This window comes from Pygocentrus nattereri, chromosome 17, assembly GCF_015220715.1.
Source record: "Pygocentrus nattereri isolate fPygNat1 chromosome 17, fPygNat1.pri, whole genome shotgun sequence".
Lineage (NCBI taxonomy): Eukaryota > Metazoa > Chordata > Actinopteri > Characiformes > Serrasalmidae > Pygocentrus > Pygocentrus nattereri.
In genome coordinates, this window is record NC_051227.1 from 19,568,742 (window position 1) to 19,639,790 (window position 71,049).

General features: G+C 39.0%; 5 protein-coding genes and 1 pseudogene across 7 annotated transcripts in view; all 6 read left to right on the top strand.

Annotated features, from left to right (window-relative positions):
• Positions 1-4,807, top strand: part of ppt2a.2 (palmitoyl-protein thioesterase 2a, tandem duplicate 2) — a 4,926-nt gene extending 119 nt beyond the window's left edge. Inside the window, exons 1-8 of the mRNA XM_017707187.2 lie at positions 1-414; positions 1,357-1,510; positions 1,634-1,729; positions 1,989-2,096; positions 2,251-2,334; positions 2,501-2,585; positions 4,097-4,151; positions 4,265-4,807. The exon at positions 1-414 is cut by the window's left edge and continues 119 nt beyond it. Of these exons, the coding sequence (XP_017562676.1) occupies positions 274-414; positions 1,357-1,510; positions 1,634-1,729; positions 1,989-2,096; positions 2,251-2,334; positions 2,501-2,585; positions 4,097-4,151; positions 4,265-4,408 (867 nt within the window). The 5' untranslated portion in view covers positions 1-273 and the 3' untranslated portion in view covers positions 4,409-4,807. The remainder of the gene's footprint in view (positions 415-1,356; positions 1,511-1,633; positions 1,730-1,988; positions 2,097-2,250; positions 2,335-2,500; positions 2,586-4,096; positions 4,152-4,264) is intronic.
• A 1,122-nt stretch (positions 4,808-5,929) lies between these two features.
• si:ch73-95l15.5 lies at positions 5,930-15,320 on the top strand. 3 transcript variants are annotated; one of them, XM_017707189.2, is made up of 11 exons: positions 5,930-6,024; positions 7,219-7,427; positions 8,266-9,278; positions 9,564-9,716; positions 11,410-11,493; positions 11,596-11,706; positions 12,537-12,686; positions 12,951-13,118; positions 13,520-13,711; positions 14,029-14,220; positions 14,424-15,320. In XM_017707189.2, the coding sequence occupies exons 2-11, from the start codon at positions 7,226-7,228 to the stop codon at positions 14,526-14,528; spliced, it is 2,370 nt and encodes a 789-aa protein (XP_017562678.2). In that variant the 5' UTR covers positions 5,930-6,024; positions 7,219-7,225; the 3' UTR covers positions 14,529-15,320. The 3 variants fall into 3 exon arrangements, with proteins under 3 accessions (XP_017562678.2, XP_037402310.1, XP_017562677.2); XM_037546413.1 differs by lacking the exon at positions 5,930-6,024 and adding an exon at positions 6,376-6,862; XM_017707188.2 differs by lacking the exon at positions 5,930-6,024 and adding an exon at positions 6,873-6,913.
• Positions 15,321-16,762: 1,442 nt separating this feature from the next.
• ccdc105 (coiled-coil domain containing 105) lies at positions 16,763-24,087 on the top strand. Its single transcript, XM_017707170.1, has 8 exons — positions 16,763-17,083; positions 18,922-19,197; positions 19,327-19,431; positions 20,768-20,924; positions 21,164-21,330; positions 22,090-22,185; positions 23,499-23,612; positions 23,761-24,087. The coding sequence occupies exons 1-8, from the start codon at positions 16,844-16,846 to the stop codon at positions 23,944-23,946; spliced, it is 1,341 nt and encodes a 446-aa protein (XP_017562659.1). The 5' UTR covers positions 16,763-16,843; the 3' UTR covers positions 23,947-24,087.
• Positions 24,088-25,487: 1,400 nt separating this feature from the next.
• On the top strand, positions 25,488-27,262 carry lypc (ly6 domain containing, pigment cell). Its single transcript, XM_017707171.2, has 3 exons — positions 25,488-25,722; positions 26,052-26,171; positions 26,755-27,262. The coding sequence occupies exons 1-3, from the start codon at positions 25,671-25,673 to the stop codon at positions 26,961-26,963; spliced, it is 381 nt and encodes a 126-aa protein (XP_017562660.1). The 5' UTR covers positions 25,488-25,670; the 3' UTR covers positions 26,964-27,262.
• Positions 27,263-28,390: 1,128 nt separating this feature from the next.
• On the top strand, positions 28,391-38,813 carry msh5 (mutS homolog 5). Its single transcript, XM_017707162.1, has 24 exons — positions 28,391-28,483; positions 28,598-28,721; positions 29,741-29,821; positions 29,904-29,957; positions 30,222-30,343; positions 30,858-30,967; positions 31,164-31,199; positions 31,294-31,376; positions 31,837-31,882; positions 32,329-32,467; positions 33,162-33,224; positions 33,329-33,457; positions 34,141-34,213; positions 34,343-34,452; positions 34,677-34,757; positions 35,453-35,540; positions 35,719-35,905; positions 36,040-36,166; positions 36,313-36,462; positions 36,784-36,858; positions 36,948-37,094; positions 37,724-37,861; positions 38,086-38,159; positions 38,702-38,813. The coding sequence occupies exons 1-24, from the start codon at positions 28,391-28,393 to the stop codon at positions 38,811-38,813; spliced, it is 2,442 nt and encodes an 813-aa protein (XP_017562651.1).
• Positions 38,814-43,505: 4,692 nt separating this feature from the next.
• Positions 43,506-45,448, top strand: LOC108432967 (annotated as a pseudogene).
• The last annotated feature ends 25,601 nt before the right edge of the window (positions 45,449-71,049 follow it).

The window sequence follows — 71,049 nt, forward strand, 5'->3', positions numbered from 1 at the left end:
AGACGCCGTTGCCGCTTCGCATTAAACAGTTTAAAGGAAGTGGTCTCTGACATTTTACAGCCGAAATTATCTTGTTAAAAAGGGAAGGAGGAAGCAGCTACCAAGTCAAACTGAGAGTCGGCCTGTTGCCTTCCACACACTGTACTGGCTGAGCCTGTCGGGGTTAGAGCTAGGCCTGGCTGGAGGCCACCTGTAGTCCGACTTTAATCCACTGCGCAAATTGGAGTGAAATAATCCAGGATTGTGAGTCTCTTAAGCGTGGTGCAGATTTTAATGACAGAAATGATCCTTCACCTTGTCTTTCTCTCCATTGCCCTGCTTGATGCTGCCGTTGGCTATCGTCCAGTCATCATCATCCATGGGCTGTTTGATGGGCCCAAGCAGTTCACCAATCTGGCGAGTTTTATCAGCCAGGTAAGAAAGGCACGGTTTTACTGAGCTTTTAATTTACTGTTAAAGATTTCCACTACTGCAGTTTATATCTACACTTACAGACTTTTCTTCTCAATTATTATTTATCACACAGGTTGGACAATTATGTTACTGAATAATTTTACTGAATCTTCAGTAAACCTGTTTCAGATGTGTCTACAAAACATAGAACTGTGGTAAATACCACATTGGAAGTCACTGAAATGCGTATGACCCAAAACTGCATTTAAGCCAATTTTGTCCGATTTATTTATTCCAAAAATACTTAGGCACTTTTTGAGAAGGTTATTGTCTTTCACAAGTTTAGTCTAATCTCTCTTGCTCTCTGTTGCCAGAATATAATTGATATATTATCAATTTATATGAAGTTCAAGCCTACTTTTTTTTTTTTTTTTTTTTCATGATCAGCGCCTTGTCCATTTTATACTCTCTGATGGCTTAGGCTATTTGAATCTGGACGGTGTATACCAGGAATAAGGAATATTCAGTAAACCGTTTGAGTAAGTGCATATGTTTATATGGCCATATGCAAAATGTTGGACGTCTTTGGTTAAATCGCAGGTGATATTAACACATTTTCTACAGAGAACAGATTTCTTCACATTTTAGTGCAGAATTACTGCTTTTGCAACTGCATTTTACATATTGAGGGGAAAAAAACCCATAAAATATTGCCTGTCCAAAGACATGGCGTGTGTATATATGTATGTCAAAAATTTGCAAAAGAAAACAAATTTAAACATGATCATGTTCAATTATTTACACTTTCAATCAACAGAAGATGTCATTTGATCGGGGTGTTCAAGCTTTTGCTTGTGGAGTCTGTCATTTGGCAGAGCTATTCACAACATGCAACCAGTTCTGTTTTTCAGTCTTTCAGTTCTTAATGAAACTCTGGCTTCTCTCTTTCACTTTACTTTTCAGACCCACCCAGGTACCAATGTGACCACAGTAGATCTGTACGACGATATGGCCAGCCTCAAACCCTTGTGGGATCAGGTCAAGGGCTTTAAGGCAGCCGTGGGGCAGATGATGGAGAACGCCACAGATGGAGTCCACCTCATTTGCTTCTCACAAGGTTGTCAGCCCTTCACCTTAACCTCACCCCCAGTTCTTCAAACGTCTATCATGAATCTAAAGCTTTGATTTTGATTTATGTGGATTGTCATCAAATTTTGTTCAAATTTCATAAACTGTGCAGGTGGTTTGGTTTGCCGAGGAGTTCTTGCCACTATTCCCAAACACAATGTCCATTCGCTCATCTTTCTCTCATCACCGCTGGCTGGCCAGTATGGAGGTCAGTATAGCGTGTAAACTACTCATTATATAGTTGCTTTTATATTAAAAACTATTTTTCACTTTTTTTCTGAACCCCATTTGAAAACTGCAGCTTATTTTTCATTGTTGTGTAGGAAAATATGATTTCAGTATATCAGCGTAGGTTTAGTCCCCCCCCCCTTCTTCTAAAATTTCAGAGATCATGAGATTTTGTGAACAACATGTGAAGGTTTATTCCTATCTGTCAAAATTCACTACACAAAAATTTCCTTTAACAGATACATCTTACTTCAAGTATTTCTTCCCAAAATATATTAAGACAAAGATTTATCACCTGTGCTATACCCTCTTTGGACAAAAGATCTCAATCTGCAACTTCTGGAATGGTAAGAGAGTGTGCTGTTTCACACCACTTGTATTACTGAAATCTGCTGCTGGTGATTACAAATTTAGATGGCTTGATAAATGCACAGTGGGCATGTTAGACCAGGTTTACATGCAATACTTTTTTGTGTGTGTTCTCTTCTCCCTACTCTTTAGATCCACATCAGAGAGAGAGATACTTGAAGACCAACAATTATCTTGCCCTTTTGAATGGCGAGCGTGAACATCCTAATTTAACACGTAATCCCTCGTACTAAAAGCTGTATTACCCAAAGCCTGACACTATTACTCCTCATACTGGGTTGTTAATAAAAATGCTTTTCACAGTGTTTAGCGTGGATTAAACATCGACACATTCTATAAAGTTATATTTTGATATCCTGAAACTGAATCCCTCTGTTTTTAGAGTGGCGAAAACGCTTCGTGAGCATTAAGAAGTTGGTGCTGATTGGAGGACCAGACGATGGTGTCATTACACCCTGGCAGTCGAGGTGAGAGGTTATATATATTTAACCGCATAGTATAGAACTTTTTATTGATCATATAACTGTATGTTACAGTATGTCTAACTTGCACTATATGGTCAAAGGTATTAGGACACTCTTCTTAATCACCTAGCCATCCAGTCTGCTTTTACCAGTACTGATTTCGAGCGTGATATTCCATGATCAGCTGTGAGTGGTATTATTGGAAGGTGGAGGTGTTTAGAAACACAGCAACTCAGCTACGAAGTGGCAGACCACGTAAAATTACAGAGCGGCTCGCCGAGTGCCCAGGCACATAGTGCACAAAAGTCACCAAAGCTCTGCTGACTTAACTCCTTTGGCATTAATGTCAGCACAAAAACTCTGTGCCGAGAGCTTTGTGGCATTGGTTTCCATGGCCAAGTGGCTACATGCAAGCCTTACTTCGCCAAGCACAATGCCAAGCATTGGATGGAGTGGTGTAAAGCATGCCGACACTGGAGCAGTGGAAACGTATTCTGTGAAGTGAATCATGTTGCTCTGCCTGGCAGTCTGATGGACAGGTTTGGGTTTGGCGGATGTCAGGAGAACGTTATCTGCCTGACTGAATTGTCCCAGTTGTAAAGTTTGGTGGAGGAGGAATAATGCAAGGAGTTGTTTTCAGGGGTTGGCCTAGGCCCTCTACTTCCAGATGAAGGGAAATCTTAATACTTCAGCAGACCAAGACATTTTGGAAAATTCTATGCTTCCAAAAAATTCCTAGAGAAACACTGTAAAATCTTGTTGAAAGCTTTCCAGAAGAGTGGAAGCTGTTATATGGCCTATGGATTTAGAATGGCATGTCATAACTTCTGTAGGTGTCCAATACTTTTGTACATAAATAAATAACTACATACAGACTAACACATTGATAGTGTTACTTCTGAACATATTGCATAGAAAGTGTTGAGGGAACTAAGAACTTCACTCCTATGTTCATGATAGCAAGTGCATGTCTAAGCCCTTGCTATTAACCCATTCAGTGGGTATAGTTAAAATGGTAGAGCAAAATGCCACAGAACTTGTTCTGAGTGGATGATGGTCACAAAAGTTAGTGTAGATATCATGGACAAACATCTAACAGTAGCCATTGAAATGTTTGATTACATGTTTTTCATATTTGTATTCACAATTAAATGAGGATTTTCTATTCTTTTGGTAAAAATCAGTGACAAACGCTACATTTATTATAATATATATTTTGTGGTATAAAGTCACTTTTTAGCTATGTGTTGTGATTGATTTGATCTGATTTGATCAGATTTGTGCCCAGGCAAGCTCACAGAACATATGGACCAAAGGAAATTTCAGATATGGACATAAGTGAGTTAACAGTTATGCCTGTTTGAGCTCAGTAGACCGGAATGAATGTGAGAAATACAGAAAGTGACAGTTGAACTTCAGGCGCTTTAGAGGGATTATACAGAGCATGACATTATCAAATCATGCTTTACTCTTTGTGAGAAGCTCATTGCAAGCATTGTGTTTTTCTCCAACAGTTTCTATGGCTTCTACGACAGCAATGAAACGGTGGTTGAAATGAAAGCAGAGGATGTAAGCTTAAGCACAAACTTACTGGAGCACTCAAATCAAATTGTATTGTCTTATGAGCATAAACCTGATCTTGCTGTTTACTTGTACTGAAGTATTCTCTGCTCTTTCTTCAGTGGTACCTAAAGGATGCGTTTGGCCTGAAAACTCTGGATTCCAGAGGAGACCTGGTCCAGTGTATGTTCTCTGGCGTCCATCACACCTCCTGGCATTTGAATTATACTGTGTACAAAGACTGCATAGAGGAGTGGTTGACATGAGCTATCTAAACTTTATACGCACACTGCCACAGATTTAGACGTTTACAGCTTGCAGCCTTTCATTCATAGTTTTTTTTTTTTTTTTTTTTTTTTTTAATTAAACAAATTGTGCTGGTGCATTTATGAATATAATGTAGTTACTTTGTCCTGCACAGTTGTAGGTGTTCTCTGCCTCCAAGAAACCTGATCCTCTTCCAAAAAATGTTAAAATTTGTTGATGAGCTGGATAGGGGAATAGTTATAATTGTGCAAGACTGTGGATGCACAGCAATCGGATACAAATAAAATCTATTAATTGTATTAAATTTATTAAAAAACTATTAATTGAACTTTGATCATATAATGGTTTAATATAATGTTGCAAAATAGTTCAAAATAAAATAAACCTATGTAAATGTACAGGAACCGGTCTACTTCTTTCTTTTCACAATTCTTGTGGTTTATTTATTTACTGCTCTTTGTGTATATACTCACTAGTGTGGTTCAGAGGTGTGCAACTCTGGTCCTGGAAGGTTTTGTAGTTCCTTATTCAAACACACCCACTAAGCCTGGCAACTAAAATAATAGTTGAATAAGATGTGTTTGAGCAGGTAAAACCACCAAACTGTGCTGGACACTGGCCCTCCAGAACCAAAGTTGTGCACCCCTAGTGTGGTTTCTCACAGCTGAGATTGGGATTGCACACTGTAGCACTATCTGTTGATTTCAAGTTTATCTTAACCGGCCTCCAGGCCGTGGTCAGTGATCAGTTTCTGACTACAGAGCTGCTCTTGGCTTCACATTTTTCTGTGGTGGACAACTATCAACATGCGCAAACACCGCTTAGCCCCATACACTTAGACCAGCAGCACTCACTCTACAATGTCAGTGTCAATGACCCACCATGCAGTCTGGTCAGCAGTGGTCAGAAAATGATCAATGAGGGCAGCTGAAGCACTGCATGATAAAGAATAGGTTAGTATGTAACTGAACATCTATGCTGTGTCTGATCCAGTCAGACCAGTGCAACACACACTAACACCACCACCACATAAGTGTTACTGCTGAGAATGATCCACCACCCAAATAGTACCTCCTCTGTGAGGGTCCATGGGGGCCCTGACCGCTGAAGAACAGGGTAAAAGGGGGTAACAAAGTATCAGAGAAACAGATGGACTACAGTCTCTAACTGGAACTGCAAAGTCCACCTACAGAGTAAATGGAGCTGATAAAATGGACAAAGAGTGTAGAAACAAGGAGGTGGTCATAACGTTACGCCTGATCGGTGTATATGGTGGTGCTATAAAACTGGTGGGGCTGATGTGGCCAGTGAGAGGAATCACGAATTGGTGTTTCCAATAAAGTGGACATTGTGTCACACACACACACACACACACATTATATAATATATATATATATATAGATCTGTGCAAGAGGCCACACAGGCACTCACTAAATACCAAACAGTCTTTTATAATGATTGTTTTAGCCTCGGGCTGCGTGGCTTCTGCTGGGCTGCGGCTTCTGTCAAACAGGTATGAAGCGTGACGTCAGCGCGCCAGGTAGGGCGAGCAGCGGGGAGCGCTGCACTGCACTTCAGTTCTTGGACGAGATTTTAGGACCTCTTCATCTGCTGAGTAAGTTCATCTGTTGGCTTGTTTTTGTCCGCAGTTAACCGAGCTGAGAGCGAGGTTCCTCCTCAGCTTGGCGTGGTTTGGTGTTTGCTCTTGGTCTTTTTTCCCCACGATCTTCTCTATCGGTGAGACTGTCCTTTCGCGATTCTGAAGTCAGCTTCTTTTTCGCCCATTTCTTGTTTGAATTGTCCCGGCCCACCTTAAACGGTACAGCTGCTTAACCCCGTACAAAACGAGGCTGAAGTCAGCTTCTTATTCGGATCGTCCCGTTCCACCTTAAATGGTGCAGTAGTTACGTTCGGGCGCCAGCTGCACCATTTAAGGTGGAACGGGACAATTCAAACAAGTTAGCAGATAAGAAGCCGAAAGAGGTCCTGCTCGTTTTACACGGACCTGTTGCGTTTGAATACGTTTTCACAGCAGACTGGGGCACTTTTTCAGTCCTCTATCAAACCGACGAAGCTCACTCGAGGACTAGCACGAGAGCAGCGGCGTGTTGAGGAAACCTGAACGAAATCAGAACTTTTTATTCGCCGTTTTATTTCCTCGCTGCCCAATGAAGAGAAGAGCTGCTTCTCCACGATCTTTTAAATCGTTGTTATTCGCTGCACCAGCTTCAGTCTCGGCGCTTACAAGGTCGACTCCTTGGGTTGGAAGTCTATCAGATGAGTCGTGAACCGAGAGATTCATTGATTTAGGTTCAGCAAGTGAATCAGTCAAATCTGCTCCTGCTCACTTGGGTAGACTTCCTGTCTGTATGTCTGTACATCTACTTTAAACAAAGTTTGTGGTTCAGAGTCCACGCCAGCAGCCCACGTAGCCCGAAGGTTGTGAGAAAAAGGCATGTCACACGGGGGAAACTGAAAATGAAGTGGTGGAGCCTCTTGGCTCGGTTTGTGTGGGCTATTGAGCGTGGCTGTGACTCAAGGGCGACGTGTACAGTGTGCAGTCTGCCCCGGCTCTATAAACAGCCGGTTGTTTGGAGAGTGTGAGCAAAGAGGGCAGCTCTCTGTGGACCCCCATTGGACGTGCTGCTTGCTATAAATGAGTGTATTTTTTCCCCCCTATAGCTTTAAACAGGCTGCCTTTCAGGTCGCCCAAGAGTCACAGCCAAATAACATTCTATTCAAAGCCAGAGCTGGCTGAATACAGTCCAATAGGTATTTAACTCGGCTGACCAAGTTTTAACTCTTTCAGGCCCCACATGGCTTCTATCAGGATGACCACTAGGAGCAAATCTGAGGGATGCCGTGTCTGTGGGTGTGATCTGAAGGGTAATCAACGACGATGGCTCTTCGGGGGTCAGAACAGAAAAGGTGGCCAGGCTCCAACACCAACACCTCCTTTCTCCAAAGAGTCTGCCAGCACGCTGCCTTCGTCCAGGTCTTCCCAGAGCAGCCCATGGGGTAGGAGAGAATGCATAACATGCTTGCACTCAAGATCTGTTTGTTACTAGGTTCAGTTTTGTCCATTGTGGAACGTTTAGATGACATCTTGCCTCTTCTGGTTTCCTAAATAAGCCTTAAATGGGTGGTTCTTTTAAAAAGGCATTTTTCTAAATGAGATGTGTCCACGTGGAGGACCTTCTGAAAGAACCTCCATATAATGCAAAGGTTTTACACCAGATAAAGGGGAATTCTGCAGATTTTTTGTGTTTTCTACATAATTCAATGATTAAGACGTAAACAAAGTTATTAAGAGTGGTTTGATATAAAATGCTCAGTTTTAGAGAAACTCACCGTATCAGAAGTATTCACGTTAGTGATGAAAGGAACCAGACATCCAAAGAGTCAAATGTCTCGTACTGTAGTTTTAAGAAGGGCTAAGTATTCCCCAAAGGGATAACAAATCAGATTTTTCACTATTTTACCATTGTCAACATTATAAAAATACTCAGAAGACCATTGTAGGGGTTCTCTGGTTGTTTTGTATAGTGAATAAAATGGCTTTATTTGTGTTGTAGACATTTTGGCTCCTGGTTTTAATCACCACCACTGTAGAGTCAGTATATTTGTCTAGTTCACATCAAACCACTCTGAATTATGCAGAAATGAAAAAGAATGTGGAAATTCCCTTTGAAGGTTTTTCACTGGGCCTCATGTCCATGCCAGTAAACATTCAGAAAACTTTCTTTGAAGCGTTTATTATAGAATCTTATAGCATATGATGGGGCTGAAGTGTTCTAGAGAAATGAACTAGCAGGTCCCTTTTTCTTTAACAAATCTGTGTTTTTATTTCTTACAGGTAGCACTTTGTCCCTTGGCTCCTCTTACAAATCACATACCCTGCCCACCCCTAACAAAGGAATGGACCTGCTCTCTGTGCTGACACACATATTAGGACAGTCTGTACCACGGGGGAACAGGCGGGGGGAGTTCATATGCAGCAAATGTGTTTTTGTGCTAGAGCGAGTGTTTAAGTTTGACACGGTCATTGCCAGGGTCAAAGTTCTGTCCAGAGAGAGGCTTCAGAAACTGACTCAAGAAAGGGATAACTTGAGGCGATGGGTCCGAAGTATTTATAGACAGCGAAACCCTTCAGACTTGAGGAGCAGAGGAAGCTCTAGTGAAGATGATGCAGAGCTGAGAGAAGGTGGTTCAGGGAGTGCTTACAGAGAGCTGCTGAGGGACAACATGGCTCTGTCTGCGTATGAGTGCTGGTCTGAAAAATCAGACTCGTGTCCTTACTTTAAAAGGACAGGTGAAAGATGCGGTAAAGGGAAAAACTGTGAGTGCTGTGATTCCTTAAGAGTGTCTGATTCGGATTATGAGTCTGTGTGTGGGATTCCACGTCACCTGCCCGAGCAAGCTCTGTCACCTTGTGGTCTGTCATGGAACAAGTCGCAAAGTATGCCTCTCCATTGGTCTAGAGTTCTATCAAGCAGCTCAAGTCCTGCCTCGTTGGCTGGTTCTTGCCATTCGTTACGAGTACGATCTCGCACAGGCTCAGCACAGTCCCTGGACTCTCTGGATGGTCCTGATCCATTTGACTGGCTAGAAGAACAGCCAGTAAACATGGACTCCATTCTCCAAGAGCTGAAGGGTATAGAAGGAAAACCAGTACAGTCTCCAGCAGGCAGTCGCATCCCAGTTTTGGGCAGAGCTCAAGAACAGAATGGTGTTGGGACAGCTGGGTCACCTAAAGTCGAGTTAGTGCGGGTATTGAATTTTGGTGACCAGCAGGAGGATGACGTGGATGGAGAGAGTGAGGATGTACTGACAGAACTGAGGGATGAGTTTGTGCCACTGCACAGAGGGGTGAGGAGATATTTTCTTGTGTGCAGTTGCACTTGTATTACTGAAATAAATTTGTCTCTATGAGAAAAAGAATTATTTTAACATGGTTTTACTGAGCTCTTCAAATGTTGTTCAACAAGGAACAAACTGTAGTTTTTCCTTGAACACAGAACTAGCATTCACAGTCCAAAAATGCACCCTAAGTATGTCAAATGTTAATTCAGTGTTAATAGCCGTTCAAAATGTATAATTATATCTCTCAGTTAAACACTGTTTAATGTGTTTCACTGTCTTAATGTGATTCAGGTCGCTACAGGCACAGTGCACCTCGCTGTAAGGCAGTTACGGGAGCAGTTGGATCAAGCACAAGCTCGCATCAGGACCCTGGAGGCAGGGCTTCGGGAAGGCACCCAATCAAACTCCAGTAATGCCAATCAGTCAGAGCCTTCGCTGTCAGTGGTAAGGAATATGAAGTTGATAAGATAAAAATAGGCACCTGGCTGACATTCCTGAGTTCTTTGAAGCCACGTCCGCAGTTTTACAGCATAGACTGGATTATGAGTGAGATTGAGCTCAACAGGTTTGTTGGAGTTTAATGCAAATAGAAATATGCTGTATTTAAAATATGATCGTACAGAATTTTGTAAGCTAATCATTCTTTCCTGTAATGAAATGACATTGTGCCTCTTTAAGGCTGGTGCGCATTTAAATGATAAGCGATATTCAGACATTTTTTTCCACATCAAAACTATTAGAGCTGCTTTTGGAAATGCTAATACTGTCTATGAAAAATCAAAGGACAAATGCTTTTTTTATGCTTTTGACACTTGTCAAAGTTCTGGTTTTTGGGATGCAACCAGAACTTGCCAGTTCCAGAAATGACCATGATTGGTTTGAGAGGTCATGATGCTGACATAAGTTTGCAGAATTGATGGCAGGTGAATACAATGTCATTTTTACCATCCAAAAAATTGGTGTGCATGATACCATCAGTTATGCATGCATTTGAATGAATGTATCAGTGTCTGAATAAAAGGCACAAATGAATTGCTGTTTGTTTGTAAAGGCCTTTGAGTTAAACTGGCTGATGTTCCTGAGCCATTTTAGACGGATATGTAAATAACCTCTGTTCTGAAGCAGCCCAGACTGGAACTCTCCTTATTACTTGAAAGAGCTACGCTCTCATCGGAGGTAAACTGATAGGGTGAATAGGTGGATATATGTAAATCTGGTGATTTCTGTGACATCACAAAAGCAGTGACTTTGAAACAGGCTGTTGTTGCAGCATAGTTTCATAATGTGAACTGCATGAGGATTGTTTTTTAAACTTTTAACAATGTTTACATAATGTAATCTTTATTTTAAAAGAGAGGGAGAAGTCAGAATTCAGTTTTCTAGAGTATCGGATCTTTTTTATTTATTTACTTTTTTTGTGTGTGTGCGTGTGACTTGTCCAATATACAAACTAGTCTGTCTGCGTGACATGGCAATTTCATATGTTATTCCATCTTTTTATGGCATACCACAGTCACTGTATGTAGTTACATAATGTCAATGTAGCATTGTCCATACCATACAGTCCTAATTCAGAACACTCTTTTGCCCTGTCAGGTTGACACTGCAAATGAGAATTTGCTATCTGATGGCTTGCCTGGTTAAATTAAAGCCTAAGCAAATAAAATAATACTGTTTATTTTGTACAAATGGTGTGTTACACAAGGCAGAGGGGTGTGTATAAAATACAGAGTGTGCGCTTTGTCTTATGAAGGCTGTACAAATGCAGGTACACACACACAAACACACCTCTTCCTGGAATCTTCCCTGGCAGGAGGAGTTTGCTCTGGGCTTTGGTTGTTTTTCTGTAAGCGGATCATTAACCAGCTCTGCAGCTGCCATATCACTTCTAAACCACCGACTTCAGATTATCCCATTTTAAAAACCTACTCGCAACTACAATTTCTATAAGCTACATCTTGTGACACCCCCACCCCCCACCCCTTTTCAATGTGTATGTGATTGCAACCTGTTACTAACAGGAATGTATGGTATCTAGAATTTCCTTTTAGGCAGAAGAATGACTTCCATTGTCCTTGGTTATGTCTGCATGAGGACAAACAATTGATATGTATGTGTCTCTGCTGGTCTACTGCAGCACCAACACAGCAGCTCTGAGGATGAGAACGGACTGATTCACCATCTAAGCCATTCGCTGCAAAGCAGAGAGCGAGTCATTCAGGTCAGTTCTCACTGCAGGTTAAGTTACACACTCAAAATATCAAACTAACACTCTGCCTCAGGTCACTGACTTATGACTGATCTGGAATTCTGCTGTCTTTAGGAATGTGTTACTTTGATCCAAAAGCTGTGTGTTGAGCTGGGAGCAGGGTTAGAAGAGGCTGATAAGCTCATCAGGAAAGTGACTCTGACTGAAACACGGTCGGAGCGTGAGGTGAGGCAACTGTTTGTACTTCTGCTGGGTTCATAAGCTCTGTAACTGACATTCCACCATCTATATTGCCTCATAGCGTTAAGGCTGTTTAAGCATTTCACCACCGCCTTATAAGCATAATTGTAAAAAAATTTGAACTGGATCAGTTTTACTAGAAGAGGCCTGTAAGGTAATTTGCAGGGGGTTGACTGGCCAGTTTGTTTGGGGCAAAGGGTCTATTTAATATTGCCAAATTACCACAAATGGCCCAGATTGAAATGTCCTAGCATGAACGTTCACATCAGCATTGCGCTACTGGCACCACTCTCAATCAGCTGGTTTTCTTATTACATTGCCGTGAGGTTGATTGAGACAGATTCAGACAATTACAGATCAGTTCTTAGTCAAAATGATCAATACTACAGATATTACAGATTCATAGTATGATCTTGCATCCCATCTTTTATCACTTAAATTACAAGACTTCCTGTGTTAAAACTAATCCAGCTTAAACAGGATTTAAGAGACTTAGTTATTTAGTCTTTCACAGATACACACTGGAGAATAACTGTCAAATGTTGACGTGTTTGTATTATGTGTGTAAAGATGGTTCCAAAATTTTTAGACGTTAGCCCCAAAAATGGCCCTGTAAGATGTAATGGTTTATTTTTCCCCACATAACAAAATAGTGACCATTCTGTGTACAAATAAATAAATAAATCTGAGACAAAAACATTTTAAGGAATGATCACTTAATAGTAATTATTACTGCAATTGAGGAATTGTGTTCAAGAATTTTCATTTTGCAAATACACAGTAGCCTGTTTATAATGCATGTTTGTGTTTATCAGGGTGTGTCAGAGGCTGAGTTTTCTGAGCTGAAGGAGCGTGAACATGGGCTGCAAAAAGAACTGGAGACCCTCCAGCAGGCTGGCAAAGAACGGGAAAGAGACCTATTCACTCTCAACACTGTGCTCCAGTGTAACCAGGATGTCATCAATGTAAGGCAAACACAAAAGGGAGGCCAACCAATCAACCACACACACATTCCCACTGTTTGTTTACCACTAGGCCAGACTATTGACTTATGGCTGAAAATATATGATCGCTAACATCAATATTTGGTACCTTTAGCCCGGTGTTGTAGTTGCCTGTCCTCCACATGCTTCAGTTATTGCACAGTAAACTCATTTGTGCGACATCTCGCACACTTTGAAATATACTCGTTTAACCTTGACAGTTGTTCTCTGCACTTTTGGTCTCAGCATTTACGTGTTGAGCTGGCTGAGAAGACACGATCACTGCAGGACATGCAGAAGGAGAGAGAGATATGGAAAGATCGAGACTCTGCCATGGGAGCAGCACTACAGGAAAAAGAGACTCTAGTTTCTCGGCTGCAGGAGGCGCTAAAGAGCTCCCGCAAAGATTTTCAGGTTGAGGCACAATTGATTTTCTTTCTGTTTCCTTTCCTTCTGTTGTCCTTTTTTCTGCTTTCTCCATTTAGATGACACAGACCATTTTTACCTGTTTGTTCTTGTGAAATCTATTGGTTCGTAGTCCAACCCATTGAAGCTACATTTGTGTAAGCCAGCGATATCAAATTTTGGGTGAACACACCAATTAAACCTGGTGATTAACTGATGATTTGAATCTGAGCTGGAATTCACAGTACAGTCCTGAGTTAGAGGACTGACTTCAGATGAGTTTCCTGTAGATCAACACTCCTACTCCTGAGGTGGTTTGTGAAAACAGACCCTGATGTCTTAAAGCTGGGATTTCACAGACTGTGCTGGACTAAAGACCCTGGTATAATTAATCATTTGCTTCCTTACAGGCACTCTCAGATTCTTTGATTATTCGGGGACTGCCAGGAGGTGGAGCTGAGGCAGCTTTGGTCAGTCAGGTGCAAGAGAAGGAGACCCTGCTTGCAGCCTGCCTTAAAGACCAGGAGCAGCACACTGGTGCCATGAAACAGGAGGTCTCCAGTCTCTTAACAGCTTTAAAAGATGCAGAGACTGTAATACAAGTAAGTTCACTGTTTTTGGAGCCACTTTTGAGATTGTTTTTGAGGTTTGCAAGTTAGGCTGTGCACATTAATCTGAAAAGGGAATCACTGTTTCAGAAATAGGTATATTTAGTACAAAATAAACACAGTTCTTAAATGTTCTCTGCTAGACTCTCAGCAGTAGAAGCCATAAATTCAGCACTTACAAATTACAACTGCACATATGTGAATTTACTGTGCAAGTTCTCCATCTAGTGGCTTGTCAAGGGATCTTTTGGGAAATTCTAATGTAGTATTCTGGGAGCATTTCATTTATTTTCTTTTTTTTTTCTTTTCAGGACCAAAGGCTAAGTCACCAACAAGCCATTGCTGAACTGACGGAGCAGTTGAGAGACACACGCAAAGAGCTGAGGGAGGCCATCAAAGAGAACAAGGAAGCAGAACAAGCATGGCATGCTGAAAAGGCAAAGAGAGATATAGATGAGGGAAGACTGAAACAGAGTTTGCAGAAAAGGGATAAGCTCATTGAGGTATGTGGCCTCACATCTCTCTACTCATTACACACTGGGAAGGCACTGACAGGTTGACAGATAGCAGTAGCCTTTGCCTCTACTATAGTTAGATTTCCGGTGTTTGATTTGTTGTTACTGTATCATTACAACCACAAGAGTACTTCAGGACTACAAATTAAAATTGTGACATTGCGTTTTTCTTCTTTTTCTTTTGAAACCAGCAAGTTCTCTTGGATTCAGAGAAGCGGGATGGCATGCTAATAGAACTGCAGCAAAACATCTCCAGTAAGCTTGAACCCAGGGACGCCCTCAAACACACATTATAAGTTATTTCACAGTTTTTCACAGATATGCACTGGACAACATCTCATGCTGTGTTTTGTATCATATGTATTTAATGACGATGCCATAATTTGACAGACTCTAAATTGCACCCCGACTGGAAAAAGTCCCATTTTCTTATCTGCGTGGCTGCTAAGATCACTTGTGATCTCAGTTTCTTCTTGAAGTTCTTGCCTGTCATGAAGCCTGAATGCAGCCCAACACATATCAAATGTACACCAACCACAGTGATATGGTAGCCAAGATTTTTTTTTATACTGCCTGCTAAAATGTAACTGTTCCTTTCCAAGTCCTTAAGATAATTCTGGGTATTCTTTCATTCATTTCTTTTTATATCTCGAGTTACTGCTGTTATTGTGGCCTTCTTGAGTTCTGCTGTGCTTATATGTCCTTATATTGTACATAAACTGCACCTATTCATGTTTAAATCTTTAATTTTCATAGTTGATATTTTTTTATTTGTCCTATAATGTCATGGGCTATTTTCTTTATGGATTTTAATTTGTAACATGTTTTATTGTTGATGTGTCTAAAGGTGAGGCTGCTTGGTTGGTTGGTTGGTTGGTTGGTTTGTTTGTTTGTTTGTTTGTTTGTTTTATTTATTTATAGGGGAGTACAAATTACACTTTACCCTCTTGTTCCTGTTTTCTTGACCTGTAGGCCAACTGCCTGTAATTTGACCTGGATCTCGGTTGAGGTCACTTTTATTTCCGTGATTTGTTCTTTCTGGAGAACGCGCAGATCTCTAACAATAAAGTCTGTTCATAAAAAGCTCAGCGAACATGTTGTCGTTTTTAATATTCTTGTTTCACAGGCACTAAAAGGCCCCAGGAGCCTTTCGTTGTTCGTGTGCCAGGCTACAGGCCAGGGTAATGTGATCACTACTGATTGAGTTGCTCAGTGGTTCAATGCACCAACACCCCCCCCCCCCCCCCCACCCCCACTTGTTTTCTGGCAAACTACACTTGATGTGGGGGGATTAAAGGAACCGCTCACCAAATTATCACCTTTACAATATTTTCTCCTTACCCCAAACAGTCACTAGACCAAGACCTGTTTAGTGCAGAGGGAAAAAAAAAATCTGCTTCTTTATTATTTTTTTTTTGTGTGTGTTTACATTAGATTTATATTACAATGGTTTTGTGTGTCCCCGCGGCCCTGACGGAGAAGCGGCTTAGATGATGGATGGATGGATGGTTGGTTTTGTGTCTCTGAAGTGTCCATTATGTCTGTGTGGTGTGTTTTTTTTTTTTTTTTTTTTTTTCTCTCTCTCTCTCTCTCTCTCTCTCTCTCTCTCTCTCTCTCTCTCTCTCTCTCTCTCTCTCTCTCTCTCTCTCTCTCTCTCTCTCTCTCTCTCTCTCTCTCTCTCTCTCTCATAAAGAGAAGGGAGAGAAAAGAGCCTTGAGAAGGTTATTTTGACATGAATTAAAAACTTAATATTCACTCATCTCCAAATATCCTGTCAGGCATGCAGAGGCACTGTGTGTGTGATATCGGAACATGTTGAGATTATATTTAATTGCTTTTCTCTATTTCACTTTTCCATGAAATTTAACACATTTTCTCTTTGAATTTCAATTTGCGGTCTTTACAGTTTGCTTTTTTTGGTGTCTATCACTTTTTATACTGTTATAAAAAATGTCTTTGCTGATAAACTACATTTGAGTTAAGTGGAACAGTGTGCATCTGTCATTTTTAGGGAGAGTCCTATATAATAGCTCACTTTATTAACCTATAAGACCTAAAGTATGCAGCCTAATTTAAAACGGCGCACCTGTTAGAAGAATCAGAAGCTGTTTTAGCAGTTTATGAGAAATAAAACGATGAGAAGTAACTTGTAAAAAGGCTGCAGTGTAATTATACAATTTGTCCTGCAGGTGGCAGGATAAAATATAAATTGAGCCATTTGCGCATCTCGAGGTGGAATATTTTTTGTATATTTGCTTTTGTAGGGCGATATGTAAATGTAAATGCGACCTGAAAATTATGAGCAAATAAGTACATTTCAGTCTTTGGGCTGTTTTAGCCTCAGGCGTAAAAGTTTAGGGAAAGTTTTCTTTAATCATTTTGGAGACGTCTGACCCCCACAAACAGCTGAACACCGCCCGCAAGCGGGTTTGCCGGAATACAGGTGGGGGAACGTCTGGTTCACTCCGAGTGTCCAGTTACATCCAATCACAACCCGGAGCTCCTTCCTTTACGCTCAGCGTCTCTTGGAAACGGCTCAACACTCCTCAGCTCAGCTCAGCTCGGCTCGGCTCTGATGGAGTGATCTGACCCGCAGGCCGTGTTTGAGGTGATGAAGTGCGGAGCTCAGGCTGTTCGCTCAGCTCCTGCTGCTCCTCTGACTGTGGGAGCTCAGAAATGGAGGGACGAGTCACTCCGCTCCATCCAGCGCGCGCAGCGTTTAGTCCTTCAGTCCCACATGGACGCGCTTCACTCGGCCGCGCGCTACCGGAGAGCGCCGCTGACCTCCACGTTCACAGACTATGAAAGCGGGACTTTGAGTAAAATCCGACCTAAATCCACCGGAGCTACGGTAAAGAAACACAGTTTAATTCCGTTAGCAGGTTCATTTAAAAAGCATGCAGCAGTTTTATACCGGGTTTATTTTGTGTGTTTGTGGACTGACTGACTGACTGACTGGCTGACGGACTGACTGGCTGACGGACTGACTGACTGGCTGGCTGACAGACTGACTGGCTGACGGACTGACTGACTGACTGACAGGCTGGCTGACTGACTGACTGACTGACTGGTTGACTGACTGGCTGGCTGACAGACTGACTGGCTGACGGACTGACTGACTGACTGACTGACAGGCTGGCTGACTGACTGACTGACTGACTGACTGATGCCCATTTTAACAGAACCTCCACCGGCTTTTCCAGATTTCTTTAGGATGCAAACAAAGTCATTCAGAGTAATTTGGTGTGAAATGCTGCGTTTTGGAGAAATGTACAGTACAGAGGAACCAGACGTCTGAAGTTTTGAATGCTTCTAAAAGCTCCCTCACAGAAAGCTGGGTTTTTTTTTTGCCCCAAACCTAATATTTTAACATTTATGGTGGAGAGGTACATGCAAGGAATAAAAGGATAGTACCGAAAACTTTTTCGACTTATCACAATTTTACCCTTATCAACAATTCATACAATCCACACAAAACCTCAGAAGGATGTGAGTCACTGGTTGTGAATATATGTCACTGATGGTGAATAAATATCTGTATGTGTGCTAAATGCATGTAGATGTCATGACCCCTGGCTCCTATCACCACCACTGAAGAAACCTCAGGATGTAGTTTCTGTACAGTAAACCACTTCATATCAACCCACTCTGACTGACTTGCTCAACCATTAAATGATGGGGAAATTTTGAAAAGTCAGTGGCATTTCCCGCTAAGTTACTGCCTGGCTGTGTTCAGAATGAATTTCTCCCTTCAACATTCAATGATGCACTATATTGTGGGTCAAACACTTTGTAGTTGAATTTAAAAGTTTACTAATTTCACAACAGTACACTATCATTTTGTGTTTATATGACAACGCAATCCAGAGGTATCTTACTAAAGAAGTCTAGTCATCTGTCAAAGTAGGCTAGATTTATTTGGAACACTGGGACACCTGACTCTTAAATGGGTGATGTCACACAAAAGTGAGCTACTCAATGGCTCAGCATAGCACAGCATAGGCCAGCCTCTACATATAGAAATAGAAGTAATGATTAACAAAATACTCAAGACACATTGCATGTATCAATGTTTAAAACGGTGGTCTGCAACCCAGAACCTGGAGAGCTACCTTCCTGCAGAGTTCAATTCCAGCCTGTGTTTAATTAACTTAACTCTAACACATCTGATCCAGCCAATCAGGGACTTGGGAAGAGGTTGATTAATTGGAGCAGGCATGGCAAACTGTGGTTGGAACTAGGCTCTGCAGGAAGCTCGCTCTCGAAGACTAGTGTTGGGGGTTTTAAAATATCTCACTTGGGATGTACTTACTGATAGTTTATGTTTACACATAGGTGATGGACAGTCTGGCAAGTAATATGGCACTTTAAAGGGGAATTCCAGAGATTTTTCAAAATTTCTGCAAAATTTAATCATTGTGGTGTGAACAGTCATTCAGAGTGGTTTGAATGAAGCATTTCACCATTTGATTACAGAGAAATAGCTAAATTTGTGCAATCTGGGATGTTAGCTACATGGTATGTCATTAGAAGACACCAAAAATAGTTAAATCCCATTTTTTTCTTCATGTAACAAGATTGTAGATACATTTTGAGCTAGAAGTTCATGTCTAGGTACTGCATCCCAGCTAACCAGGTTTGCCATAATCCTGTTTTTTTACTAAAATATGTTTAATTTTTCCATTTCAGTTACATTCTTTAGGTATGAATGGACCATTTCCACCACCTGCCCTGCGTGACCAAAGTGCAGAGGCTAGCATTAGCATGGCTGGTGAGTACATGCGCAGCGTGAGGGAGGTAGAAGGCCATTTACGGAGGACAGCAGGAAAGGTCACTCAAGAGGCAACTAAGCTGCAACATCAGCAAGAGCGGCTGGAGAAACTGCTCCGGAGCTTCAGGAAAGCTCTACTTGTCAATCAGCAAAGCACAGATGGGAGGACTTTCAGGCCCTCTGTTAAGGAGACAGTGAGTGAAGTGCACTAACATAATAAATGATCAGATAACAAGACAATGCCCTTATGCTGCTTAATTTAGCACTGTCCATCTCTACACACAGGACTCGTAACTGGAAATACAATTGTGTTTTTGTTGAAGGTAAAAGACGGAGCAGATCTTCTTCTCTGCCATGAAAAGAAGGGCTTGACTGAGCTGAAGCAGAAATTGGAGACCATGCTAAGAGACACATTAACTCAACAGCAGGTGATAAACCATACTATGTCTTTTATATCTAATAAATGTATCCAAAATGAGATGCAAATGAATAAGTATTCAGACTGATACTATGTTATCCCTTAAATTGCCAGGACCTACCAGCTTCCATTCCTCACTGTAATATTACTTAAGAATAACCTAAGTTTGCATTACTTTTCCTGTAGATACTAAATAATTAACCTTAGGATGTTTAAATCCTGGAAAGGGTTAAACTTATGGCAATGTACAATTATGTCAAGTTTTATCAATTAAAACAAGCAACAAGCACTTTATTAGAAATACCTGTACAGAAAGCTGATCCTGCAGTGGGCACAGGCTCATTCAGACTGGTTGAAGACTGGAAAAACAACCTGGTCTGAAGCTTGATTTCTGCCAAAGCAGATGGTAGGGTCAGAATTTGGCACCAACAGCTTAACCGAACTTGCCTTTTATCAACAGTCCAGGCTAGTGGAGGTGGTGTAATGGTTTTCTTGGCACACTTTGGGTCCATTAATACCACTCTATCAGCACTTAAATGCCACAGCCTATTTGAGTATTGCTGCTGGCCGTGTGCATCCCTTCATGGCCACAGTTTACTCATCTTCTAATAGCTGCTTTCAGATTGATGAGGCACCATGTCACAAAGAAAAAGTTGTCACAAACTAGCTTCATTAATGTGACAATGAGTTCAGTGTCCTTTGGGGGCCTTCCCAGTCACTGGAACTAAATCCAGCAGAACACCGTTGGGATGTGGTAGAATGGGAGATTTACAATGTGAAAGTGCACTTGAAAATTATGTGATGCAGTCATGTCAACATGGGCCAGAATCTTAAATGAATGTTTACAACATTGTGGAATCTGTACCACAAAGAATTAAGGCTGTTTTGAGAGCAAAGGAGGGCCATACCCAGTAGTAGTTCAGCAGATAAAGTGCTTAGCAATGTAAATTATGACAAAATCTTGTATCTCTGACACACACATCTTCTAAGCTGCTTCTCCCTCTGTATTGCGGGGGGTGCTGGAGCCCATCCCAGCTGCCATTGGGCGAAAGGCAGGATACACCCTAGACAGGTTGCCGGTCCTTCGCAGGGCAGACAGGCAGACAGACACATTCACTCACAAACTGGTAACTCTATAGGAAAGTGAAATAACTTTATTGTGTGGCAAGGTAACACAATCGTATTCTCAGTAATTATTGACTAATTATGTACAGAAATATACATGCCATGTAAAGGGCAGCTGGCATAAAAAAGCAGTTTTTAATATGATAAGCTTTATATTAAAGTTACAATGAAAAACAGCAATGCTGAAAAGTAATGCTGAAGTATCTCTGCATTACTTTAAGGCCCTGGCTCAGAGCAGCAGACAGCTATTGAACTGTGCTTTTGAAAGGTCCAGAGTAATAGAGCTGCTCCCTCAACATGGGTCGCCCTCAGCAACTGTACATCACTCCCCCTCTCCCCTATCCATGAAACCTGACCCTTCTGGACCATATACCCCAGGTAATGACAATGACTCTCTCAGGTGACATCTCTTAATGAGACGTTACATTCCTTCACTTGAGTGAAAAGCTACTTTTGAAACAATCTTCACTAATGGTAATGATAGAGGAGAATAAAGATGGAAAATGGAGACATTAAAGACTTATGTGTAATTAACATCCTATGTGTAATCCTATCCATCTTGTACTTTTTTATTATTCTGTTACACCAAACCTCAACACCCCCAAACACACACCCAGAGTGTAGAGATGTGCTGGAGGCATCAGCAGCTGTGTTGCACAAGTCTCAGCAGCTCAGAGAGAATATGAAACAGCTCATGTGTGATGCCATCATTAAGCAGACAACTCTACATCACTCTGTCAATGAGGGCCTACTGAAGAAAATCACAGAAACTACTAATCTGCAGGTGAGTCAAAGATTAAACATTTCATTTTTTTACAGGCTCTGAAAGCACGTCTTTTATATTTACAGCATTTTCCACAGAAACAGTATCTTGCTTGGAAAACTTGACACTTTTAAAATGCCTCTATCCTAAAAGGAAGTGAATGAACTGGGAAATTGTGCACAATTATAGTATAATTTTAAAAACGCTGAAATCCATTTATCCTGCATTTACCTTCCACTCCTTTTGTGAAATCTGCTTGCAGTTTTTACACGGAAAACAAAGTTTCAAAGAAGTCATTCATTAGTTTGAGAGCTTACTGCTTATACGGCCTTCTGCTCCTTTCAAAGACGTCAAATTTCATCTACTCGGCCCGTAAAAGCGTACTGCGCTTGCCAGATGTCCAGTTTTGGTGCCCTAGTGCAAATCTTCTGATTAGTTCCTATCTCTGAAAGAGAAAAGCTTTAAGTACTGTTTATCTGATCTGATGGACTTAGCCGTCAATCAGGTCTTGCATGTAATTTAGGAGTAATCATTTTATGTATTCTTAATTTATTGGAAAGTATCAGGGAAATTTTTTTACTTAGATTCGTTTGACTTTGACCTTCTTCATGCAAGCGGATTATCTTAGATTTAATGTGCTCAGAAATAGCCCCTGAAATATATAGCTTGTACGTAATGGATGTTTTAACTGGAAATTAAATAAATGGTCTCTGTATTTTTGTACAGTACTATACATAATAATGTACTTATCATACCTTTCTCTCCACTACTCTTTATCAGCATCATCTAACACTGAGCTCAGCAGCTACCAGACAGGCCATCTCCCGTCAGCAGAGACAGATGCAGTGTGCCAACTATAGTCATGGCAGAGTTTTGGTATGTCTTGGTGTCCTTAACTGACGACTTAGCAACGAGTAGAATCTCGCAAGACTGATTTCCATTTTAGTTCTTAGTTTGTGAAATCTATGATGTTAGATATCGCATCATACATGTAACTCATTTATTTACAATTTATTTAAACTAGAGAGACAATTTCACACATCAGGGAATGTGACATTGCTTTGAGAGACTCTGAAATGCAGCGCCTCTATGTTGTGCTGTTCCATCAACTCATCTGGGAATATTTCATTGCGTCCCATTTGTCTGAATGTTGTGGGTAGTGCAATCACTAACACTCTACAGTTTGCCAGTAATGATAATATGAACGCATACCATCATTATGTAAATGTATAACAAACTAGATAGTTCTAAATCAACTAGAAAGCAAGAATACAGTGCCATGAAAAAAACCTTCCTGATTTCCTCAATTTAGGAAATATTGTCACACTGACTGGTTTTAGATCCTCATACAAAATGTATTAACACAAGAGAACATAAGGAATCACACAAGTTTAGGTTCTCAATGATCATTTTATTTATTGAAGGCAAAAAATTGCACAGAAGAGATCAGCATCTCAACTGGTTTAAGTCAGTTTTTCGAGTCAGACTTTTGATTTTGATCATTGTTTTGCTGCATAACCCAATTGCGATTGAGCTTCAGATCACAGACTGATGACTGGACGCTTTCCTGCAGGATTTTTTTGTAGAGTGCAGAATTCATGATTCTGTCATGTTATGGCAAGCCAGACCCTGAAGCAGCAAAGCATCCCCACGCCTTCACATGTTTGACTGTTGGTACGATGTTGTTTATGTGGAATGCTGTGTTAGCTTTATCTGCTTCTGTATCTGGACACCTGTCTTCCAAAAAATTATCCTTTCGACTCATCAGTCCACAGAACATTATTCCAAAGGGCTTGGGTGTCATCAAGTTGTTTCTTGGTAAATGTGAGGTGTGTCTTTATGTTCCTCTTGGTTATCAGAGGTTTTTGCCTTATGGAGATCATTTTTGGTCAGTGTCTTTCTACTAGTAGTATCATGAGGGCCGATCATATTTGAGGTGAGCAACGCCCTTAATTCCTTAGGTGACTGTCTGGGAACTTTTTTACCTTCAATAAAAGAAAACATTGCTTAAAACGTTTTTCTGTAATTTGTTTATTATCTTATAATAACGTGTTTAAAGATTTGAAAAAAAGTGTGTCCTGAGTGGAGCACTTTTTTCATGGCTCTGCGTAACTAGAAAAGAAGAAAAACTAAAACGAAATATTTCCCTAAGGCAGGCAGAATTAATGCACTGTAGTGTACTCCTGTAGGGCCCACTTTCCAGAGCTGACCTGTTCTGCAGAGAGAGGCTGGACAGGCCTGTGGTGCAGGTCTATGAGAGACACCAAAGTTCATGCCTGCCAGAGTCCAGTCTTCTAACACAGGTATCGTACCCCCCCCCGTCTAAAATGCCTGAAGTATTACTATATTTATTGCCAATGAAAACTACATCTTTATATTTTGGTTATAATTGCATATATTTCTGATGCTGTAAAGCCTATTAAAGTAATGAATATTGTGTCTGTTCCTCAGGGCAATGCTATGCTGAAGCAGCATCTGGACTTTGCAGAGAAAGCTGTAGAAGACCTGCAGGTTGCTCGCTTGCAGTTGGAGGATGACACGTGTTTGAAGCAGGCTGCAGCCGGCGTGGACTCTGCTGTTGTCCGGCTTCGAAGAAGACTTGTGCTTCCTATGTGTGTCCAGGTGGCAAACGGCTAGAAATCAGAACATACACATTAAACTAAAGTGGTGTGCATCTATCACTACTGGCAAACTTTCATGTACATCTGCATGACCAGTATTATATTGATTATACAGGATTGAATAAAGTGTACTCTGCTTGAGAACACTTAACCCTTATGATCCCACTCAGAGGTGTGCTTTTTTTGTGTGTTCATGTGTGAATAAACTAAATATTAACAATCTGTTGAAGACTGTGACATTAACATCAGCTTTGCACTGTCTAAAATAGTGTTCAGTCCTAAGTCATAGTGTTTAGTCGGTCCTGAACTGAATCCAAAAGAAGAGTTTTTGTCTGCTGTCCTGTACATGCAAGTACGGTAGTGTTAAATAATTGTGACATATTCAGTACTGTAGTACTAAGTTGGTCCTTCCTGCTGTCTTTTGGTTTGGAATGTTTAAATGAATAGTTGGGCAAAACATCTAATTTAGTGTAAATTAGTGTACTTTATCTGCCAAGATGTGTGATGTCTGAGTAATGAGTAATAAAAGTCTGCCATTTAAATCTTTTCGGGCAGTATAGACTTCAATTATGTCAGCCTATTACATTAGTTCCAGTGTATTAAAGTGGCATTTTACTTTGAGTGAAGCAGAAAAAGGTCTTAGAAACAAAATTTCATACCTGACATTCAAGTCTGACTTTGCAGTCCTCATTTGCAGTTCTTCACAGGAGAAATATTAACAGCAGAAGCTCCAAACGGTGATTAAGCCAACACCTGTAGTCTTTCAAAGCCTAAAACAAATAGGTTTTAAATCAATAGTCTATATCGATTAGCTTTCAAAAGAGTTTCTGATTGTGACTGTTCATGCTTTTGAATTGACAGTGTGGCCTTGTAGGGCTGTTTTATTAACACTAGAGGGAGTTGTTAGCCATAGGGTTAGATTCATAAGGGTTTTCTTACAGTAAATGGTGCAGCATATGTACTATTTACTCTCAGTTGTGCAGTTATAACCTTGTCATTTTTTGCACCTCCAAACAGTTTTGGTATTTATATTTTTTTCCCAAAAGTCTTTTTTATTCTCTCATTTAAACGGGCAATTGGCATGGAATGGGTCTTGTCCTGAATTAGTCTGAGCTCCAGATGGAGTGAAGCTTGCTTTTGAAAGCTAAGGCCTAGTAAGAGATACTTTGGAAGAGGTCTTGTCACAAGACTTGGGTCATTTGACAGACCTCTGGTTCCACTGCATGCCTTTCATTAGCAAATCATCCATAATTAAATCACGCAGCCTACCTTCACTCTTGCTCTGTTTTGTGTTAATCGGAGTGGGAGTGTTGGACATGACTCCTTTTTTATTTAAATAAATATTTAATCATTGTCACTTTAGATGAGAATTAAACGAGAATTTCATTAAGTTAATTTAAACTAGGAAACAACAATTCAACGACAGGGTTTCTGTGAATATGTGAAGGGCATCTCCAAAATTCTGACAGCAGACAGTTGTTTTGGCTTGAATACAGGTAATCCACCGTTTTCTCTGCTGCAGCTGAAATTGAATTACATGTTGGGGTGGGGACATTTTTTTTTAGTTCATCAAGACTGTAAGAAAGCAGGCTATATGGGAGCAGTCTGTGGAAGATGTGAAGTAGGACAGGCACAGATGTGGTTATTGGGCTATTAAGGTACAACTCTGACCCACACTGCAAGGTTCTGGAGCACTTTCTAAAAATCTTTCGAAGCTGGAATACGACACCTCAGGAGAAGATGTCTTCTCGACTCAGTTCTCTTCTGTTGCTTTGCATGCTGCCATCTGTGGGTGAGTAATGAACAGAAAGATGTCAATAGGAATGCGTTTGTAGTAAGAATGCATTTCTGCAATAACCTGCTGTTATGTGAGGTACCAGGCTGTGGTCAACAAGACACTTTATTTCAACTCATCTCTTTAAAAATCTCATTTTCATTACACAGATACGTCCAATCATGTGCACTATAATGTTATTCACGCTTGTTAATGTGCATATAGTTATTGCTGTTTACTACGCATCCTCTGACTTTTTGTTTATCCTGTACCCATGTGCTGTTGGTGTATATTTTCTGAATTCACTTTGATTTCCTGTTTATGAAAGTACTTTCCACACTTTCCAGTACCTCTCTTCTGTTACACCTGTGTGTTCCCTGCCATCTCCCCCCTGGACTGCATCAGATACCCCACCAGGTGCCCTCCAGGCCAGCGCTGCCTCTCCAGCAAGGCCATTGGCCAGAGAGGTAATGCCACATTATTGACAAGTCCTTGGCTTTTAATATGAGAATTTTAACGTTTAATAACTTCAGGTACAGATTTTTAAAATCATATTTATATGATTTTTTAGGTACTTTTAGGTGGGTACTTTGCATCAAAATACTCTGAATGACTGTGTTTATATTTAAATGATTTAATGAAGCAGAACAACATCTTATATCATCTGTGAAATTCCCCTTTAAGACATGAGTTTAATTTGATGTTCGTCACTAATTTTTACTGACATACGAGCTACAATACAGAAGCTGGCCACTATTTAGTATCATAGAACAAGTTAAAATAATTGAGTTTGGACAATTTCTGCAGTCTTACATGATCAAATTTAGAACCGAACCAGGACATACTTTGCTGCTATAATGCTAATAGTGGAAAACTGCACCAACAAGCCCTCTGTTTTGGCTTACCTGGTGAATAACACGTCATACGTGCTGATCATAACCCTGATGTCTGTGAATCTGAGTGTCTAAACATATCGGCTTCACACAGCGGCCTGGATCCAGGATAGCGCCCCATAAGGACTTCTATTTTGTACACATTCGTTCTCCACAGGTGATTTTCAGGTGGTCCTGTATGAAAAGAGCTGTGTGCTCCCGTCTTTGTGTGGGATCGCCGGAGAGAAGTTTGCGATGGGTTTAAACTTCACCTTCACCAATGAGTGCTGTGATACTCACCTGTGCAACGGAGCCACAACCAGTGCCAGGGGCGTTTACACAGGCACCCTGCTCTCTCTCAGTCTCTCGCTTCTTTTTTCACAGTGACCCCTGTTGACAAACAGCATTTAATGACATTAACTATTCACTGACCACATTAAAAAAACATTTATATTAAAATGCACTCATGCTATGCAAAAGAAAACGTATTATTTCTTAGATATTTCCACTGCAAATCTCTACTTGAGTAACCTAACCACTATTGGAAAACTAAATTATTGCTTTTTTTGGCTGGTTTGTTTTCATGTTTGGTGGTATTAGTTTTAGTAGGGACTGAAATGCTGTCCGAAACGACAATGACCATTTTGGTCGATGTGCAAAAATAAACAACTCTCTACTTAAACCTCTGAATGTTTGGCCTTTGATTCAGTTCATTTGGGCTCAGCCTGAGAACACAGAGCTGCATATTAGCTATACAGCCAACGTCTGGTCTTTTCTGTAGCTACACACATTTATAACTGACACTGCTGCTTATTTGACACACCACAAGCAGAGGCCAATGATTCACTTAGCTTACAGTAGCTAACACATTCGCTTGGCTTATTCATTTTTTCTATTTATACAAACAAAAGTGCGCTGTAGGTACTTTGTATGAAGCTCTCTCAGTTAACCAGCTAATAACATACGTTACTTTGCTCGTAAGGTACACTAGCAAGGTCAGCCAGCAAGTGAATTTAAGCCCTTGGTAGCTAAGTAACCTAGCTAACGCTAGCTAGGTTAGCTAACTCACGTTAGCCTAAACAACTAGCTAGCTTACAAGGTTAACTAGCGAGCTAGCTAGGTAATTAACCAAACAACTCATCAATAACACCACGATAACAATGGTATTAAATGGTAATAACGTAGCTATAGACTTGTAACTTAATTCAGATTTGGAAAGCTAGCTGGCTAACCTAGCTAAGAATAGTCTGTCGACGTAGTTAAATAGACAAGGCTGAAGCAAAACTCAGGAGAGCTCAAATTCTTCGTGTCCCTAATATAAATCACATTTTATTTAGTTTTCCCCTCCCCGTGGTCCTTTACATATAACGTTAGCAGGTTTTAGGTTCTGCTGTTTAATGTAATATAAACTGAATCTGAAAGGTTTTCTAGCTTATTTGACCGAAGAAGAACAGTCGAGCTAAGTTAGCTAGGTTAGTTTGCCAGCTCTGTGGCTAGATAAGCTAGTGCTACTCTAGCTAGCTGGCTAAGATTATTGTTTAATGGGAGTTAACAGGGGGATGTCTTTGGATCTTGATCTTGGTGTTGAGTTAACTTAACCTTGCCGGGGAGGAGGCAGTCTATCTATCCTCCTATCTTTTATCTATCTTTTTTGTCAGCCAAACTATTATCCGTGCAACTGAAAATGGTTTTAGGCCACCCTTTTTAACTGTAAACCATATATCACTGCCTGGTGGTTAAGTCACAGTAACCTAGCTAACATTATAGCTCTGTAATAATATAACTTAAGTATTGTTTTCTTTAGCTCTAATAATATGACTGAGGAGATTTATGTTAACCTTGTGAGAGGTGACGTGTCATCCCGTGCTGCTAGTTTGAACGGAGACGAAAATGAGGGACCATCTGAGGTGAATGAGCACGGACAATTTATGATTTCATTTCATTTAACTGCTTATTTACGTGACAGTGGCAGATTCGCCTTTACTGAAGTGTTCATTTGAATACTTTTCATCAATTTCAAGGTATTTCTCAGCGTGGTTGTTCACCAGTGTCAGGTTGGTCTCAGTTTCTATGACAGTAGAGACTGTACCCTGCATTTCATGCCTGACACGGTGGATAACCGGGATCTTCACCTGCTGGACAGAGGTAAATTCTTATTTTATATGGAGTACATGAAGTAAATAATGGTTATAATAATGATTGTGTACTGTTTTGACATACCATTGTTATGGTAGTATTCAGTTTAGAACAACCCTTAAACACACCTCTCCTAAATGCACAGACACAGAGTATTTTCACTGCTTCTGCTGTTGCAGTATGACAAGTGCCAGCTGACATGAGACGTGTTTTATTGATCAGATAGATAGATAGATAGATAGATAGACAGACAGACAGACAGACAGACAGACAGATAGATTGATAGATATACAGATAGATAGACAGAGAGACAGATAGATAGATAGATAGATAGATAGATAGATAGATAGATAGATAGATAGATAGACAGACAGACAGATAGATAGATAGATAGATAGATAGATAGATAGATAGATAGATAGATAGATAGATAGATTGATAGATAGCCAGACAGACAGCTAGATAGATAGATCGATAGACAGACAGATACACGGACAGATAGATAGACAGACAGACAGACAGATAGATAGATAGATAGATAGATAGATAGATAGATAGATAGATAGATAGATAGATAGAAAGACAGACAGACAGACAGACAGACAGATAGACAGATAGATAGAGAGAACTTTATTGATCCTAGAGGGAAATTGCTGTGTCAGTAGCAAGACATATAATTACACATAAACTTACATAAACTATGCAGAAAAATACAAAATAGAAATAAATCTAGACAGAAGTTAAAGTACAAGAGAAATAAAATAAAGTATAAAAGTATATCTATTTACATATTCACATGGCATATGAGACAGAATGAGACAAATGTTGAGTAACTTCTCCCAAATCTCCAAATTCAATTATTTTCCATGTTCAGATTTTGAATGCAAATCTGAAACCGAATCTTCTCTGCATCACAGACATTATTTATGTATGGGTTATGTGCTCTAGTGAAATTTATGGAGCATACATTTATTTATTCACTTGTGTGGAGTTCACTCTGCTTGTCAGCTGCGAGTTATTGTTTACAGTGATTCAGGAGATCAGTCCTCACGTCGTCATCACAAGTGCGAAGCAGGAGCGAAACATGGCCGAGTTTATCAAAAGACTTGGTAAGTTAAATTTGGTGTTTAAAGGGTCAATGTTGGCTACTATTCTCATACAGATATCAACACTTTTTGTTCTTACATTTAGGATCAAATCCAGACTACAGACCAGAAATTGTGGTGTATCCCAGTGCTGACTTTGGTAAGAACCAAACAATAGAAGTTGTTCACAATGTTCAGCATATACTGAGAAATTACAGATGATCTCATGGTGACCCCCAAAAGTATTTGGACACGTTAACCATTGGTAAATTTTAAAGATGTTCTTTAGGTTGCTTTGCAAAATTAACAAAATGATATTTGTTTAAAAGAAACAAACAATCAAACAGATGGTAGGCTCTTTGAGAGGGAGGAGGAGAATGTTAAACTTACTCCAACACATCCTTTTTACTTTTCTGTACTGCAGGGCTGGAGGTCAGTAAACAAAGGCTCATGTCAGCACATCTCCCTTTTCTTCCTGCATCCGTCACTGAGAAAGAACGAATCCCGTATCTGTCCTCCTGCATCTCGCTTGACTCGGTGACAATGGTGAGACATATCTGTTGTGGATGACAGGATGTATAATTATTAATCATTTGTAATTAATAATTACTAAAACAATACATAATAAATAGACAATGCAATACATAGTTAGCGGTCAATAAATACAGAACAAACTAGAGACACAGAAGTACACTGGTGCGTAGAAGTGTGTATATGTATGTGCAAAATATGTGCAACAGTTTTTGAAGTAGTGTTCAGTGAACAATCTCATGAATGTTAGTCAAGCGTTCAGTCCAAGAATACATGAAGTCAAACAGCAGCTCAGAATAACATTAAAGTGAAGTGTACATATAGATCAAGTTGTGTTTTTACTCATGGTCTGGCGGGTTTTTGTTGGCATGACCAGTTCAACAACTCGTGGGTAGAAACTGGTAGAAACAGTCCATTACTTTACTTTTCAAAAATGACTGTTTTGCATGTTTAATGAAAGTAAAACTCACGTAGCTTTTTAAACTTACAAATAACAAAGTTATTGATACAAGTCCACTCTTTCTTTCAGCTGAGGAGCATAGGAGGGCTCCTGAAATGTCTGGACAGGAGAAGAGTTGGGGTTGAACTGGAGGACAGCAGTGTGGGGGTTCCCATATTACAGTTACTTGCCTACACACTGTACGACCAGAGCTCAAAACATATTGTTAATTGTTTGGCATGTTCCTTTTATATTCTGGCTTTAATGCCCCTACTTTTGCTTTCTAGATGTAGTTTACCACCTCTCGATGGGAAGTTTTAAAATCTCCATGGGGGCATTATTTTTAAATTATTAAAACAGGATTTCAGTCTGATCTGCATATTTGTCATTTCACAGAACTGATGTGGTATACATGGACAGAGACACATACAGGTGCCCATTTAAACCTATTCCAGTTTAGCCTAAATATTAAATCTCTGTGCTCTTTGGTCCATGTGATGTTCATTTGTTTTCCTTATTTCCTCAGCGTTCTCCAGATTTTCAAAGCAGAGCTGCACCCTTCTGTGTACAAGCTCCAGTCTGGAGTGAAGGAGGGTCTGAGCCTCTTCGGTAACACACACCTGTTACCTGTTGTTGTGTAGTGTCTGTGGAAGTGTCTGGATGAGAATGATTAGTTGTGTGCAAATGTTTGGGCACCACTGCTCAAATAATGTTATGTTGCACATGTTGATAGACATTTACTGTTTTTTGCTGAATTGAACGTATGGGGTAAAAAACAATAAAATGTCATTTGTGCAAAAATGATAACACATTTTATGTTTTCTTATATATTAAATTCAGCAAAAATTTAGAAAGTGTGAATGAGAAAAATATAATTAAGTTTGTTCCCTGTAGAGGATCTGGTAACTTACACTTAGAAACTCAGCAAAACATATTATTAGACTGGGGGGTGTTTTTCTTTTGACTGTATGAAATGTTGATGCTGGTAGAGTCACATTTCCAGTTTGTTCAAATTTAAAACATACAAAGATTTTTATGCATGTCAAGTGAGGCTGTCTGCATGTTTCAGGTATACTGAATCACTGCAGATGCAAGTATGGCTCCAAACTTTTACGGTAAGTCTTCTGCATTTTCTTTTTCTCTCTGTCTTTTAATCTACAGCCAATACTGTGCTGGTGGATTCTGCTCTGATACACTTGTGGCCTTTCTGGGTTGCACCAGTATGGGAATTGTGGGCCGATTTTCATGCCCATATCTGCAGATGCAAATACAGATAAATAAACATTCATAAAACACAGAATTTGGGACTGAATCTATCAAGATTAGCAGAATGCAGAGAAATGTAGTGTTTATTTCTATAAGATTAAAAGTGCAGACGTTATCATAATAGCCCAGTGTTGCCTAAATATTCTGAGTACAATAAATGCATAATCCAATTTTGATTTGAAATATCAGTCAAATCGAATTATTTTTAAGCAAATATCTGCTGATACCAACAGGGTTTTGATGTCATTGTGCACCCCTGCTTTCTGTTCCCAAGATTTCATTTGTGTTTCTCCAGGCAGTGGTTCCACAGGCCCACCAGAGACATGAACGTGTTGAGGAGAAGACAGGAGGTGGTTCGTTTCTTTACGTCTCCTCGAAACTCTGATGTTATGAACACACTGCAGAACTTCCTGCGCAACATCAGGAATATTCCGGTACATTCAGGCAACAGCCACTTTCAAATGCATCACACGGATGCTGTAGTATCTACATCTATTTGCATTGTTGAAATACAGTACTGTGAAAAGTCTTAGGAATGCATGCAAAGCATTTATCTGGATAATAAGTGTTCTTGTGAAAATACCATATTACATTAAAATAAACAAACTTTAAAGAAGTAAAAAGTAACAAGACATTTTTGTTTCTAAAAAGTTATATAAGTAGTTTTATTTTGAGCTACAGCAATGAAAAAGGTTTGGTTACATATCCCTAGCCATTGAATGGAAATTTTAAATCACCACAGCTCCTGATTTTTTTTGCTAAAGGATTGATATGACAACCCAGGTGCAGAATAATGACTAAATATAATACTGGACTGTCCCAAGGAGGGATTTGGAAATGACTTTGTGAACCCATTAATATAAAAGCGCTATCTATTTGATTAATATTGTTCTTATTTATTTAATATTAGTGTTACTTCTGAGCAAACAAACAATGACCACGTGAAGAGCTTTTTAAAAATATTTTTTGCAGAGCACTGTACATTTTCCAGATTAAAAATATTTTTCATTGAAAAATATAAAATTAATAAATCGAGATTTATCATAATTCAATTTTCTAAACAGATTTCACAGCTGACAATTTGTCTGTATTTGTTTTCACAGTTTCTTAAACAAATTTCTCTTACAGACTTTGCTATACAAAATGTCTCTGTCTCATACCAAAGGCAGTGACTGGAGGAATCTCTACAAGGTCATTTACACTTCACTTTAATTTATATTATACTCCACAGAATTTAAAGAAATTATAATAATAAAAAAATTCTTCTTTTGTTGTGTTTGTTTTCTGCCCTTCAGACTGTGTACAGTGCTGTGGGGATCAGAGACACAGTACGGTCTCTCCCGCAGACCATCCAGCTCTTTCGAGAGATCAGTAAAGACTTTACAGATGACCTCGACTACATCGCCACACTCATCAGCAAAGTGGTGAGCTTACAGTGAATTATATGCCATTTCATTTTCCTCACTGTTAAAAAGATATAATCGACAGTCGTCATAATAATCATGATGCAACTGTTGTTTTTTTTCATTAAAGGGGAATTCCATGAATTTCTAAATATTTATTAAATATTATAGCAATTGAGATGTCATTGAGAATAATTTGATGTGAAATAGTTAATTGTAGTGAAACCAACTGATGTGGATTTCTTTACAGGGGTAGTAATAGAAACCAGGGGTCATCATGTCTATGACACAAATATAGTCTTTTTTATTATCACCTAAAACGTATATAATAATGATGATGGTACAATAGTGGTGAATCCTTACAAAACCCTGCATGTACCTCTCTGCCATGAATAAATTTCAATGTGTTTTAGGTAGAAATGCAAAACTGTCATAAAACATTGCCTCAGACAGTCAGGGACCGTATTTGTAACTGTTTCATATTCAACAAGTTTCTGTGAATTCTGTAAATACTTCAGATCCTCACTGTGGACATTTCTTACTCAGTAAGTGTCTCTAGTTTTGCATCAAAACACTCTAAGTGACTGTGTTTACATTTAAATGATTTAATGAAGCAGAAAGTTATAACATCTGTGAAATTCCCCTTTAAGACATGAGTTTAATTTGATGTTTGTCACTAATTTTTAAGTACAATTCTTTTGCAGGTGGATTTTGAAGGGAGTTTTGCCGAGAACCATTTCACCATTAGGCCAAATGTTGACCCTGCCATTGATGAAAGTGAGCTTGTTAAAATTCATTTTCACTTCAATTGGCGAAATTGCTTGATTTCCGGGTGTTTTGTCTGAAAAGTTAAAGTGATATTTATCCATGGTCAGTCTTCTACAATTTTTCTTTTTTTTCTTTCAGAGAAAAGAAGGATGATGGGCTTGTCAGACTTTCTGACAGATGTGGCCCGAGCTGAGCTGGAGAATCTGGACTCTCGTTTTTCTACATGCAGCGTCATTTACATCCCTCTGGTCTGGGATCACTAGTGCTCTCCTCTTGTACTTCAACACTCATTAGTTTTTTGTAGTTTAGCCATAGGTTGTTTACTAATAACAAAGATTTTATACTACCCTGGCAATTTGAATACCACTAAGAGATGTACTTACAGTGTCTGACTGTAGATGGTGCTGTGCTGAGATATTTACAATGCTGTATCCCCACTCATTAATAATTTGTTTTTGTTTGTGTCCCATAGATCGGGTTCCTTCTTTCAGTACCACGGCTGCCTGACATGGTGGAGAAGGAGAACTTTGAGATTGCAGGCCTTGATTTTATTGTGAGTTTTCAAAGAAACTGTTAGGGAAAATGTCAGAATCATAAACAAATGGAATATAAACATTGTTGTTCTGTCTTCTGCACATTATCTCTGTTTAATTACTTTGTTGATAAATGCATTTAATTCATACTCCTCAGTGTTCACACTTGTATTATTTGTTTAACTAGATAAAATTATGGTATGGCTCTTGTCTCTCAGGTTTAGATTCTTCAAATACCTCTTGAATAGGAGATTCAAGAGGTATTTGAAATAGAAGGGAGAGGTGTTAACCAATACACTACACCAACCACTGCTACACTTTGTAAGTTGCTCTGGATAAGAGCATCTGCTAAATGACTGAATGTAAATGTAAGCCAGTAAATGAAAAACACTCACCAAGTAATTGTGCAATTTTTCAGGGTACAGTGTAATTGCTTAGTGGTCCAGTGACAAAAAAATTGCACTAGAAGTTTGTAATGCTTTGATTTCCAAAAATGCCAAAGGGAATAAGCCAGTTAATGGAATAGTCAAAGTAGCACTGTATAATTGAATAAACGGTCTAATTGCTATTCAAATTAACAAGCTACAATAAAAAATAGAAGGCACCATAAAAAGAAATATAATAGGGAAACAGTATAACAGAGACTAATGTATATTTTTCACTCTAATGTAAATATGTTTACATTTGTGTGTTTGTGTCTTTGTGACTCATCCAGTTTGTGTCAGAAGAACGGCTTCATTATCGCAGTGCTAGGACTAAAGAGCTGGACGACATGCTGGGTGACCTGCACTGTGATATCAGAGGTGAACTAGAAGCTAATCTGGATATGATCTGTCTTCCTTTCATCTAAATTGTCTGATCAAATAGAAAAGATATATGTAACAAACTGTACTGAGTGGACTAGAATGGTGAAGTGTTCTGACTGGCATGGAGAAGCATGGGCACAGAGTATTGACAGTGACATTAGTGTGTGTGTTTCAGACATGGAGACAGCAGTGATGACGCAGCTCCAAGCTGCTGTGCTGCAGCGCAGCAACTGTCTCTACAAAATTCTGTCCCGGTGTGCTGAGCTCGACTGTCTTATGGCATTGGCAAAGGCCTCCCAGGACTATGGCTACTGCTCCCCTACACTGACACCACACAGCAGACTGATGCTGCATCAATCCCGGTACACAGTGTTCCTGGCAGTTAGGGAGGGAGTGTATTACTGGGTGCCTAATTCAGTGTATCCAATCTAGTGTAATACTCACTGCCATCACTTCTTTATTTCTCTTTATTTCTCCCTCCACATTTCTCCTACAGGCATCCTCTACTAGAGCTATGCACACCAGTATTTGTGTCAAATCCATGCATCAGTTCTGAGACTGAGGGAAAAGTGAAGGTGCTAACAGGGCCAAACTCTTCTGGCAAGAGCATATACCTAAAACAGGCAAGCACAGCACAAAACAAACCTGTAATTCACATACCTCCCCAAATAAAACTGGGCACAAACATAAAGAAAAGAATAATCTTCATTACCATGACTGCACATAAGCCCACTGTTACATTCAGTGTTTGCTGACTTGGTTGATGTAGGTTGGATTGATTGTGTTCATGGCCCTGATTGGCTCTGATGTGCCTGCAAAAGAGGCTGAGATCGGTCTGGTAGATGCCATCTTCACTCGTATGCATAGTCGTGAGTCTGTGTCCGTGGGCTTGAGCACCTTCATGATAGATCTAAACCAGGTACAAACATGTCACACTTACCCATTATCGATCCTCCTGTTCTATTACAGTGAATAAACAATGAGTTGAACACTTGGAATTGATTTGATTCAAATGTGTACATTGGTTCCACATCAGTAAAATGTATTACAGCAATTCAATTATTGACAGAAGTAAGTAAATTGAAAAGCACAGTTATGTTAGTGTAATATATGTTATATAGAATATAACATAATATATGGATATATGGAAATTAATACATGGAAATGATGAATTAAGTAACTTCAACACACATTTTTTCAGTGTACATGTGAAAAACATGTTATGTATTTTCCTGTCTAGATGGCTCAGGGTTTGAACCACAGCACTGGTATGTCCCTTGTGCTAGTGGATGAGTTTGGCAAAGGAACCAATACGGTAAGGCAAGGAACATAGGACGATTAAGTAGAGACAAGGAGTTAAAACAGTGTATCCTTCAGATTAGTACTGTGTATTTCTGTTTGCAGGTTGATGGTTTATCACTCCTGGCTGCGTGTTTGAATCACTGGTTATGCAAAGCTCCAGCTGAGTGTCCTCTCGTTTTTCTTGCGACAAACTTTCACAGTGTTCTGCAGCTGGGCCTCCTGCCTTGCTCTCAACTGCTCTCCCTGCTGGTGTGTGTCCTCTACTTTTTAATCCCATTAAAATCCCATGCTTATAACATACATATTACATGCAAGCGTGGTGAGGTATTCTTAGGCTATAGAAGTGTGTCCTAAAACTTGGGGCCACCGGTGGCCATTTAAAGGGTTGAACAGTGCTCATATGCAGATGTATTGCACCTTTTTGTGGAAGAGGAGCCTTTTCACTTCTGCTCTAAAGTGTTTATGTAATTTTGGTAATGGATGTGTTGATGTAGTTTATTTATGTATAAATGTTATATATGTGAATCAAGTAAATTTATAGCATTTTCATTCGGGTCAGTGTCAAGCTTTTTAGACACATATCTGGTGGCTAGTATTATACGCATCAGTTAATATGTAATTGTATTGCTTAAATGTTTTGTAAACAGTTCCTGTAGGATACAGTGCACAGTCAATCATTGCTTTGTGTCCATTTGTCTAGCTGTTGTAATGGAAGTCCCCTTTTGCTTCCCATGCTTTAAAGAGTAGTGCTTTAATATGTGCCTGACAGTATTTCACATTATTACCACAGTCCACTATTTACTGATGTTTGAATCATTTTTTAATTTGTGTTGTAAAATTCATGCATAATTAGTTTTACATATTTTATATCTGGATAGACATTAGAGACTACTGTAGATGGGGAGGAGTTGGTCTTTCTTTACCAGCTGAGAGAGGGTATTTGCCAGTCCAGCTATGCTGCAAACATTGCCACACTGGCTGGCCTGCCACCTGCTCTGGTGCAGAGAGGAGTGGAGGTATTTTTCATGACGTTTCTGTGCAGTGCCAGTCTTTTATCAGTCATGAACCAGAAAGCTAAGCTTATAAATGACTAGATCAGGAACTTTCACTTTGGCACATAATCTACAGTAATTTTACTGATAGGAATTTAATGGTATGACCAACACTGGAAAATATAGGAAAGAATATAGGCAGTATTGTGCTTGTGTCAAAACATGTTTATTTATTTATTTAAATGCAGGTATCAGATTTATATAGAACCGGAAGGACCATCAAGAGGATTGACCAGCCCTCAAGTAATGAACAAATCAGCAGGTTTGTGTATTTAATTGTGCTTTGTTAATCAAGTAGCTAATGTAGTAGGTATGTCACCACTAATCTTAGAGGATGAAGGCTAGAACATTCTCCCTCCTTGTGTGTTTAAAAAGCCAGGCACTGCATCTCTCAGAATTAATGGCTTTACTACATTTTTTTCTCAAGTGAGCGAGAACAATTGAATGAGGATACTAATTGTATAACTCTGCCATCCCAAGACTGGTATGTTATATACAAAGCAAAAAATATTGTAGCCAATTTTGTTCTACTGTTTCTCTGTCTGCATCAGTCAGCAATATATCTGACTCTTTGGAGAGGGCCTATAATGATTAGTGTAATCACAGTGATAAGTGAGTGTAAAAACAAAGGACACATCTTCTGTTAGTAAGGACACTTTCTGTTATATTATCAAGGCTGTGCTGTTTCTGTTTTTTTTGGCTACGGAAATTAAACTAACTTGAACATTATTGTTTTAAGCCCGACAATGCATACTGGGATGCAACTGAATAGTAATGCAACTGTGTTTTTAACTCTGTGTCCAGATGTGAAAGAGTGGTGGAGAAGTTCCTCACCCTTGATCTGGATGACCCTTCAGTGGACTTACAGGACTTTTTGAAAGAGGAGCTGCTGCCAACTGTTGGAGAAGTACTGTAATGAAGTTTATTAACACTAAGGTTCCTAAAGTGAGATACAGGATGTTCCTGAAGTGAGAAGATTTGCTGCAGTATGAGCCACTTACTGGTGCTTTAAGGATAATTAAAGTTTTGAAGTTATTGACTAAACCCCTGAGTTATTGATTTACTCAGGGGTTCAGCACATAGAAATACACAGTGGAGTTTATCACAACGATGCAGGACAGTGTTGTATTTCTTTTAATTATTATAGGTTTAGTCAGTATTACAACTAAAAATGCTCTACAGAATCTGTTATTTACTCTGAAGTAGCCATAGTAAGTTGCGTATATGTGGGAAGACATTTCATGATGATGCTCTTTGAATTGCCTCATCTGTCAATTAATTAAATAATTTCTTTAATATATTTAATTTATAATTTATTGAATATACTTATTTACAATTTAATACAATTTATTTGTCACTAGTGGTATTACTTTTCCATGTATTCGTAGTTTACACTTTTGTACAAATATGTTCAGCATCTATGCAAATGTTTGGAGTGTAGTGAGTTTTTTTAATAGAAATTTGTTTATGTGCTTTAGTAGATTTACTGGTTTAGTTCCTGAGGTCAGTAGAGGGTTGAGTTGATTTCAGGGAAAACTTAATGCAGATCTTTTCTCATTAACCCCTCTCTGTCATTACATTGGGCAGAAGCAACTGTGTTATTGCAGTTTATTAAATCAGTTAAGTTCTTGAGCCGTCTGTCTTTAGATAAACAGGAGACCTGCCCTGCTAATCTGAGTTAAGCAGTCAGGAGAGACAAGTAAAGAAGAATTATATTAAAGCTATTTTAAAATCCAAACATACCACAGAATTTCCACTTTTTGTTTGAGCATTGGATTGATTGTACTGTATTCATGAAACCCACAAGTACCAGTTTACACCACCAGCACCACCAGGTACCTTTAACAAAGGGTGACAATGAAAAAGACAAAGAGTGCCAGAGAGTGTCAGACCTAATTGAGTCAGTTAGAACAATCAAGCTCTCCAATTACCTGAGCAGCCCTGATCCACAATGGTAAATTGTCTAGAGTAAAGGTAAGGACAGACTGAACTCTGAATCTAGCTGGTTAGACATGCATAGAGACATTTAGATCTTTTACTACTCTCAGTCAAGCAAGAGAAAAGCTTGAACTTCAGAAACTAACTATAGAAACAAAGAAGTAGAGACATGCTTACTCATCTTAGCAGTGACCCACACTGCTTTTTTCCTTTGTAAGTATGGATTTTTCAGCTTTTCCTTGAATTGTGCTTCATTAATTTAACAAAATTATATATCAAATCAAATCAAATCAAATTTATTTGTATAGCGCTTTTTACAACAGATGTTGTCACAAAGCAGCTTTACAGAATTTCGGAAAAGACAAAGTTTCAACAGGACTGTAAGAATATATAATATATAATTTGTTTTCCTCAAGTAATGGATTGTTTGTAAGATGCATATTTAAATTATGTTTAAAGATCATTGTAAACTGATTGACACCAGGTTTGCTAGGCCAACAAAGCCAAAGCATTCCATACTTCATATAACATGTATGGTGACATACCAACATAACATCAGGCAGTGTATTTACTAATTATCATCTGAGAAGAGCAGATAAAAGCTCTGTCTATAGATTCAACTGGATCTTAATGTAAGTTTACAACAAGCTTAGGAGTTTGTGACAAAGAGAAGCTTTGAACATTTTGGGGAAAAGATAACTGAAAAAATATATATTTGTGTAGTTTTTAAGGAAAGTCATATGATTGTGGTTTGAACTTATTTACATGTACATGGGTTTACATATTACATATGTACTATACTAAGAATGTCAATCTAAAATAAGCTTTTGCATCTAATATCAGATTGAATTTGACTATGACCTGGGATCTCTTAGACTGTGACATTCGACGGATCTAAACATTCTTACAGCATACAGAAAAAGAGGATTTGGTATGGTTACATGGTTTATGTTGTGATTATTATTTTCTAGTGAGCACATTTTATTGTCCTTGTGGTACTTATTTTTTTGTGGTACGGGGAGTCAAGGGTCCATTAACGACAAGTGTGTGATAATTCATTTAGAATGGGAACCTTCTAACTCTTGCCTAATAACTTTCTGTTCAGGAGATACAGATTGTAATGACATTAATGAATCAAAGTTAGCACTTCAGGACTGATTCATTACCTTTGCTCTATGTTTCCTTACTGTCTACACTGGTTTAATAAGATGGAAATTGAGTTATTGTCCTGATTGCTTTGAAATAGCTACTTTAGAACAACTATGTCTATAAACTTTGAATAATTGAAACCTCCTACTGGACATACATCTGGTAGAAAATGCCATTTGGAGGCTTGTTGTGGAAGATTAAGCTCCAGGGTGGTTTATGCTGAATAGAGGATAAGAGTTGTCTGAGAGAGCCAAAGCGTGTCAGATCCACTGTCCAATGTTGCTGTAATCCACATCCATTGATCTGTTGGAACATTGTAAGATATGTATGGCACATTTTTAGGTGAAAATGAGATATAATGAAAGCGCTGAATTAAAATGATCCTACATAATACCCCAGTTAACACAGTACATAACATATATGAGATATATAATGATGGATAATATAGATAAAATGCCATGTCTTAAGGTAAGCAGTTCACATTCCACGTTGCTGTTGTCATTTGTCTTTTTGATGGCTGCATTTCTCTGAGTGGGGAGAGTCACTTCATAATGAATAAAACCTGTAGTATTACAATGGACTAGTATTTATATTTAAACTGGTCATCTGGGGTCACACACAACTCAGTCTCCTCTGTGAGTTATAGGTGCATTCTGTTAACCCATGCTTTGACACCTGCCAGTAGCCTAAATCTTCCTAATCTGAGACATTAGGCTGTGCATTTATACTCAAATAGAAACATTCAGTCTCACTCTGCATTGACGCAAGACAATTATCATAATTATGAGTTTAACATTATGGGCATGTACAAACTGCAGTTGCTCACTTGATGAAAGCATGTCTACGCAGAGACTGGCCTAGTTTTATGTATCGAGTGATGTTCTTGTTCTTTTTATTTTGTGCCTATGTTCATCAAAAGGCCCACTTCATCTGATCACAAACAATGGGTTGACATTTATCGAGCTTGTAAAAGGCTATATCTGGGGCTCCCAGGTGGCTCAACTGTCTAAGCGTTGGCCCTGTTATCAGGAGATTGCAAGTTCGATCCCTGGTGATGTTACAGCCATCCATAGCTGGGAGTCCAAGAGAGCACAACTGGCCTCGCTCTCTCTGGGTGGGTAGGATGGCCCCGCTTCTCCCCCCACCACTCAATGTGATACTGGTCAGTGCAGGCGTCTGTTAGCTGACATAACAGATCTGGTGGTTGGCGCTTTCCTCCGAGTGCGTTCGGCTGTCCCATGACATTACGTGAACGGCAGTTCGAAAAGAAGTGGTGGCTGGTTTCACAGGTCTCGGAGGAAGCCTATGCTGCCTTCACACTCCTAGCATTGGTAGTATCGTGTGATTGGGGGAGTCCTAACTAGTGGAATTGGAAACGACTAAATTGGGCAGAAAATCAGGTTTTTTTTTTATTTAAAAAGCCTATATCCATTTCTTTGTTTCCTGTGGAAATGAGTAAGTCATTTAGATTAGAGTTCTTAATCCTTTCTAAAAAGTTTTACTTAATAATAAAATGAAGGGTATACCGTACACTGTTAGAAGCTGTAAAAAATTCTGTCTTATCTGCACATAACCTCAAATGGAAATTTAATCTGTGGATTTAAGTAACTCTAACACCTGCTGATGGCAAAAAGCTCTCAAACGGGAAAGGCTTTTTGCACTGACGACACTGCTGCTGGTTAATTCAGCTGCACCTTAAATCCCATTGACAGATGAGGTCAGGTGTTAAATCATGAGAGTCACATTATGTCAACAGGTTTGGCCTCAAAAGTGCTGGTACAAGATAAGAGAAAGTGTCCCTTCTTGACAAAGAGAAGTCTGTTCTAACTTAAAGCTGTGTTGAAATCTGAGAATTCTTCACACCACAACCAGGAATTAAACCTCCTGGCCTGTGCACTTGCTGCCTGCTCATATTGTCCAGCATGTTTACTGTTGCTGGACAGTCACAGGAGGAAATTACAGACTCAGTCAGTCTTTACATCATATTGTCATTATCTTAAAGTACTGGTCTATTCATCTTGAAAGTTTCACACTACATGAAGAACAGCCGATGTGCTTGAAGGATGAAAAAATGGAGACGATTTCATATCCAGAAATGTAAAAAATGTCTTTATGGCTATAGAATTAAACTAAAATATGTTATATTAGGTTATAAAAGGGCAAACTTAATATCTACACTTGCCTGCACTCACTTAGCTGTTTGTGAAATAAAGTATGTAAATCAGTTTAATTAAGTTCAGGTTCGTGAGAGGAGTTACAGCGCACTGTGAAAATCCCTCAAATCTCTGCTTAGCAGCTAAACAGTTGTTTGGCGTGTTTCACACCTTCTAATGAAGCTCCATCAGCTTAGCCCTCAGTCTGCCACCTCTCAGCATCCTTCATGATCACTTTTCACTAATCCTCTAAAGTCCCTTAATCAAGGTATAAATGCTGGTATTTGGAGGACACAGAGGCACAAGAGGACAAGGTGAAAGCAGAAAAAACTTTTTAATCTTTGCTCATACTCAACTCAACTCCAGACATGTCAGGTCTGCATGGTTTTGAGGGTGAGGACTTCTAAATCACGATGCATAACCGCACAGGGTTTGTACGTGATCCTTTTTTGTATGAACAGTACTACTTAGCAGACCCATGGCAGTTTGAATTTCTGGTTTGCTACATATTTTTTCTGATATGTTTTGGTTTCCCCATCAACGGCTTGACCCTTTTTGTCATGACCCAGCACAAGAAGCTCCGACAGCTACTCAGTTTCATCCTGGTCAACCTAGCTGTGGCTGGGATGATCACGGTCTGCTTTGGACTCACCATCACCTCAGCAGCCAACGGCTACTTTTACTTTACTTTTACTCTTCAGCATTAACTACATTAGCTATAATTATGACGTATTTTCCTCAGGCGAGGTGGCTCTCCGGTCACTAGTGGTGCTGGCCATTGAGAGGTACATTGTGGTCTGCAAGCCCATGGGAAGCTTCAAATTCCTCTCATGCAATGGCCATCATTGCTTTTACCTGGGTCATGGCACATAGCTGTGCTGCACCCCCTCTTGTTGGATGGTCCAGGTAAGATTTGCCATGCAATATTAATCCAATGGAGCGAAGAAATAGTGTCTTTACCTACAAAATTCACAATGGGTTCTTTGGACCCATTTTTGGATCCTTATGGGCAGTTTTTTTTTTGTGGAGCACCTTTTTATAGTTTAAAGAACCTCCACATAATATAAAGTTTCCATAGCACTTAATTTTTTTTTTCTTATAAACATATGCAAGCCAAATATTGGCGATTAGAACTAATGTGACTGTAAAAATGATGTTGAAATGAAGAAATGATGCTATTCTTGCTGAATGAAAACTAAAATAAAAATGAAATTGCAAAGCTGGAGCCTTTCATTTGATGTTAAAGTGTTGATTTAAAGCATTATAAAAGCCGATCAATATTCTTAAATCTGCTCTGCTAAATAACCAGGTACATTCCTGAGGGGCTGCAGTGCTCCTGTGGACACACTCAACCCCAGATACAACAATGAGTCCTATGTCATCTACATGTTCGTCTGTCATTTCATTGTCCCTGTCACTGTCATCTACTTCACCTATGGACGGCTTGTGTGCACAGTCAAAGCGGTGAGACTACACGCTGTTTTGATTCTTTTACATCATGTTTCGTTATTTTGACACTGTAATCTGTATTTATTTTAGTTTGCTTACTGCTGATATTAAAATTTATTGATACTTTTTCCACACTGACTTGTTAAACTGATGACTATTCATGCAAATACTTACTTAAATACATTAGTTTGGAATCACTGTTAATGGCCATTCCTGCCTTCTTCTCCAAAAGCTCAGCCATCTTCAACCCCATCCTATATGTGCTGCTGAACAAACAGGTCAGTCCATCTTCTGATCATACTAACATAGAAATATAAGACTATTCCACAGATTTTACTCAGCATGTAGTGACTTGCAAAGAATAATAATAAAACATATACCTGTACTTATTAAAACAATAGAAACTACATGGATTCAAAACTCACTTTTAATGAAAGCGGGAAGTGGGAAGAAGCCTCATATTGTCACTTACCACGAACAATTATCTGAATACTATTTTCTGTACTTGCATAGTGGAAGCCAGTGGTTAGGTACTGATGTAGCCGCCTTACAGTTTCTCGTATAACTTTTTATGCTACAGATGTAAGAAATACAGATTTGAATGAAATAGTCCTATTTTAAAGTATTCCTTTAAGAGCCTGCATGGCTGTCCTAGAGAATTCATTTAATGTGAATCATAATTTAAACGTGAAGTAAAAGCCATGGGAAAAAACGTAGGTGTTCCATATTCATTAACTTGACTTCTTTGTAGTTCCGTAACTGCTTGCTCATGACCCTGTTCTGTGGCAAGAACCCCATGGGAGATGATGAGTCCTCAACAATGTCCACTAAGACTGAAGTGCCCAGCATGTCCCCAGCATAGAGGACTCTCTCACTTTCCTCATACAGACTCGGAACTCTCCGAACTTTTGGAACGCTAGGAACTCGATTTGCACTTTGTCATTTTTGCTGTTGAAGTGATTTTATATTTTTATGTCTACAAAGAATAAAAAGACAAAAAAGAGATTTTTTAAAAGTAATAAACATTTTAAAATGATATGTGTTCTTATTTGGCTGCATATTAATCATGTTTATTAGGGGTTGGGAAAAAATGTGTATGTTAAAACTATTTTTTTCAAAATATGCCAAGGAAACACACACTGTAGAGTAAAACACAGAACATGCAAAGCTTCAAAGCTTTCCCTCTTGTAAATGGCCTTACACTCTTCAGAATGTGCTACTTTCACTAACCTCAGAACCAGAAATACTAAAGAAGCATTTCAGGAATAAGAAATTAAATCCAACAAACCAGACAACCTCAGATATGTTACCACTACACCAGTACATTCGGGTCTTTGACATATTAGAACTTTGAATAAAATGTTTCTTTAAACGCCCTGGGATGGACTGGCGGCCTGTCCAGGGTGTATCCTGCCTTTCGCCCAGTGACAGCTGGGATAGACTCCAGCACCCCCCCGCGACCCAGAAGGAGAAGCGGCTTAGAAGATGTGTGTGTGTGTGTTTCTTTAAACTCATTAGAATGTATCTTAATTCAAAAGCAAACTGCCTAAGCATTTGAATGACAAGTAACCACATTAGAAACAAGGGGCCCAAGCCTTTACTTCTGCTGTTAATTCATTTATTTCCATTTGTTTTAAGGAATATGGATAACACTTTTTATGAATGTTATGTTTGTAAGCATCTATAAACACATTTATAACATGTTATAATGCATTCATAAGGCATTATAAACATGGTTATAAGTTAAGTGATACTTTTTTGATCCCACAACAGGGGAAATTCCACCTCCGCATTTAATCCATCTGTGAAGTGAAACACCACATACACAAACTAGCGAAGACACACACACTAGGGGGAAGTGAGCACACTTATGACACACACTTATAGGGGGCAGCCCTATCCACGGCGCCCAGGGAGCAATTGAGTGTTAGGTGTCTTGCTCAAGGACACCTCAGTCATGGACTGTCGGTGCTGGGGATCGAACCGGCAACATTCCGGTCACAGTGCCAGTTCCCTAACCTCCAACCCACGACTGCCCCTTATATAAATATTTATAAAAAATAAATTACACTGAATTACACTTTATAGCCATGTTTATTATACATTATGAATTGTTAATATTATGCATTATATGTTTTGTTAATAGCATGTTATACTGTTAGTGCCAAAGAAGTCAGTCCCAGGTTGGAGAGTGTAAAGTAAAGACAGTATTTTATTTGTCACTGCTGGTACTGTTAGGACTGCGTCTTTGGGGCTTCAGTCCTGAATATTCAGATTCTCCAAACAGTATAATATTGGATATGCAGTGATAAGTGCCAGGCTAATGGTGGTGTACATTAACGATGGTGTACATTGACTTTCCCACTTTGGGTAAAACACTGATGGCAGCACTAGTTTAAAGTCTGACATTTGAAGCCTGTAATGAGCTTTACTGTGTATGTTTTAGTGTTTCAGCAAATTCTTCAGTAAATACTTCAACTTGAAGCCTCACTCTTAACACTGGAGGAAGCTATAGTCCAGTATACTTCACTTTACTTAGAGAGGACAAATATGACTTACGAGCTCATATAATTTGTTATGAACAGTACTTCTAAGGCATTATGTTAACAATGCATAAGGCATAATAAACATGGCTATAACATGTAATGCATTTTTATAAATATTTATAGCCATATTTATAATGCCTTATGAATTATGAGTTATGAAATGTTACGAATATGTTTATAGATGCTTACATACATGACATTCATAGAACGTGTTACTGAATATTGATTGCAGTTGAAATCACCGTACAGTAGCTAGAACTTGTGTAAAACAGTTATTCTGCTGGTGTTTGATCAGGATCTTACTAATTTACAGGATCTTACTAATGAACCAGGTTAGTGTTAGGTAGGTTGCTGAACATGGCGATGGTAGCTTATTAGCTGTACTTCCTGGGGCTCGGAGTGGTGGGCTCTAATATTTCAAACCTCACCTCCTGTCTCTCCCCAGACATGTTTGAACCAGTTAGCAATGTCTTTAGGGCTTGATTTAGTCCTAAATATGACAGTGGGCACTGAATTACCCTACATATTCCTCTGTTCTGAAAAAAAGCCGTCTGAATCATAACACAATGACAGGTATACTCTAACTCTGGAATTAGGAACTGAATGAGTGGCACCTCAGCTTTTATTCCCGTTCATTATTTCTCGATCATAAAAGTAAGTGGATATCATTGCACAACACATTGTCTGAAGGTGATTTGCTGTGTTTATTACATTTATATATATTTATGTGACAGCATTACACATAATTAAACTGAGGCTATCGATTGTGAAATACGGTTGTACAAGACTCTCACATTTCATGACCATATTGGTCATCAAATGATTTCACAAAGAGCACATGAGACTTCATGCTTCAGGCAGAAAGAACAATCATTTCTGTATTGAAATCACAAGAAAGGGCACAACCTTCAAATCACAAGAGCTGCAATTTATATTATAGCCTATATTATCAGCAACCTAACAAGTTCTTGAGTTCAAAGAGGATAAATGTAATTGAATCGCGTGGATCTTATGAACTGTCTGTAGCAAACAGAAGCAAACAAACAAACATCTATGTGTTGTGTACATGACAACCAAAACTAACCGACAGCACACTTTATTCAGTATTCCAGCCTAAAGCCACAAAATATTATATTCTCAACTTTTAGGCCAAAAAATCAGGCCTAGATATTAGATAATTTCCCCAAAACATTCAGTACTAACACTGGGTAAAACTACAGCTTATATAGTATCTTAGGTGTAACGTGGGGCTGAAACCATGACTAGATTCAAGGCCCAATGATAAGAGAGTGCTGTAATAGTTTACACATCACTCTGTCATCTGGAGTACTTATATTCACATTTACAGCATTTGGCAGATGCTCTTGTCCAGAGCAACTAGCAAAAATGCCTTGTTGTCCACTCAGACTGTATCCTAGCTGGTACAAGGTCCAAACTGCCCGTGAGCTGCAGCGCTGCTAGAAACAAAAGCCGGTGCTGATACAAAATGAAAAGGATACAAAATCAAACATGTACTTAAACTAGTGCTCACTTATTTCTTCTGACCAGGATACACTTATTACAGTTGCTGTATTTAATAGAAGTTATTGAGCGTAAAGAAAAGCAATGTATAGATAAAATATAAAAGAATAATACTAAAAAAAGAAGAAGATTAAGAAACGGCATTTGACATGGAAAGGATTCACTTTTTCTGGCATAATTGTATTTTTTTTAATTTTTATTTCATCTGTCTAGAAGAAGATAGACAGCTGTTTCCACAGTTCTCTGTTGTGCCCCTTTATACAGCATATATCTCCTGTAATGTGGCTGCAGGACAAAAGAGGGTCCATGGTTTAATATTCAGTCACAAACATAAAGCAAACCGTTCTATCTCTCCTTGGCCATTAGCTTAATGTAGCGAGTCATTATCACGCCTGTGGCTAAGGAATTATACAGAAGCCATGGGAGGCAGCCGACCCACCCTGAACACCTGACAGAAGCGTTTATGCACAGCATGTCCATGACACATGCAGTACGATGGTGTAAAAGTGGCAGGTGTTAAAGGTCCTGTAATCTTGTTATCTTAAATGAGATTAAACTAGAACAATCAGAGAAGCTTAAGGTCTTAAGGGGTAAGTGTTACAAACAGCTCTTTTGGTTAAACAGTTTCAAGCGTTTTTCCTGTGCAATGGTTAAAGTTAAAATGAGGGATCAGGGATTATTATTGGAGAAATCAGGGTCATTTTCATTGCATTGTTCAATAATAATACTGTATTATTCATTATTATCATGAAATATGCTCCCATTTAAAGATTTAAAGATCAAGACGCTTTGTCCATGCTTCATTTTCCCCCTAAATTCGACTTTATTATGATCCACATAGAGCATTTAAACAAACACTCTGATTACTGAGTCTTTCTTTTTGGTCTCCACACATGATGTTTAGGAGGATAAGATGGTCATTAACTGCCATGTTAATAGAAAAGTTGATTATAGTCAGATTCTGCTCCAGATGTCCAGCTCCTCACTGGTCCTCCAAACATGTTCTTCAGTGTTTGAGCTGGTGAGAAAGTCCTGAATGAGCTGTTAAGACTTTAAATGTAAATTTGTCTCCCTCTAGTGGACTGATGCTAGAAAACTGGGAAAAGAAGAAATCAGTAGCTGCTTGCGCAGTGAGGGAAGAGCAGTTTATCCTCTCAGTCCTGCTGCAGGTTAAGGGATGTTTAATGTGACACATATTATTTTCCAAACCCTTTAAATTCATTACTTAAATTCCTTAACGTGAGTTTACATTGAAGTCTATAATATCTAGAGTATAAAGTGCTAGACTGTCTGTAAAATAGGTATTTGGTGTTCCTAGAGCCATTTTAGATGGTTTCTTGAGTTTAATTGTGTCTCACTTGAGATGAATAACGTGACAATCATCCCTCAATACAGGAATGGTGTAATAATCATAATAATGATAACACTTTATTTTGAAAGTTCACTGTAGAAGTTTTGTAGAAGCTGACCTCGTCATTCAATGACAACCAATTAAATATCAATTAAATGCAGCTGAACTTGTGGAATGTGGCCGATTCTATCAAGTGTGGCCTTAAACCTAAACCTAACTTTTATTTCAACCCAAAATCTAAACATAATGCTGAACCTAAATCTAACCTTAATTCTGACTATAATCAACTGTCACCACATTTGTATATAATAATATTATTATTATTATTAATAATAATACTAATAATAGTCTTACTATGAGGTTAGAGCAACATAACAGGTGATATCTGCTTCCACGTGATGACAAGCTTTTGGTCCTAATAGTTTTCCCTGGGTGAAAAGTAGGAGGAGATGGTGGACATGAAGATTCATATTTCCTTCATATTGTGAATAATTATATTCTCTTTCTTCCAATGGAATATCAGCCATGGGTTTCCAGAACACAGTTGGGAGTTTTCCAAAGTAGAAATCTATGATCTACTTTGTCTGGGTTGTTGGTCTAGTTGTCGTCCCTGTAGTCCCATAAACCCAGAACCGTAGGACTGAATATTAGAGGACAGAGGACTGAACGCTTGCCAAACATCAGCCCACGTGGGATAAACTCTTACGTCTGTCTGACAGCACTGCACTCTGACACAATCCACAAGCACACAAGACACAGAAGACCCCATATGTTCTAAGTCCCAGGGCTGGTGCATAATTGCCTAATTAAAGTGGGAACAGTGAGGAGAGACGCAGTAGCTTAACACCTTATTAAGGCAGCAGTCCATCAAACTCTGCCATTAAATACTCCACCAATTTTGGCAGAAAAGGTCAAAGACAAATTGTCAGCCAGGCTTGAGTCTACTTCTCAAAGTAAACGTGCTTAGACCTCTGACAACACAGATGTATTTCTAGCGCTGGATGACTTGGAGATAATGTATGCAGGTCTCGGGCTAACGTCTATTTCTGGGAGGATCAGTTTCAGATATTATTTTTGGCTGCTTTCAGTTTCGATAAGATCAGTGGCAGTAAGCCACCTACCATCCATTGATTCATGCTTTATATTGAAAATACTGGTATAACAGGTCTGAGGTAAAAGCAACCTACTCATCTCTGCTACAAATGAAAACACAGACGTTGCATCCAAATCCTAACATCTACAAATACTTTACAACTACTTTACAAGTACTTTACAAATACTTTTTTGTAAACTTTACAACTAACCCTGTAAGCAGGGCTAACTGCAACAGACGTAGGCAGTATTTATAACAGTCTTTAAAAATTCTAGTTAATCGATTCAAAACACAATTAATACATCATTAGTGTGGGTCTGTGCGCTTAACTATTATACAATTGACCCCAATGAAATTGTTATTACTGTACTTTTATGTTGTTTGATCCAGTTGATTCTTCCAGTCTAAATACATGAAAAAAATGTCTTTCAAAATAAACATGATTTCTAAAAAAAACATGGTTAAACATGGCACATTTATTTTATTCCATAAACAAAATTTTAATGATATATCAATAAAAATGAAATATCAAATATATTTTATCTACACAAAGTGTATTTTTGATACATCTGTGCATCTAAAAGTTATTATATGAAGAAGATGTTGACTCTCATTAGAGGCTGCACTTTAGCCTGGCTAGCACTGTCATTGACAGTCTTCAAAATGGTCTTTAAATATAACAAAAAGGCAAATAAAATAATATCCATGTGAATGTTGTGACTAAGGGAGACATTTCTGATGTAAAAGCTAGGCCTGCAGACAGCTTCTACAAACATTAGTGAAAGAACGGGTCGCTCTCAGGAGCTCAGTGAATTCCAGCGTGGTAGCGTGATAGGACACCACCTGTGCAACAAGTCCAGTCGAGAAATTTCCTCGCTACTAAATATTCCACAGTCAACTGTCAGTGGTATTATAACAAAGTGGAAGCGATTGGGAATGACAGCATCTCAGCCACGAAGTGATAGGCCACGTAAAATGACAGAGCGGGGTCAGCGGATGGACGGGTCTAGGCTTGGCTGTTACCAGGAGAACGGTACTTGTCTAATTGCATTGTGAAAAGTGTAAAGTTTGGTGGAGGGGGGATTATGGTGTGGGGTTGTTTTTCAGGCGATGGGCTCGGCCCCTTAGTTTCAGTGAACTCTTATTACTTCAACAGACCAAGATATTTTGGACAATTTCATGCTCCCAACTTTGTGGGAACAGTTTGGGGACGGCCCCTTCCTGTTCTAACATGACTGTGCACCAGTGCACAAAGCAAAGTCCATAAAGACATGAATGAACGAGTTTGATGTGGAAGAACTTGGCTGGCCTGCACAGAGTCCTGACCTCAACCCGATAGGGATTGAATTACAGTGGAGACTGTGAGCCAGGCCTTCTCATCCAACATGAGTGTCTGACCTAAACCTAAACCTTGTGGAAAGCCTTCCCAGAAGAGTTGAAGCTGTTATAGCTGCAAAGGTGGGCCGACATCATATTAAACCCTGTGGAATTAAGAATGGGATGTCGTTAAGAATGGGTTTGTCTGTGAAGGCAGATGACTGAATACTTTTGGAAATATAGTGTACATTTTTATACATGAAATTTGTGAGTGTGGAGAACTTTTTAAACATGTATAGGTATATACCAATTAAGTATTTTACTAGAAGCATAAAGTCATATGCAAAAGCTTAAACACCTAGTTAAATTACATGTTTTGCTGATTTTTTTTTAAGTGAAAACTATTGGTCTTAAAACTTAGAGCATGCTCTTTAAAAATAACTTTTATTGCTGCAAATTTTAGTGCACAATTTCCATGTATTTGATGTATTGAAGAAAATAAAGCATAAAACACAAAATGTGCAATAATGTGCACCCCCCCCAACCCAGAAGGATAAGCAGCTTAGAAATATGTTAAATTTAGCAATAAAATAGTAAATCATTCAGTAACCATTATTTTAGTTTTTCAGAGTTGTGTCTCTGCAAGATGACCCACAAGAGGGAGCCCTGAAGCCACAGCTCAGCGTACAGTCCCAACCAAGAGAGCCTCTTTAAGAGAAGCTTGGTGACACTGTTATTACTGTGTAATATGCAGTAACCTGGGGGTCTGCTACCTTTTCATTGACGACAAATTCGGTTTCTGACAAGCTCTCATTCACCTTAAAACATTTGGAAATGATGTACATTATAATCAAGTTAATTCAGTTTGTCACTGAGTCTGATATTTCTTTGCCTGAAAATAGCAAAAGGAAGATCTGTGTTCAGATTTTCTTCCTAATATTCTTACATTACACCTCTCGTAATATCTTTGTACCTAATTGAGTGTACACAGCAAAAAGAAAAGACTGAGGAGCATAAAAGTCGGCTGCTGTTGCCAAGTTACAGCATTCCAGTAAATCCGCAGGATTAGAATGAGCTTGAGAGGTTGCCATTTTAGATTCTCCTCTTAAAATCTCTCATGTAATTGAGCCACTAAATTCATATAAAATAAAACACATTATGAGAATATAATCCATGCATTAGGACCACAATTAGATCATAACATTTTCTTTATTAATGAAATGTGAATGTTAGGTAACGCATCATCCAGTTTTGTTAGTGTGTCTGATCTGAGAAAGTGCTTTGTGGCTTTTGTAAATGAGGATGAATTACAGGCATGAATGTATCAGCATTTGGTCTCTATGCGTGAGTCTTGCACTGGCTTTATTGAATTAGTGTGGCTGAGCCTGCAGAGCAGACAGCCCTGATGCTCTATTGTCTCTTAGAAAGAGAACAAACCTGAACTTCTCCTGCTTTTTCTTTCTTTCTGATTGATTTTGGATTAGCGCTGCTGAGAACTGCAGGAACACCACAAATCGCAAAACTGATTCTGGTCCTGATGCCATGGAAAACGGATGACCAGTCCAAAGCACCAGCAGCCTGCTGGATTTCTCTATCAGCACTCTGTTTTATCAGCACTCTGTGTTTATCAGCACTCTGTTACTTTCTTTCTGCCTGTCGGTCTGTCTATCTGTCCGTCTGCCTGCCTGTCTTTCTTTCTTTCTTTCTTTCTTTCTTTCTTTCTTTCTTTCTTTCTTTCTTTCTTTCTTTCTTTCTTTCTTTCTTTCTTTCTTTCTTTCTTTCTGTGATCACTGGGGCATGTTCTGAACATTTCTAATGTAACTCTGCTAATATTAAGCTTTGCTGAATAACACAGTCTAGGAAGTTGAATTAGATTCTTAGACCTTATAGTCTTTCCTCGATCATCTTCAGTCCACCTGAAGTGTTTAACTTTTGTGTAAAAAAGCAGTAAACTGATGGCGGTGGAGCGGATATGGCACGTGCTGGGTGTGGTAACAGGAAGTAAGTGGTGTGTTTAGGAAGGGGCTCTGCCATGGCCTTTAGTGTTTGGCCCAGAAGGCCTCATGTTTATTCATGCTCGCTTCTCCGGGAGTCCAGTGGGACTGGAGCTACTCGCCATAATGAAACGAAGCTACAGGAGCGCACGCCATGCTCCACTGTGGCTTTAATTGCATTTGGCCTCTACTAATATTTTGTCTCCAATCATATTTTTTTACACGCTCATTTATTTGTTCATTTGTTTGCTTGCTCATTCATTCATTCACTTATTCAGTGATTTGTGTTCTTCTTAATGTTTTTGGAGGGTAACAATAGAATTATCTTCTATCCTTTATATTGCATGATAAAACATCATCTTCACTAAACATTATACGAATTCCCTGCTCAGAGCCAAAAGAGACAAGAGAACGCTACTGAAAATAATATAAACATAAATTCACGAGAACATTTGAAATTCAAATGTTTGCTGCGGATAGATATTCCGATTTGAGCGATAGTCCAAAGCCTACGTGTCTGCGCTGTTTGCAGACAATAAGCCAGTCTTCAGTAATAGTGGCAGATAATAGAATTCATTCCGATGATGAGGTTTGTTTAAGCGAGATGTGGTGGGGGTTGTCCCTCTGTTGCCAAATCTGCCGTGTTTGGCATTATCTCAGCACCAGTCCAGACCTAGAGGACAGCAGGACAGCTGTTCAATGTGGCCAGAAGGAAAAACATGCTTTCCTTTCTTTTGTCTGTTCTTGTCTGAGTGGAATGTGGCCAAAGATACTCTTTACTGATAGGAAACAATGAAATCAGAGGCTTTATTATGGGGAGACCTGAAAAAAGGATGAAAATAGTGAAACATAAAGGCTTCATTTCAATGCTTGGTTGCAAAATGACAGAATATTCAGTGTTTGTAATGACAGGTGCTATAGTGCAATAAACCTTTTAGGTATAGAGTAACAATAGGAGGACCGTATCACTTTCATATTAATGCTTTACAGACAAACAGTATTCTGAGTGATATCAGATGATGATGAGTTATATTACATATTTGATTAGAAACTAGGTTTTTGGACAGATTTAGCTGTAAAAGGTTAAAGCATTCTAAAGTGAAATATTTTAGTGTTGTTTTTTTTACCTCTATCTGCTACATTTCTGTTGCACTCTTAGTTACCACAGACAGTAATTTTGCCACATTTTCCTATAGGCTAATTTGAAAATAACTGAAAGCATTAACTTGAATATAATACATAAGTTTACAAAATGCAAATTTGAAACAATTACCATATACAATACTGGTCCTCTGTTGAGGCAGACTGAAAGAAAATCAACTTTTCAATAACATTCTTCACTTCTACTGTAAGTTAAGGTAAGGAGAGATTTTATTCTATGGTTCTACTGGTCCATTCATCATGAACTTTTGATGTACATTTACATTTTACAATGTAAATCATGACTACTGTGTTCAAAAGCTGTAAAATAATAAAAGAAATAAATGGAGATATGTATTTTTCTTTGGTCAGCAACAATATCTTTACATAGCTGTTCTTTTGTTTTATCAATCAATTGTATCAATCAAACACTAGAGCAACATAATATCACAATTGGCCCCTCCCACTCCTCCATGTGCTTGTGTTTCAGTCTCCATGTGCTTCTTTGTTTGGTTTCCTCCTGGTTCTGCCCCCTTGTTTCTTGACTCTGCCCTTGATTGTTCCCACCTGTTTTTCACCTGTGTCTTGTGAGCCCTCGTTTTCCCTGTTGTATTTAGGCCCTGTGTTTTCCTTAGTCTAGTGCTGGTCTTTGTATGTTTGATATGTTGTATGTTTGTACTGTTTGAACTGTATTTTTTGGATTGTTTGGTGTATCCCGGCCTCTGTGGTGTTTCTAGTCTGTGTTTATTTTTCGTCATGTCTGTCCCTTGTTCAATCCATGTTGGCTCGATGACCCTGGACTGTTCTGTCCCTGATTGTGGATTTGCCCATAATAAATCTTGCTCCGCACATGCGTCCGCCTCCTCATCGCTCCACGTTACAAATAAAGAGCAATTCTGGTTACTATTGCTTTCCCTAAGGATTGTAGTGTACTATTTTAACCATGCACAAGACAGTTTCCCTGTATGTCCTTCAATATCTGGCATTTGTTTGGAGAACTGATTGTGTGCATCCCCAGAAACTGTCCACAAGATGTAATGCCAACATAGACCTGCACCCATTGCTGACACTGTCATACAAGTGTACACTCAGTGTGTATAATTTCCACAAAAAATATTGACCAATAGAATGGAACACTCTGGAGCACCAGCACAAGAGTCACAATGCTCAGCTCCAAGCATCAGATAGAGAGGCACGAAACACTGGACTGTGGAGCAGTGGAAATGCACTCACTGGAACAACTGAGCACCATCTAAAACCTTTTGGAAGACTGATGTGGAGTTTGTGATCCAGCATAAATCATACAACATCAGTCCATGATCTCACTAATGCTGTTGTGGCTGAATGCAATAACATCTTCACAGCATGTTCCAACATCTAATGTAAAGCCTTCCCAGAAGAGTAAAGGCTGTTATTGCAGCAAATGGAGGACAGCCTCTCTATTTAAACCCTTGATTTCAGGAGAAATAGTGAGCAGGTGTCTACAAACCTGGACATATTGTGTAGGCTCTAATCATCAAGACAGACAGACGTAAGGCAGACAAGTATGTGAACAATGCATACACATGCAGTGATTAAAGTCAAGTATACCGCAGCCCTAAAGCTTTCTGGCATCCATGCATAATGTGAAAACTCCAAATTCACCACTGTATTAATAATACATCTCTAAATAAACTAAGTATACAAACGTACAAATACCTTTAGTTGAACAATTCATGGAAGTCGTCTACAATAATTTACATGTAATACCATGCAAAATTTAATTTCCATTAAACACAGTCATTCAGTATGCAGTGTTCATTTTTCAGCACAAGGAAAAAAGCAGAAAACATGTATTTAACAGAAAATTACAACAACTAACAAGTGCATTGTACATGTACCTTTGTTTTTCTGAGACATTCTTTTAGTTTTTCAGTTTTTTAGGTAAGAAATCTTTTTTTTTTTTGGGGGGGGGATTTTTGGCCCAATTTTAGTTGTATCCAATTCCACTCACTAGTTAGGACTCCCATGCTAGCACAGGTTTCCTCCAAGATTTTTGGAGCATCAACGCATCTTTTCAAACTACCGCTCACGCAGCATCATTGGACAGTCAAACGTGATCAGAGGAGAACGCTAACCGTCAGTGTTGTTACATCAGCGAACAGATCCCTGTGCTAACTAGCATCGCATTCAAGTGATGGGTGAAGGGGGGGGGTGTCATCCTACCCACCCAGAGAGCGAGACCATTTGTGCTCCTTTGGACCCCTGGCCAAGAATGACTGCAGCATGACCAGGGATCAAACTCAGCTCTCACTCTCCTGATGATAGAGCCAGTGCTTAGATGATTGCACCTCTCGGCAACCAGGGATATTTGTTTTACCAAAATTTAGTCCTAGAATTTGGTTGCATTTTCTGTTTCTTATGATTCAAGTAATCACAAACACTATGAATAAAAAGAACAGCAGCAGCATTTTTCTTCCATTTTTCAAATTTTATAGTTTTCTAATGGCTTGTTGACAGCTATGCAACTTTTCAGAACCATAGCGTTGAGTTGTCTTCTCACTATGGAAGGATGGACAGATCTGAAGCAGGTGAGTTTTGAATAACAAGTGAATGCTGAATAAATGGGTTTTCTGTGTTTTTCTAACACAGGGAAACATGTCCATGTTGTTGTCTGTGGTAAATGGACTGAACAATACAGATGTGGCAAATACAGACTGGGTTAAAAAATCATTCCTTTAACATCAATGGATTTCCAGTGTTCATGGTCTTTATCTAAGGTAGGACAGAACAACATGAGACTTGTTGCAATTAGTCCACATTAATCTTCAGAAATGTCAGTTTGTACACTGTGTAATGTAAGCTGTGTTTCAAAACTCGCAGATATAAGTTGTATTGACAAGGCTAGTGTTTGAACTGGCAGAGACATCAGTTCAAACACTAGCTAATGGAAGCTCTGTAGGCAAAAAGTCTTTATTCTTATGAACTTCAGTCGGTGCTATGTTGAATTCTCTTGAGTTTGTCTAGCTGACTCCACAAGCTGATTGGTTTTCTGGAAATGATTCAAAGAAACTGAATCAATTTCAAATTTACTTCTCTGGGCTTGCTCAGATCCTGGCAGCCATTGGGCATATTTGCTTAAACCGTTTTAAGTTTATCTGCAGAACTGCAGCATGTGTTCCAAAGTCGCTGCACTGCAAGAGGCCCCAAGCCAGAGCCTGGTGGAAAAAAATGATGACCTGTGCCTTTTTGCATCCTTCACTGACAATTATTGAGAAACTGCTAGTCCTTATTGCTGCTTGCCATAGAAAGGCCTGTGTTCATTTATATCAATTATTGCAGCTCTGTCATGCCTGCTTACATGACGAGAGAGGCTACAGTGCCCACTGACTAACGAAGTAACCATCTGGAGCTGTGGCTTCATATCAGAAGGAGAATGAACCGTAGAAGTACATTTAGTCGCCATGTGGAGGCTGTAAAATGATATAGGAGCTGTCATGTTTTCCTACAAGAGTAATACTAGTCTGTGACTAAAGAAACATGGAAGAACACTGAAGTATATAATACGACATATAATAACAGACCATGTTTGTGTTTGTTTTGTATCATCTGTGATGAAAATGAGTTGGCTTGGACATGCTAACAACAGAAATGCTGATTAATGTGTGTTGTCACTGCGAAATAGCCAAAATAAATAGAAAGAAAATACACCATGTGCATTCTTTCTTTATTATTTTGTGACATTTCACATATCGCATGATGCGAATTTTTCTCACATTCTTATCTGGTCAGTACTTTTAATGATGGTGAGGTTAATCTGTGGGAGGCCAAACTCAGCTTTTCTTCCACAGTGAAAGGTTACTGCAATCCAGACTTATTGGACATGGTTCAAAGCAAAGAAATGCCAGACCATTCAGCTGCTGCTGCTGTTTTCTGGAGACAGGTCTGCCAGGCTTTGATGAGAATTACAGCTTCGGTTTACAGCATCAGGACATAAGGACTGACAGGTTATTTGACTTGACACATTGAAAGAAGATCTTTTATGCACAGTAATACAATAATATAAAGCTCAATTTTCTCTACACTCTTAAAAATCAAAAGGTTTTCTGAAGCGATTAAACTTCTGAAACCCCAAGGAACCTTTTAATGGATTCTTCTTCAAAGGAATTGTATATGAGATGTGTAAGTGTGATGTATTTAAAGTTTATAGAACTTCCATAGAAAGTATGGGTTCTAGATGTACGTCCAAGCCAAGAACCATAAAACCTTTACTGATGACTCAATTGGTCAAAAAAGCGAATGATAAACCATACATGCTCTACACTCTAAAAGATGGAGATATGTAGATGATTTGGATTACTACAAGATACGATTAACAGTATTAGTCTCTTGTTTGTTTGCACAATTACTTTAAACCAGTGGTAAATGCTTCTAGCAATATACAATTCATCACCGTATCTCAGTTCACATCTCTAGTCTTCATCCCTCAGGAGCGCAGCAGTGTGGTGAAAAACTGTATTTTCCCCATTAAGAAAGAATGTAAATCTTATTCTAATGTCTTCATTTCAATACTCATGCAACTATTAGGAGTTAATGAAAGTGTAGGTTAGAAATTTCAGCTGATCTGAATGTTATGTTCACTTATTATGTGTGCTGTTCCTGCTTACAGCACAATAAAAGCCCTAATGTTGCTGCAAATTGTATAAATCAATGTTGTGGAAGAGTGCGAACAGAAATAATGTACATACCCATTAAAAGTCTAGTGGAGACCCAATGGTCTACTTATTAGGAAGCAAACACACTTGATTATCTGCAGAGAAGTGCAACTTCTGTTTAAATCCTGGACAGATCATACAGCTCTTATTGATGCTCTCATGTTAAAAATATTGTAACTGCTATTTGTTTGTTTGTTTGTTTTTTTTAAACAATGTACTTGATGTGCTTGGAATAAAATATCATTACATTAACACACAGGAAATTTAAAATCATATTTTTACTTCCTCTACAGAGTTACAATTTTGGAGTGGCTATATGCTCATCACCCATATGTTAAATAAACGTTCAAAATAAAAGCTTTTAGTGAGGCCATAGAAGAGCCACCTCTGTGTCTCTAAAGGGTCTTTTAATGGATGATTCTTTTTTTATGGATGATTTGCTTTTGATGCAAGACTCTTAAAATTTAAGGTTCCTACAACTTGGATATGCAAGTCCAACTCTTGAAACACATACAAACATATAAGTTAATGATGTTAACAAAGGCATAATTAAAGTAGTCCCATAAAGTAGTTCCTTTTAGATGGATTGGTTTGCTCTTCAGATGAGCAGACTTGAGGTCTGGTTGGAACCAGACACATAGAAACACTGCAAGTATAGCAAGCACCCCCTTGAGAGACACTTCTCTAATCACATTCACCATCAGCACTTCCTAATGGGCCATAAGCAAGACACCAGAGACCCTCTCTGAGCTCAGGACACGGTGAGTTGAGTAGCATCGGCAGCACCACCTGTGCCCGGTACTGAAGGTCAACATTAAAGAGCTGGCCTGTCAATCACCTGCTTGAATCAAACTCACAAAAACACAGCATGAATGTCACATGTTCAATGCTCGTGAATTTTAAATGCATGCTATTGTGCATCCACGTGTGATGCACAGGTGAAGGAAACACACGGCACCTCGGCGGAAAGCCTGCAGAAAGCTGATATATGCATTGACAGCTATATTTGCATGCTTATTTTATGTCAGACCTGAGGACAGGCTTAGGAAGCAAACATTTGGATAGAGTGTGGGGACAGCGTTGTTAAAATGCTAATACAGATCTTTGATATTTGACATACCATTAATAAAGCGTATGGTGACCTTTTTAAATTCCGCTCACCCTGTCGGCCTCATCTGTGGCAAACTGGATCAATGGAGCATAAAAGAAGCTGGGGGGATCTAGATCTTTAAACAGCAATATGTGCTGTCATGAAATTGTTATTAGAAAAGCAGCAGAGCAAAAATCCTCCCAGTTCAGAAGTTCTGCTTGCACATGGCTGTGCTGGCTCCAATATCATGTTTGCTCAATAGATTTGTACCCATGTCTAGTCATAGCTCCGGAATGAAAGCTGCATGGATTAGACGTGGGACCCCATGCTGTTTTGAAAGGAGAGAATATGACGTGAAGTTGAATATTCATGCACTCTCTTAATGTTGTTTGTGCAGATAAATAGATAATGAACTTGCACTTCAGAATATTTCCAAAAGCAAGTTGTAATCAATCATGAACGAGTCGAGTTGCTAGGAGATAGAAGTTAGGGAGAGTTATATAAAGTCTATTCTCCTGTTTAAACAAGATATCAAGATATTTACATATCAAAGCCTGCTCCCCATAGATGGCATGAACTTAAATCACTGTCACTGAAAAGTGCAGGAGAGGAACGTCTAACTGTTCATAAAAATATAGTGCAAGGGCTCAGGCCATCCCTCACTTAGTTTCCAGTATGTTATTCATTCTTCAGGAGATATTTCTGATGATATAAGATAATCCAACTGCACAAACAAGGACAAAGTCAAACAACACAGCTGCAATTTACAGGAAAGGACAGAGCAGACTCTACCTGCTCAGGAGACTGAGGTCATTTGGAGTGCAGGGGCCACTCCTGATGACCTTTTTCGACACAGTGGTGGCATCAGCCATCCTCTATGGAGTGGTCTACTGGGGCAGCAGCATCTCCACTGCAGACAGGAAGAAACTGGACAAACTGATCCGGAGGGCTGGCTCGGTCCTAGGGACTCTTCTAGACCCAGTGCAGGCGGTGGGAGCTAGCTGAACAAGCTAGCATCCATGCTGGAGAACTACTCCCACCCCATGCATGAGACTCTGGCAGCACTGGGCAGTTCCTTCAGTGACCGGCTCCTTCACCCCAAGTGTGTGAAGGAGCGGTATCGCAGGTCCTTCCTTCCTGCTGCTGTGAGACTGTTCAACCAGCACTGCTCCCAGTAGACCACATTCACTAAAATATACACTTACATTCAGAATGCGAACATTCTTCATTGTGCAATATGCTAAGTGCAATACAGATTCCTATGCAACTCTTATTTTATTTTATTTTATTATTATCCTTATTTTCCTGTAAATAGTCGAGATTTAGCTTTAATTTTTATTATTTATAATGTTGATAAGGTTTATACTGTTTCCCATTTCTATTACTGAGTGCCTTACTTCTGTTACTCTGCTGCTGCTGTAATACTGTGAATTTCCCCGCTATGGGACTAATAAAAGATTATCTTATCTTATCTTATCTTATCTTATCTTATCTGAAAACAAGTGACAAAAAAAAAGCGAGACAAAAAACTGCTTTTAAACCAAGTAGCTGCCGGTGTCCTCAGAACAATGGACTGACCACCCCAGACGTCCCCATTCCAGACATTAACATCACTGAAAGTTTAAGATTATGGGGATTGTGAGAAGCAGAAAATGCAACCAACTTCTAAGACTTAAATTTGGAGGTCTGGAAAAATATCTCAGCAGATTTCTTTGAAGAACAGAAAGCAAGTCTCCTTAAAAGAATGGAAGGTGTTGTACGGTTGGCTCCTCCCACTCGTCCATGTGCTTTTTGTTTACTTTTTGATTGTCCACGTGCATTTGTTGTGATTCCATCTCAGTCCTACCCATTGTTTTCTTGACTCCGCCCCTGATTCGTTCCACCTGTTTTCCGCCTGACCCTCATTATCCTTGTTTTGTATTTAAGCCCTGTGTTTGCCCCTTGTGTTTGCTGGTCTTTGTTTGATATGTGCTGATTGTTTGTATGTTTGATGTATTGGATTTATTGTATGTACTATTCGGATTCTGTGTTTATTTCATGATGTCTGTCCCTCCTGCTCGTCGACCTTGGGCTGTTCTGACCACAACCCTGGATTTGCCCAGAATAAATCTTGCTTATCTCAGCACGTGTCGGCCTCATTGCTCCATGTCAGAGGTGTAATGCTGTGATATTATATTTACTTGTTTAGTTTCCTGTTAAATAAATAGTGTGGTCTCTGACTTTTGCACTGCAATGTAAAAAACATACCAACTCTGTACTGGGAGTCACTTTGGATAAAAGCATCCTAATAATAAGCCTTTTCAATTAGTCTGAGAGCTGCATAGCCAAAAAAAATCATAAAGAAGAAACTAAGATGGACCAAGTTATGGGAGTGAGAAGAATCAGCCAATAAGTGAAATAAACATACAGCCCCTGCTACTGACTCAGAACATACTAGAAGCGCTAAAGGGTAAAATAAGGTGCTTTTGCTTTCAAGAGCTTGGTGACCACTTTGTGAGCAGAATAACAAGTTGGCCAGTATAGGAAGACCTTTATAAATAAAGGTGCCAGATAGGTTCTTTAAAGCCACACCATAGTGAAACCAGGTTTGGTTCAATAAAATATTAACTTTTAATAGAGGTTTCTTTATTTAAAGTCAACTGAAAGATTCTCTAAGAAGACCAAGTAGATCAACATAAGCCAAAGAAATCTTCTATGTCAACCCAACAAGACCTTTTCAGCATCTAAATTTGGAAAAAAAATTCCCTGATTTGGAAGTTGTAGTAAAGGCAAAGTATGTGTGTGTTGTGGACACACTAAATACTGAAAAATCTGATACTTTATCTAGTTGTTGTCTGTTAAATGCATGTTTTCTGCTTTTTACCTGACACAAAATAATGTATAACCTGTTCTTAATGGAGGCTTTGACTGGAAATGAAACAAGTGAAGAGTCTCTGACTTTTACACAGCGCTGTATATGGAGGCTGTAAAACTTGCCTATCTCCAACAAAACAGCACTGCAGCCTTGCGAAAAGAAGGCGACATTATCAAGGTGCTGTAAATAATATAACGTCCAGAAATAAACTGCCGCCCATTTCATTAGCTTCACATCACAACAGTGATTAAGAAAATAGTCCCAGATTTAGACCAAATGAAAAGCCAATTAGCCCCCATAAAGTAGTCCTATCCTTCCTAATTGGGGATTTATGACTATTTGAATTCGAGTGACCTGGTAGAACTTTACGAAGCACCCAGTAATCGAGGGACGCAGCGCTTAACAAGGTTAATTTAGCTCCACTAAAACTGTAAAGGATCATTAAGTTTGAGGAAGAGGCTATCACCATTAAACCAATGAGAGCCATTAAAATGAAGAGGAGTACCCTCCCCAGCTCATCTTCAGCCCGATTCATCCATACACACAACGTAATATGGCACAAAGGAAACAGCAGCCATTCCGACCAAGATCAGCCAACGCATGCCTGAATACCTTTCCCAATTAACTTTAATGGTCAGTATTACCATTTATGCCTTTCTCCTCCACCAGTGCACCTTACATTTTTGTCCCTGCTTTCACCTCCACACTGGACCCTTTAATGTAGACCACCCAAATGTATTTCTCAACCTGGTGGCCCTCCCCCACATTGAGAAGTGTAATTGGTTTACTATAGAAATGGAAGGGGATAATCCTTCTGTTTGATTAATGCCTCTCTAATCAATCGGTGTCTGGCTGCCACACCTCTCCAGTCATATTCTCTGAAGGGGAACAGCTGGCTTTTCAAAAGGTCAAACCAAAGAGGGTCAGCCGGTGTCACCAAGGATGATGGATCAAGCAGGCCACGTCAAACCACTTCTTAAGAGGTTCAGCACGTTTTCAGTCATTCAGTTGTGTTACTTCTTTGTGACAGTTGTTTCGATGATAAAAAAGGCGGGTTCTACCATTACGATGGCTAGTGGGCTATGAATGCTGATATGTAATTTGACTGTAATAAGTCATTTGTTATGCTGAACAATATCAGTAAAGTTGGGAAGTTACCAACTGCCAAAATGCCTAAAATCAGAGCTTTCCTAAAATATACTCCACTGTCACCACAGTTTTATAGTAACATTGTATGTGGAAAATTACAAACATTGCATTCATGTAAATATTTTATTTAAATTTTCAAATCAACCTGACCACATACACTGCTGCACATGATGCAGTCAACATTAAAGACAAATTCATTTTTATATTTTCAAAATGACCTTAAATGTATATATTTAAAATGACTGTAACACGGAAAAGAGAATAAAATATAAACAGAAAAACAAGCATAGAAACTGTAGCTTCTCATAAAAATAACACTTCAGCATCTGTGAAGTCACAGCCATGACATTCTGTTTTCTGTACAGAGCACTGAAAATCACTAAAATAAAAATGACAAAAGAAGAATTACTATCATCTTTTGTTGATTGATTTAAGAATAGAAAGTTCACAGACAATATTTTCTGTGTTTCTTTTTTGTTCTTTTGTCTTATTTTAAGCTCCTTTTATGGCTGCATGTTCATTTTCAAGTTGTGGGACACCATTGGCTGCCGTAATGGTAAAATGACTGAGGGGCCTAAACAGGTTCTTTGCATGATGCTCTAGAAGAACCACTTTTTTTGTGGTTCCTTAAAAACCTTTCAATGTGTGTGATCCTTGTGAACCACCCCATCATGTAAAGGTTCTAAGTAGAATCCTTAAATTAGTATAAAAACTTCACATTATTTACATATTATTAATTTACTTTGCACCTTTATATGGTTCTTCACACTTCAGACATAGTTCTTTAGGGAACCAAAAGTGTTTCTTAGACAGCGTTTCTTAAAGAATGTTTTGTGGCACCTTGAAAACAAACAAAATTGCAGCCTTTTGCTTTCTATTTCTCGTTAATTGTGGATTGTTTGGCTTGTTTCGTTGTACCGAAGCTGTGATGGATCAGTGAGTTTCCTGAATACGTGACTTACAGCCACCATTTGTTTTGATCAGTATGGGTGACAGTGCAGTGCCTACAAATTCATTTGAAGCACAAGCCAGTGCCCCTCACCCACACGATGAAAACAAGGTACTCTGCATACAAATACCTCTCTCACACCTCAAGTCAGTGCAATACTGCAGTCAAGTAAAACGTTTAGAGTGTGGCTGTAATAGACTGCATGTGGGAGGGAGTGTCACCCTTCATCTACTTGATGTTTCACTGCATGTTGTAAGAATTAAACTGAGAATAAAATGACCAGGTATGTTCAAATAACATGCACAATAACCAACTATAACATCTGCTGCTGTGATACAAGTTCAGTTTTAAAACCTTGCACTAAATCAGGAAACACTGTTTTTAAGTAGAAACACCTTTTTGCTTGTAGTAAGACCTGGTCAGTAGAAATTTTAACATACATTTATTACTTTCTGGACAATTTATGCACATTTACTAGTTACCACGATTGGCCCCTCCCAGTCCTGTCCGTGTGTTTGTGTTTTGGTTTAGCCCATGTGCGTTTTGTTTTGGTCCAGCCCCCTTGTTTCATGACTCCAGGTTTCCACCTGTCCCTCATCAGCCCTGTTGTATCTAAGCCCTGTGTTTGCCCCTTGTTGGCTGGTCTTTGTTATCTGCTGTGTTGGTTGTACTGGTGGTGTTTGTATAAGTCTTTGTACTGTTGTTTGTACTGTTCTGCTGGTTTGGTTCTGGTTTCTGTCATGTCTGTCCTCCGATCCATCCGTGTTGGCTCTATGACCCTGGACCGTTTGGACTATGACCCTGGATTTGCCCATAATAAACGTTGCTTATCTCCACATATGCGTCTGCCTCCTCACTCCCCATTACACTAGTAAGCATTATACTAGTTTCTTGCATTTTTAGTATTAACATGTCACAATCTACCAAAAAGTACCATCAATTCTAAAACATGCACTATAGCTTTGGATAGATTCTATAGCATTGCTGATGTAATTAATGTAATACACTTTAACTTGTATCACTGATTCTACTGCAAGCATTAAAGGATTTTTCAACATTTCTACATCATTTTATGTGAAATGCCCCAGATGTCTACAGAGCTAATACAGGAATGGTTTGCCTACATAGTGCCCGATGGCAGTGTTTTACAAGAGTTCTAAAATAGGGTTTTGGCCTAAAACATAGATATTTGTAAAAATATCATAGAGTATCATAAATATCATAGAGACACCTGCAAAGCAAAATAAGATCCAAATAACCTTTTTTCAGATCTATTACTTTATTTCTCAGAGGACTCAGGAAATTTTCTGCACATTGCATCATTTCCCTATTTATTTTTCTCAAATCACTCTGAATGATTTTGTTCACATCTCAACCGTTAAATTATACCGACACGTCTTCTTTAAATTGGATGATTTCCCCTTTAATTATGCATAATAATCATTAATCACCATTCTTCTGTCAGTGTTGCTGTTATATTTCACCTTGGAGCTCAATAAAGCTCCTGTCTGTTTATGTGTCCATCAATCTGCCCACCTGTTTATCGATCTAATACAATTACTGAGCATACAAAAGAACAGGTAAACCTCTGTATACACCACTACCTCTTATTTCTATCATAGTAATATTCCATAGCATGTAGCTATAGAGTACAATTGTTCCACATTCTGTATTATGTACTGTTATTTCTTATTCTTGTTTGAAAAGGTTTTTCAGATGGCACAGAGTGTTTGGGTGCTACAGCATGACGCCCCATTTTTAAAAGCCAGCCTAAGTCTCCTTTTTACATTGTGAAATAATGTAATCTTCTCATTGAAAGTTATGTTAAATCCACAGGATTAATCTGTGATTATTCTCTGTTACAGGACCCAGTTTCTTAGCACTTCACACAAAATGTGAGTGAAATACCGAGCCTAGTCACTAGAGCAAAACTATTGTCTGCTGAGTACACAAACACTACAACAAGCTTAACATAAAGACGTAAAAAAGACATATTTTTTAATTCACTGCTTTACAGTTACCCAGTAATACAATCCTCTTACCAGAACAGATTAATGCACCTTTTGGGGAAAGAATGCTGAGTGTAATCAGAGTTCTGCACTTCAGTGCTAACAGTACAGGAATCCTCTGAGTGCACACTGTGCGCTGACCTTGTGCCCGGGCTCCAGAAAGAGTGGAGCTTAGGCTTGGGGAATCCAAGCTGGGGTGGAGTGGCGGAGCCACAGATGGGATTAGGATGTAAAGTCTTCAAAGAGCGGCTCCTCACGCACTCTGCTGAGTTCACTCGGGCTATAAAGACACTTTTTATTCCTATTCTCATTCTCTCCTTCTGTTCTGACATGAGCTCGGAGTGGGACAGCCAGCCAGTGCTGTGTAAGAAGCATAGCAGACAAGCGAGGGAGAACTAGAGGGACAATGAAGCTGAGGTCATTCATAAGTACATAATATTCCCATCTCATTGGCTAATGTAAAACCCACAAGCTATTGCAGAGAGGCAACTTTAATGTGGTGACAAAGAACTTTGCTATGGACTTCATCCAATTGTTCTTGTACTGTATTCAACTGCTGTGTCTGATGTACTTGTACCAGCACAACATGCCACCAACACGTCAGTGTCAGTGCAGTGCTGAGAAGGATCCACCACTCTGGTGGTCCTGACCATCTATCTATCTATCTATCTATCTATCTATCCGTATGCATATATATATATATATATATATATATATATATATATGTGTGTGTGTGTGTGTGTGTGTGTGTGTGTGTGTTGTAATTTGAAAATGCCCTTTAGACTATGTGTAAATTTCATGAAGTACAGACCAAACGAAACATGACTTGACCCAACAAGAAACGGCCCAATGTACTTACATTAAAAGTAAAGAAGATTTTTTTTCCTTTTCCTGTAAAGTTATCGTTTTGGAGATACAAGGTTTTCTTCTAACAACAGCTGTCTATATCTATATCTATATCTATATCTATATCTATATCTATATCTATATCTATATCTATCTAGATTAAAAATGTCCTTAACATACAGATCTAAGACACATGATAAATACATGACTCGATTTTTATGATCTTTTCAAAGTTACTCATAGTAAAATAACTACTGTACGTAACTGCCTAATGTATTCTCTCTCCATTACATTTCAGGAGGTGAATGAAAGGAGCTTGGTAAAGTAAATATACAGCTAAAAGTGTTTGACAGGTAATTAATATTAATTATAGTTAGCAAGGTTGTGATTATGAATGCCAATAGAGTGAAACAGAAGCACTTCACACTTCACCAAAGCCCAGTGGCTTTAATCAAAGAGTGATGGTGTAAACTTCATGGTTTCAAAAACAACACAACCAACAAGGTCAAGGCTGATGCCAGCGTCTGAATGAAATGTATTTGGGGAGACCCTTTCACAGAGAGCCAGTACACACTGTGCTCTGAAGAACTATTACTGAAAGGTTTCCTGGGAAGTGAGAACTGAATTTTTGTTAATGACAACAACCACAGTGACAATAATAATTAAAGTTCCAGATAGCAGTGCAAAATATAAAAAATATTTATATGATACTAAAATGGAGTGTTATAGTAAACATCCAGAAAAATATGAATTAAAAAATACAGACATTTAATTAAAGTTTAAAATGCACTTTTCAGACCTATCTGAGACCATCTGGGTGTGGTCCTAATATTCTGATGAGCACCCTTGATAGACGGCCCTCAGTGCAGCACTCCCATCCTGCAATGCCACTGAAACAGAACTAAACACAACAGCATGGGTGATGGGAAATGAGAGAAACAGGCACCATATATACAGGTGATGACTGGCTTTTAAACGGCAGTGTCTTGAAGAAGGCAAGCTTCTTATTAACTTTACTACTGGATGTACCACAGGCAATGCTGAGATGGCTGCCTGAACGAACAAAGCTTGCCATGTAGTTTACATCAAAAGAGGATAATTTTGGTGCAGGACATTGGGCATTGGAAAGTTGTTCACAGGACATACATACATGCATGTTGCCTTTCCACAAGAGTAAGATGAACCAGCTTAGAAAGAAAACACACATTTGAGTTAACTGATGCTTTAACTCCCTTGTGACAAAGAAGCATACTTAGCTACATCAGTAGCGTACTTAGAGTAAATAGAGAATACTCAAATTATATTTTTATTTAATGTATTTTTTAGAAATACATCCTAAAATCTACTTTTCCATATTTTTTGTAAAGTTTATTTTTATTGCATGAAGAGTCTGGGTTTGATTCCCTGGCCAGGTGACCAGGGACCTTTCTGTGTGGAGTTTTGTTTTCTGTCTGTGTGGCTTTCCTCCCTCAGCCCAAACACATACAGTCAGGCCAATCGGTGATACTATATTGCTCCCAGATGTGAGTGTGTATGTCTGTGTCTCAGACCTGAGATGGACTGGAGACCTGTCTTCCACCCACTGAGCACTAGGATAGGCTCCAGCTCCCCCCATGACAGAGGAGGATAAGCGGCTTAGACACAGATGAATAAACTGAATAATAAGCTTAATTGTCATCACCTTAGGTGTAATATTTAGGAGGTAAACATGAAGCAAATATCTTTTAAAGTAAGTCTTTATTTTTTTATTTAAAGTAAAGTCTTTTTTTTAGTACACTTTGGTTGCATTTTAGCTGAACCTAACTAGAATATCAAATAAAAGTGTCATGATCATTTTTGTATTAATAATAAGTGAACATATAGGAACTGAAAAAAGCTTACAGGCATAAAATATATATTTTAACATGAAT

What these genes read in the sequence shown, in the direction of transcription:
- si:ch73-95l15.5 (XM_017707188.2), top strand. Translation starts at nt 6,888, where the DNA reads ATGAAGTGGTGGAGCCTCTTGGCTCG. An exon ending in TTCCCAGAGCAGCCCATGGG is followed by an intron (nt 7,428 to 8,265) that starts GTAGGAGAGAAT and finishes TATTTCTTACAG; the next exon opens with GTAGCACTTTGTCCCTTGGC. An exon ending in GCTCCCGCAAAGATTTTCAG is followed by an intron (nt 13,119 to 13,519) that starts GTTGAGGCACAA and finishes GCTTCCTTACAG; the next exon opens with GCACTCTCAGATTCTTTGAT.
- ccdc105 (XM_017707170.1), top strand. Translation starts at nt 16,844, where the DNA reads ATGAAGTGCGGAGCTCAGGCTGTTCGCTCAGCTCCTGCTGCTCCTCTG. An exon ending in ACACATTAACTCAACAGCAG is followed by an intron (nt 19,432 to 20,767) that starts GTGATAAACCAT and finishes CATTACTTTAAG; the next exon opens with GCCCTGGCTCAGAGCAGCAG. An exon ending in CAGAAACTACTAATCTGCAG is followed by an intron (nt 21,331 to 22,089) that starts GTGAGTCAAAGA and finishes ACTCTTTATCAG; the next exon opens with CATCATCTAACACTGAGCTC.
- lypc (XM_017707171.2), top strand. Translation starts at nt 25,671, where the DNA reads ATGTCTTCTCGACTCAGTTCTCTTCTGTTGCTTTGCATGCTGCCATCT. An exon ending in TTGCATGCTGCCATCTGTGG is followed by an intron (nt 25,723 to 26,051) that starts GTGAGTAATGAA and finishes CACACTTTCCAG; the next exon opens with TACCTCTCTTCTGTTACACC. An exon ending in CAAGGCCATTGGCCAGAGAG is followed by an intron (nt 26,172 to 26,754) that starts GTAATGCCACAT and finishes CGTTCTCCACAG; the next exon opens with GTGATTTTCAGGTGGTCCTG.
- msh5 (XM_017707162.1), top strand. Translation starts at nt 28,391, where the DNA reads ATGACTGAGGAGATTTATGTTAACCTTGTGAGAGGTGACGTGTCATCC. An exon ending in CGCTTGACTCGGTGACAATG is followed by an intron (nt 30,344 to 30,857) that starts GTGAGACATATC and finishes TCTTTCTTTCAG; the next exon opens with CTGAGGAGCATAGGAGGGCT. An exon ending in CTGATGCTGCATCAATCCCG is followed by an intron (nt 35,906 to 36,039) that starts GTACACAGTGTT and finishes TTTCTCCTACAG; the next exon opens with GCATCCTCTACTAGAGCTAT.